General features: G+C 46.0%; 11 protein-coding genes across 11 annotated transcripts in view; 7 read left to right on the top strand and 4 right to left on the bottom strand.

The window, feature by feature from the left end:
• PtA15_8A501 (uncharacterized protein) overlaps positions 1-370 on the top strand; it is a gene marked incomplete at both ends in the record, with an annotated part of 1,656 nt that extends 1,286 nt beyond the window's left edge. Inside the window, one exon of the mRNA XM_053171939.1 lies at positions 49-370. Within this exon, the coding sequence (XP_053023152.1) occupies positions 49-370 (322 nt within the window). The remainder of the gene's footprint in view (positions 1-48) is intronic.
• Positions 371-1,716: 1,346 nt separating this feature from the next.
• PtA15_8A500 (uncharacterized protein) lies at positions 1,717-3,552 on the top strand (the record flags this gene model as incomplete). The annotated part of the gene is made up of 4 exons (XM_053171938.1): positions 1,717-2,122; positions 2,233-2,377; positions 2,466-3,184; positions 3,317-3,552. 4 exons carry the CDS (start codon positions 1,717-1,719, stop codon positions 3,550-3,552), a joined length of 1,506 nt encoding a protein of 501 aa, XP_053023151.1.
• A 13,906-nt stretch (positions 3,553-17,458) lies between these two features.
• On the bottom strand, positions 17,459-19,280 carry PtA15_8A499 (uncharacterized protein; the record flags this gene model as incomplete). Its single annotated transcript, XM_053171935.1, has 7 exons — positions 17,459-17,484; positions 17,553-17,646; positions 17,729-17,841; positions 17,928-18,059; positions 18,342-18,417; positions 18,561-18,617; positions 19,188-19,280. The coding sequence occupies 7 exons, from the start codon at positions 19,278-19,280 to the stop codon at positions 17,459-17,461; spliced, it is 591 nt and encodes a 196-aa protein (XP_053023150.1).
• A 2,665-nt stretch (positions 19,281-21,945) lies between these two features.
• On the bottom strand, positions 21,946-26,043 carry PtA15_8A498 (uncharacterized protein; the record flags this gene model as incomplete). Its single annotated transcript, XM_053171934.1, has 15 exons — positions 21,946-22,054; positions 22,160-22,389; positions 22,471-22,591; positions 22,662-22,763; positions 22,849-23,212; positions 23,289-23,361; positions 23,442-23,543; positions 23,617-23,739; positions 23,806-23,849; positions 23,936-24,003; positions 24,121-24,215; positions 24,335-24,451; positions 24,560-24,630; positions 24,702-25,244; positions 25,353-26,043. 15 exons carry the CDS (start codon positions 26,041-26,043, stop codon positions 21,946-21,948), a joined length of 2,853 nt encoding a protein of 950 aa, XP_053023149.1.
• Positions 26,044-33,990: 7,947 nt separating this feature from the next.
• Positions 33,991-35,217, top strand: PtA15_8A497 (uncharacterized protein; the record flags this gene model as incomplete). The annotated part of the gene is made up of 4 exons (XM_053171933.1): positions 33,991-34,098; positions 34,231-34,668; positions 34,759-34,898; positions 34,992-35,217. 4 exons carry the CDS (start codon positions 33,991-33,993, stop codon positions 35,215-35,217), a joined length of 912 nt encoding a protein of 303 aa, XP_053023148.1.
• A 2,949-nt stretch (positions 35,218-38,166) lies between these two features.
• On the top strand, positions 38,167-39,153 carry PtA15_8A496 (uncharacterized protein; the record flags this gene model as incomplete). The annotated part of the gene is made up of 4 exons (XM_053171932.1): positions 38,167-38,528; positions 38,601-38,706; positions 38,796-39,038; positions 39,109-39,153. 4 exons carry the CDS (start codon positions 38,167-38,169, stop codon positions 39,151-39,153), a joined length of 756 nt encoding a protein of 251 aa, XP_053023147.1.
• Positions 39,154-41,312: 2,159 nt separating this feature from the next.
• Positions 41,313-42,274, top strand: PtA15_8A495 (uncharacterized protein; the record flags this gene model as incomplete). Its single annotated transcript, XM_053171931.1, has 4 exons — positions 41,313-41,677; positions 41,736-41,841; positions 41,911-42,153; positions 42,233-42,274. The coding sequence occupies 4 exons, from the start codon at positions 41,313-41,315 to the stop codon at positions 42,272-42,274; spliced, it is 756 nt and encodes a 251-aa protein (XP_053023146.1).
• A 1,168-nt stretch (positions 42,275-43,442) lies between these two features.
• PtA15_8A494 (uncharacterized protein) lies at positions 43,443-44,885 on the bottom strand (the record flags this gene model as incomplete). The annotated part of the gene is made up of 8 exons (XM_053171930.1): positions 43,443-43,534; positions 43,607-43,732; positions 43,804-43,824; positions 43,898-43,943; positions 44,020-44,094; positions 44,528-44,577; positions 44,668-44,679; positions 44,786-44,885. 8 exons carry the CDS (start codon positions 44,883-44,885, stop codon positions 43,443-43,445), a joined length of 522 nt encoding a protein of 173 aa, XP_053023145.1.
• Positions 44,886-45,179: 294 nt separating this feature from the next.
• On the top strand, positions 45,180-46,131 carry PtA15_8A493 (uncharacterized protein; the record flags this gene model as incomplete). Its single annotated transcript, XM_053171929.1, has 5 exons — positions 45,180-45,194; positions 45,311-45,414; positions 45,491-45,770; positions 45,863-46,017; positions 46,113-46,131. The coding sequence occupies 5 exons, from the start codon at positions 45,180-45,182 to the stop codon at positions 46,129-46,131; spliced, it is 573 nt and encodes a 190-aa protein (XP_053023144.1).
• A 998-nt stretch (positions 46,132-47,129) lies between these two features.
• Positions 47,130-48,478, top strand: PtA15_8A492 (uncharacterized protein; the record flags this gene model as incomplete). Its single annotated transcript, XM_053171928.1, has 7 exons — positions 47,130-47,307; positions 47,379-47,390; positions 47,486-47,535; positions 47,973-48,047; positions 48,114-48,162; positions 48,236-48,256; positions 48,324-48,478. 7 exons carry the CDS (start codon positions 47,130-47,132, stop codon positions 48,476-48,478), a joined length of 540 nt encoding a protein of 179 aa, XP_053023143.1.
• A 21,059-nt stretch (positions 48,479-69,537) lies between these two features.
• On the bottom strand, positions 69,538-69,855 carry PtA15_8A491 (uncharacterized protein; the record flags this gene model as incomplete). Its single annotated transcript, XM_053171927.1, has 1 exon — positions 69,538-69,855. One exon carries the CDS (start codon positions 69,853-69,855, stop codon positions 69,538-69,540), a length of 318 nt encoding a protein of 105 aa, XP_053023142.1.
• Between the last annotated feature and the right edge of the window lie 817 nt (positions 69,856-70,672).

The raw sequence follows: 70,672 nt of genomic DNA, 5'->3' as shown, positions 1-70,672 counted from the left end.
ACTAACTCTGGCGATACCGTGTCGTGTAATTATCGATCAATTCTTTAGGTTCACGTCTTGCGTCCAGATTTTAACCCGCTTACGACGCAGTGCGAAGCCAACGACGCGTTTGTTGGTTTGTGAGACAGGCCTCGTGCCTGGGCTAGTTGACCCGGATTCACCAATCCTCTCGAATGGAGGGATGTCTTCATCCTTGGCCCATAGTTTAAATCTCTCTATGCTTACTCTTTTTAATTCGGAAGAACGTAGCAAAGAAGATTTTGAAGAAATCTTTAGCGCGTCTGGCTGGAAATTGCAGTCGGTAACTCCGCTAGCTTCATTCTTAGATTGGTGCATCTTTGAAGGAGTACCGAATCCCGATTTTCAGTAATAGCTTGATGAAAAGTCTCTGTCTCCATACAGCCTTATTTTTCAATTGCCTCTTCCTCAAGTCTCATTCGAACCGTTCCTATTCTTTGAAACAACCTCCAGCTTTTTATGTAAAATTTCCCCATTTTTTCACCATGTTCATGCCATTCACATTTTTCATTAGCTCCTCACCTCCCAAACCAATAAGGGTGTAGCAAAGTAGATTTTTAACGTCAAGTAATGTTTAGGTCGTCTGGCTGGAACTTGCAGTCGGTTACTCCTTTAGCCCCAATCTTAGGCCCCGTTTGGCAGGGCCCAGCGTCATATGTGGGAATAAGCTGCTGCGTAATAATCCCAAGCAAGGTTTATGAACCTTATTGGGATTATTACCAGGCTTCAATTATTTTACATGGCCGTTTGAGACGGCCACCGTCATGAGCGCTGAGGCTGTGGTTTGAGGCGGGTGGGAAGCGGAAATCACAGGGAAATTTTTGGGTCGGACCAAAATATCCCTTTTGGCGGGGGGAATACATAATGGAGCGTCAACTTCGGTCGTCAAGTTTATGACGCTCGGCGGGATGCCAAACAGGGACATGGGATATCGTCATTTCCCCTGTCCCCCCGAAAACAGGCTGCATATCTGCTTATTACACTCCCACATTTTTGGGGCCGGCCAAACGGAGCCTCAAGATTGGTTCATCTATGAAGGGGTACCAAATGCTGAATTTATATAACGAAGAGCTTGATGAAAAACTTCTTTCTCCAAACAGTCTTATTTCTACTTATATCTTCCTCAAATCTCATCCAAACTGTTGCTCTCCTCTGAATCGAGATCCTGCTTTTTATTTATGCTGATTATGCCTATTTCCCTCAATGTCAATGTGATTGAAATTAGCATCTCACCGCACAAGCAAACACTTTAAGGCCAACACCATAGCCAAAATTAGCAAACAATTTGGATTATTTTTATCCCCATTTTTCAACCCTCAATTTGGAATCAAACATCACTATCGCTGTTGTAACTCCACCCAAGTAGTGACTGGTCGGGTCGGCGCCATGCGGCCGCTAATATATCACTCCACGGGCAAGAGGGAATGATTATTTTAGTCAGATGCCTGACCAAGGTGTGATAAGATGTTGGAGCAAAAACTGTGATTACATGTATTAATACTGTGTGGATAACTTCAAGTGGCCGACAGTGCTGCGTCGGGTCTGCACGAGGGGGGCTTGGAGCCCAAGACTCAAGCCCCCGACGTAGCCCTACACAGAAAAACCGCGCTCAACAGGGGGGCATCCACCACACCCGCCACTTCGAGCCACCCAGAAAACTCGAGCACCGCTTCGGACCCTTAGAAAATCTATTCCATCATGGCCGAGTCTCCGTTTCTTGCTTCGGCCAACACGAATACCATCAGCCAGGGTTCAATATGGGCGGTGTTGGTCCAGCCTTCGTTTCCCGACATGGTTTTCGAAGCCTCCGCCTTGATGACCAAGGGCGCACCCTCTCAAGCGAATCCTACAACGGGAGCCAAGTCATCTCAGCAACCCAGTGAATTCGCCTTGCGTATGAAAGAGGCTGCCCAGGCGATCAGTGGCGGAAACGTGGAGCCGACTGAGAAGGAGGATAGCGAGGACGCCGAACATGGTGAGAATGAAGAAGCGATCGAGGATCGGGAGCAGGAAACGGAAGAGACGAAAGAAGCAAAGAGAAAAATTGTCGAACAACTATGGTCCAAATTGCAACCTTCTTGCTTTGTCAGAACCGATGATCGGGGTCAGTTGTTTTTCTCCATCATTCCACCCCCTCGGCTTTCAAACTCTGGCTTCCTATGGTGTGATCAATTAAATGCGATTTTCTAATATCTTTCTCTTCTGAAATTATAGAACTTGAGGCCGCCACCAACCTACTCTTGACCCTCATGCTTTCGTTCTTATCGAATCACGCCCAGTTTCCCCAATTCGTATCCCAGCTTCTCGAGGCCATCGTAACTGCCGAGGGGAAAACTACGGCTTACGGGAGATATACTGCGTGCGTTGAACATGAAGCATCATCCGATTCATCATGACTCTTTGCATCATTGCATCACTAATTATACTTTCTAATAACACCTTACCAGGTTGTTTACGCTTTTCAATGCCCTACCAGCCCCAACCGCGCCCACAGACAACGCCCCACCTTTGCAATTGACCATCCTGTCCAGATTGGCTGATATGGCCGCTTCACATCCGGAAGATCTAGTCATACTTCTGCCTTCCTTACTGCGTTTGCCGACCTATCTCACGCAATGGGGCTTGCTTAGCTCTCCGGTAGGCGTCGCCACGATCGAGAAAGTCATTCAACTCTGTGAACAAGGAGGCAAACTTGAGGATGCTTTTAACCTCAGCATTCTCTACCTATCCTCCCCGGCTTTATCAAACGAGACCAGCTGTGCCGATGTCGCTCGGGTCTCGGCTCAAGCGGTCAAGCTTTCTTTGACTTTACCCAACTCTTACGACTGGGATCTGTTGGAAGATGTCGTACCAATCTCTCAATACCTCAACTCCAATTCAGAGGGCAAAACGACATACCTGAAGTTGATAAGCTTGTTGAAGTCGCCGTCGACCAAGTTTGACCAGATTGAACTCGAGCTCAAATCAAATGCCAAACTTCAAAGTGCATTGTCAGAAGATACCAAGAACTGGGTCCAAAGGAAAGCCCGACTGCTTACCCTTACCGATTTATGCGGCAATCGTGTGGGAGGCGAGGTCAAATATTCCGAGGTCAAGGAATGCTTGGGATTAACTGTGCCGATCGAAGAAGATGACGGCATGGAGGTCGAAGAATGGGTGATCAACGGTAAGCACGGCTCTACCCTTTAATTTTATTTTGTATCTTATCCATGACCCAAAGTTGGTTCAGCGTTTGCCCACACTGCCCCGCAGTTAGAACTAATCCAACATCTCCTTTGTGCTTCCGATTTGACTTTAGCTGTCAAGGCGAGTTTGATAACTGCCAGACTGCATCAGCCAAGCCACGTGATCTATGTGAGCAAAGCCAGCCATCGATCATTCGGAACACCACAATGGACCAACCTTGAAACGAAATTAAAGGGGTGGGGTAATTCAATCGAGCATCTTATTCAAGTGGTCGAACAAGGCCTTTCTACTGTCGAATCTTCTTCAAATCTTAAAGGAAATCAAAAAATGATTTCCACCACCGCCTAGAAACCAATCCCTTGCATACTCGAAAACCTTGTTCACTTTTTCTACATCAAGAAATTTGTCAACTTCTATCAATCAAAAATCATCTGAGTCGTAGTAGTAGTAGTAAGAACCACTTCGACTTGACTTTGTAGGTTCACAGTTTAACTGGCGATTCACGCTACTATATATTCTCACTCCTCAATTGCTATGTCCTTCACAATCCGTCTCCACACTCCAAAAACTCAAGCAAAACTTGTTTGTTCGTTTTTTACACTTTTTCCTTCTACCAGATTCCTTCTCTTCATCACTCTTGATGATTCTACCTTTTTACCCAAAAATGCACTATCTTTTTCCAATTTCGCTTCGTTGGTTCAAAAGGTCATCCAAGGGTGTGTAGAGGCTACAGCGATGTTGATATCTGACAGAGTGTCTGACAAACCCCATATGTTCTAAATGTGGAACCTATTGCTTGGTACAGTGGAAGACTTCCTGTTCATCTGAAATAATCTGAAATTTGTTGGCTGAGATCTGAATTTCCAGATCAACAGGAAGTCCTCCAGTGATCTAGATGTGGGTGGATGGCATGATATAAGTGCCAGCTTTATGTATGAAACTCTGGCTTGATATCTACAAAAAGCCAACTACCAGAGTAGCTCTCAGCTCAGCCAACACTGGTCCAAAACTGAGCATTGGCTGAGCCAAGCTTTTTCCAAAGCTGGGCATCAGCTGAGCCAATACGGGTTCAAAGCTGAGGCTGAGCATTGGCCGGGCCAATACTAGTCCAAATCTGAGTCAAAGCGGAGTCAAGTGTTATGAGCTGTAGAGGGGGGCTTTCCCTCTACATAGCCTATCACAGCCTGTACAATCATACTTTGAGAGGCTGTGGATCCAGGCAGCTTCCTCATATTATTGGATCCAGATAGAGCTGGCCCCTAGTACCCGTTGGTGGGTACTAGGCACCTGTGGAATCTACCTTATTGGATCCATTAAGAGCTGGCCCCTAGTACCCGTTGGTGGATACTAGACACCTGTGGAAGTGCGCAGGTACCCACATGCAAATTTCTGACTCTAATGATCAGAGCTGGCCCCTAGGACCTATTGCCGGGTACCCATTAGATTCAGAATATGCAGGTACCTGTTGGTGGGTGTGGGTGCAGGTGTCCAGTCTGGGCGGAAATTCAGGCAGGTACAGTGCCCCGCACCAACAATGCATCTATTATGCTATGTTTAGTGAGTAATACACTAATTTAGCAAGTTTTTAGCGCTGCTACACTAAACTAAAATGTAGTGCATGGTCTATTACAGTTACAGCTCATAGATATTCAGAGAAAAAGTGTGATTTTAGCTACAAATTACAGCTAATTTAGCTGTAACAGGCCACTAATTAGCTGTAATTTAGTGTTAGCAGTTTTCAGCAGCATGGTATTACACTCAAACTAAACACCAAAATTATTAGCAGCCAGCGCTACACTAAATTTCTAGCACCACCAATTAAATTGAGTGTAATAGATGCATCATTGCCCACACTTCTTCTCAACTACCTTGCGCCTGCAAAAAAATTGAGCCCCCATAACACCTTCAAAATTCACCCTATAACCACGTACAGTACATTTTTGAGCTCTATGGAGCTTACAGAAAAGAATTTTACATAGCACATTCCTCTGGGATGCCTCAATCAAAAGTTATCATTTTTTGGGTTGTCAATTTTGGAATGGTTGCCTACAACCCCATACTGTATGGGGTTATATGCATATACTATGAGTTTATCAAGTATTTTTTATGTACTTGAGTGTTATATTATGCATATAAACTGCTGTAAACCACATGATTATGTAACTTGTCACCACACCATGATTGGGTGTGTTTTTCAACAGTAGTTTTTTTGCTTTAGAAGCTTTGCCAGCAGGCACCATTATGATGTGTTGTTTCCAAATTCTCTTCTGCCTAAGCAAGGAATCCAGAAGCCTCACACACCAGGGGAGATATGTTCCCACTCCCCAGGGAGTGCCAGAGCTGAATTTTATGTGAGTTTTGGTCAGATGTGAGCCTGATGTGGATTAGTAACTCATCCCCAAAATAGTAAATTGGATGGAGAAGTTAGTGAAAAGTCAGTCACAATTGATTTGGAAGTCAACACAATGTTGTGTAGAATTCTTTTGTTTTCCATGTACAACTGTAGGAAGAAATATGATGAAATGATATTTCACCAAAGTCCAACTCATCAATTGCTCCTGTTTACTGATTTTTAAGGATAGCAAAGCAAAATTCCCATTCTCAAAAGTAATTCCTCCAAAAAAATGGGTTTCTTGTAATTCACATTATATGCCCTGATGTACAAAATTAAACTAAAAGTCGACTTGGTATTATTGGGTTTAGATTTTTGGAATGTGGTAATGTTACAGTCATTGAAATTGAAACCCATTTTCTTGGAAATGCAGGAATTAATTTGAATTTGGCTGATAAAAATGACAAAAAACTGTTTTAATAGGGTAAAAGTCTGAGTTAAGTCAAGGTTGGATTGCGCTGCCAATTCACTTTGGCCATATATCCTGTCCTCCTCACGAAAATGATCTAGTGAATTTTGTATTTTTTTGCTTTTCAAAATTCACATGTGCACATTCAAGTTAACCTTTTTGCACTTTGCTAATAGTCACCCTGATGTACGCGCGTACATTGAGGTGGAAATATCACAGGATGGGCCTTTCACAGCCACATGAAAAGTAAATTTTTTGTTTTGAGACACCAATTGTCCCCCTGATGTACGCGAGTACATGAGGGGGAAAAAATCACAGGCTGGGCCTTTCACATCTCCATGGAAAGGACACACTGGTCATGGAGCCAAGAAAGGACTATATTCTGGATGAGTTCTGGATGAATTATAGATGAGTTCTGGATGATTTTTTGGCAAGTTATGGTTTATTTCAGGATGATTTCCAACTGATTTCCACGCTGACTTCCAGTCTTGTTCATACCTATTCAATATTGCTTTACCAAAGGCCTCCAGCACAGTTATGGAAAAAAGTTACGGTAAGGCACTCCCTGGGGAGTGGGAACATATCTCCCCTGGTGACAAAGTGTGCCATGAATAAACATCCATATACATATTTATTTACCAGGCTATGTACAAAGGCTCCAAGGATTGTCTCAAGCCATTGCAATACAGCTGTAGGATGATTGTTCCCCTAGAAACATGAATATTGATCAGAAAAAGCTCCCTTCCCCAAAAAATATGTTTTTTTTTCTTCCAAAATTTGGCACACCCCTGTGGGGGTAGTTGAGAGGTGGTGTGGGGCACTGTACCCACACCTGCCACAGGTACCTGGCTGTAAAGTGTCAGCTCTAGATCCAGAACCCCAGACAACAGACTCTTCCTTACTCTCCAAAGATCAGAACTTACACCAACACTGGTCTAAAGCTGAGAATCAGCTGTGCCAGGACTCATTAAAAGCTGAACATAAGCTGGAAACCAAAGCTGAGAGTGATCTGGGAGCCAAAGCTGTGCATCAATTGACTATAGACAGTTTAAAAGGAGACCAGGGTACCAGTTGGCACCCAGGAACCTCCCTGTTTTTTCAGCCAAAGGGTGTGACAATAAAGAAGGGATGTCACACGACTGTAAATGATGGTTTAGGTTTAGACAGTACCGGTTGAGGATCTTCAAGCATGTGTATCATACATTAGGTTTCGCTCCCCTCATGTACCGATACTCCACTTGTCAATCCTTTTCCTTTTTCCTCTCTCTTCCCTACACACTCATCATCATCGTGTCAACTCATCTTGTACCTCGTATAGGTACTCATCGTTTCTTCTCTCGTTCGCTTCTTGGAGTGCTTCTCTCCTCAATTGCTCACGGCTGCCCTACTGGTGTTTCATAGGTACTCATCATTTCTTCTCTTGTTCGCTTCTCGGAGTCCTTCTCTCCTCAATTGCTCACGGCTGCCCTACTGGTGTTTCATAGGTTATGAGCCCAGCTCATTGAGCAGAGGACCAATTAAGAGACTTCCAATCTAGCGCAAGAATTAAGAAAACGTTTGTACCGTGGCCGAACCTTCAAAACTCCCTGGTGACTTCGGTCTTTAGGCCCCAATTATAAACCAATTTTCGAGTTTTATTTTGAAAGTATTCGAAAAGAATTTCAAAACAAAAATGAAATCAAGATGAAAGATTTTTGATTTCAAAATTCTCTTGGAAAAGCTTCAAACAACAGGGTGCACATATAAACATTTGTGCATCCCTGAGCAAGTAGCCTGCCGGAGTGGGCAGGCAGGGGCGAGATGTCTGTGACACAGGCAAGCTGGATAGAATACAGCTTGCCTGTTCAGCCTTGGCTGAATGGTGTGACATTGCCTGCGCGGCCGCCTCCATGGACATTCGGATCATCAGCGCCGAGATCGAAGCCAAGCGTTTTTTCCCTTGCCTCCGCCGCCAAGGTCAGGATCATATTGCCCCTGGTGGTCCCGGGTTTTCTGGGGAATTTGGTTTGCCTGCAGGTGTTTGTAACGGTAGGCCATCGGGATTTTTGTAGTGACTGCGATCCAATCGTGGAACGTTGAGGCAATCGGGTATATCAGCACTGCAGCAGTAAATTTTTTTCATGTGCTGGCCGACCCCCGCCCGGCGAACTCCGCCGACCCAATACAGCCATTAAATGGGGGGGGGGGGGGGTCTGAGGCACCAGTGGCCTGGCGACCATACAGGCATACTGCCTGTTCAAAATTTTGATTCCTCAAATTTTGAGATTCTGGAATCTCAAACACCCCTCCTGGGTGTGTTTGAAGAGATTTGGGATTATTTTGAAATGAAAAGAACTCAAAACGAAGTTGGTTTTGATTTCAAAACGATTTCAAAATAATCTCAAAATAATCTCAAAATTCTGTTTATAATTGGGGCCTTATTCTCCCGAAGCCACCCCTGAAGTTTTCCGGCCAATAGAACCCTCAACCAGCCCATCTCCTGAACAAGAAGAAAAACCAATCATAGAATCCCAAGCCTTATCCTCATACTCCAAAGACTCACATTCCACTTTCCAACCCGACAACCTTGTTCCATCCAACATGGCGGCTGAAATCTCAACTTCAAATGATTCTGGACCGACTTCCATCAAATTGTGTACTGAAAAACTTAGGGACCAATTATAAACGATTATTGAGAATTTATTCAAAAAAAATCCAAACTCATTCAAAACTTTTTCTAACTAACTTTTTCTTATGTACTTTTTCAAAAGTAGCTCAAATGACCTCGAGGAGGTCATTTGGGGCCGAAAATTTTCAAAATTTTGTTATCCAAACAGATTACAGGTGTACAGCGCATGTAGCGGACACTGTACTGCACTAGTCCAACAGTACAACACAGTTTGTACTTCATGAAGAGATACACAGCCGCATGCAGGTGTTTTGGCGACAGTCCAGCCCCCAGCCTCATGGACACCTTCCCGCGGCAGAAGTCGCAGATGTCCAAGACAGCTCTGGCCACTGGGGGAGAGGCACCCGGCGCCCCTGCGGCCGCAATAGCTCCCCAACCTCCAAGCGCTTGGCTGGCGGCTCGAGCCCAAAGACACCACGGAGCGGGCCCACCTTGGCTTCCAGCCCTTCCTCAAGCTGCGAGAACTTGCCCAAGGCGCGCTGCTGCTCGATGCGCACACCCCACCGAGTATTATGTCAACGGTGTCAGAGTAGAAGAGAAGGATCCTTGGCAACGGCTCAGCGTCCCAACCACAAGGGGCCTCACCCTCGAGGGGTTCCTAGCACAATGTCGGATCTGCGCTGTTGTGTGAAGCTGTGTGGTTGTGGTGGTGGACCTGGTTTGTTGGTTGCGCGGGGAGGGGGGGGATGACACTGCAACAGGCGGTCTTGTCTCGGGATTTGGATTTCTGCCTGTGTGGGCTCCAGGTTTATGATTGTACCATCATATCCAGACTTTTTTGAAACTTAATTGGGCCTGTATTGGCAACATAAATTTAACAGATTTTGGTTTCAAACGAGTTTCAAAAATATTACAATAAAATTTCAATAATTGTTTATAATTGGCACCTTAATCACCAGGAAAAAAAAATAGTCACTTGATGGCAAGTGACATGATGCAGCTTTGGTTTCTGCTCCAGAGCTACTCCAGCGCTTCTCCAAGTCTGCTCCACCAGCACTTGTAGAGCTTGCAGGACTGCACCAGAGCACTCAATGTGGCACAGTCAGCTGATCCTAATTTTTTCCCAGGAACAGCTGATGCTCATCATAAGCTGAGCAGTAGGCATTGACTGAGCCTGGGCCAAAGCTGAGCATTGGCTGAGCCTGGGCCACAGCTGAGCATTGGATATTCCAAGCCTGATACAAATCCAAGTGTCAGCTGGACCAAGAATATTCCAAATCTGAGCATCAGCTTAGCCAACAATGATCCAAAGCTGAGCATCATCTTGGAAAAGGCTTGTGCAGAGCTTAGGATCAGCTGGGACAATACTGTTCCAAAGATTAACACCAGCTGGGCCAAAACGTTTCGAAAGCTGAGCATCAGCTGAGCCAATGCTGGTACAAAGCTGAGCATTGGCTGAGCCAAGGCTGTTCTAAAGCTGAGTATCAGATGTTTTGAGACTATTCAAAAGATTAATATCACCTGAGCCAAGGCTGGTCCACAGCTGAGCATCAGCTGAGCCAAGGCTGGTCCACAGCTGAGCATCAGCTGAGACAAGGCTGGTCCACAGCTGAGCATCAGCTGAGCCAAGGCTGGTCCACAGCTGAGCATCAGCTGAGCCAAGGCTGGTCCACAGATGAGCATAAGCTGTTACAGGAGTGGTCAGACTCAGAATCTGAGCATTGGCTGGGCCAAGATTTATCCAAAGCTGAAAATCAGCTGAGCCAATACTAGTCCAAAGCTGAGCATTGGCTGGGCCAATGATAGTCCTAGTATGAGTCTAAGATGAGACATGAGTGGAATAAAGCTGAAACGCAGCTGGGCCAGGACTAGTTCTGATCTGGGCAACAAAGCTGAGCATGAGCTGGGCAACAAAGCTGAGCATAAGCTTGGAGCTAAAGCTGAGTATCAGCTGACCAGAAATGGGTATCAGTGGTGCCCAGTGAAAACTGAGGATCTCCTGTGGAAATTCTGAAAGTGGTTAGATGGTGGGTAGATGGTAGGTAGATGATGGGTAGATAGTGTGTAGATGGTGGGTAGCCCGCTGGAGCTGGCATGATGTCACTTGTCATCAAGTGACTATTTTTTTTTCCTGGTGAATCATCTCAATTTCACTTTGTGGCGTTATGACATTCGATGTTCTCTGGGCTACTTGGGTCTGGACAAATTTATCAAGCCTCATACAGCTGCTCTCAAAGCTTGTTCAGATTATCAAAACAAAGTCGAACAAGTAACCGATTACATTTGATTACATCTTTCCCGAGTGGACGCAGTTCGTTTTGCTCCCGACTTAGATGTATATGATCCCATCGCTCTTTGGGATTCCATTCGAGATCGCTACGCTGAAAATTCAATTGAAAATTCTGCTAATCTCATGGACAAATTACATGATTTCACCTTTGTTGAAGACAACATGGCGGAAACCATTGATCAATTCCGAACCACTTTTCAACTCATGGTCGAAGTTAGTTCAGAAGATTTTGCGTCAAAACGTTTGAGATGACATGGGTCTTCTTTGTTCTTAAGCGCCTTCCCTCCTCGTATTCCACTTTTGGGTCATTTCAATTTTCGAGTTTAAAGAAAGTCAACGGAGTACAACCTGTCATATCCATGGCCCAATTTCTTTCCGATTTGGAAACCAAACTTTGGCGTCAACGTGAAGCTGTTGCTCAACTCACTGCAGCTGCGACGGCATTGGCTCTAAATTGTCAAAATACAAACTCTCGAGAAGCTTTCAAAGGCAACTTGGCTGCGTTTCAAAACTCCGCTCAAAAGTCCAAATCTCGCCGACCCACCTGTCAGCGTGGGGTTCACAACCCCGATACCTCTCACACCAAAGAAGATTGTCATCAACTTCACCCGGCAAAAGCAGTGGCTTATCATCAAGCTGCCATCGATAGAGTCAATTCAAAATTAACTTCAAACACCTCTTCCAATCACGCTCTTCTTAGCGTCAACTCTGGTGTATCGGATGCTTTTGTGCTAGACAGTGGTGCATCAGGTCACCACTTAAAATATCGCGACTATTTTACATCCTTCACCTCAATATCATCTTCAGTCTATGGAGCTAACGGTGCCGCGATTCCAATCAAAGGAGTCGGAGCTGCAATAATCCACACTGCCTCCGGTCCAATTCACATTCCCGAGGCGTTCTTTGTCCCGGATCTATCAAACTCTCTCATTCCTCAATCTTTCTACATCAGACAAGGATATTCCATTATTTCTATCGCTAATGGCTCCGGTTTCGAATGTCGGCGGAACGATCCCATTCTGTGCCGAGGTACAACCTCCGAAAATGTTCTTCTCATTAATATGAACAATTCAAGGGCCTGAGCTGTAAATTCCACACCTTCTCGCTCTCCTATTGAACTTCATCGCGCTCTTGGTCACCCAAGTCTTCCGTACCTCAAGAAAGCCTTTCCAAACGAAAATCTTGGGTTAATCGAATGCTCAGTATGCAATGTTTCAAAAATGCATCGAACTCCTTTCTCCGGGAGCTTTCCTTCTGTATCAAAATCCCTCGACTGCATTCATATGGACCTCTGCGGTCCAATGACCCCTCCTTCGCGCGGAGGTAATCTGTATTTCCTAAAAATTGTCGATGGATTCTCAAAGTACAGATTCATTTTCCCGATGCGCCACAAATCCAACACCTTTGCTATTTTTACAAAGTTTCTATCTCAAGCCGAAACATTCACCGGCAACAAGTTGATCTCCGTTGTATCTGATAATGGAGGCGAATTCGTAAATGCCCGCTTTCAACAACTTTATGATGCTCATGGGATCCAACACCTGACCACAGCACCATATACTCCTCAACAAAATCCTTTTTCCGAGCGGGGCAATCGCACGACCATCGAAAAAGCTCGAACTCTTCTGGCTACTTCTGGACTTTCCCTGTTGTGGTGGGGTGAAGCTGTCACCACCGCGGTTTTTCTCGAAAACAGATCACCGGACAGTTCCTTAAAGTTTCATTCACCGTATGAGTTTTGGCACGGATCGATTCCCGATCTTTCAAAACTTGTTCCTTTTGGCTGTCGGGCGGTTGTCTACTTGGAAAAGCTCAACAGATGGTCGAAATTCGGACCATTGGGAGTTGAAGCAATCTTTCTGGGTTACGACAAGCATCATCACACATACAAATTGTGGGTGCCGTCTAACTCTAAGATTGTCTTCTCTCATCACGTCAAATTCTCACCCGCTTGTTTTCCTCTTCTGACTTCTCTACCCTCCAGCCAGCTTTCAGATTCCTTGTTATTCGAGTTTGGTATTGACATTCCCGATTTTCCGCCGTTGGTCCCTGAATCTTTGGTATCAACCTCAATCCTTGAACCTGTCCCTGGACCTCATTAATCTGATGATGTTCCAGGGACATCTTCGCCCCAATCCAACTCGCCTCTTTCACTTGAACCTTCTCTTGGACAAGATCAACATGATAATGATCCAGGAGAATCTTCGTCCCAATCCACTTCGCCTCTTGTCAACACTTCGTCAGTCCCAATATTGCCAAGCAACAAACACTATGCCTACGTTCCGCACTTCGACAAAGCGCCTAAAAATATTGACTCTTCAATAGATCAATCAAACATCATTGAAGGTTCTCGACACCCTAAAGAGCTAGTCATACGTTGTCATCAAGCCAATCTCATAGTCGGAGAACCCGCTTCGCTCAAAGATCCCAAAACTTATGGCGACATAATGGGTCGCCTAGATGAGGAACATTGGCTAATGGCTGTTGAAGTCGAATTAAACAATATTATGCAGCATGAAGTCTGGGTGGTTAGTCCACTCATTCCAGGTTGCAAACCTTTAGACACAACTTGGGTGTTCAAGCGTAAATTCGACGCCAATGGTGAATTGCTAAAATACAAAGCGCGGCTTTGTGTTTGGGGCTTTCGACAGGTTGAAGGAACTGACTACGACGCGACCTTTGCTCCTACCCGCAGGCCAACAACACTGAGACTAATTCTGGGCATTGGTGCACTCTATAATTTTGACATACATCAAATGGACGTCAAGTGTGCATTTCTAAACGGTATTCATGAAGAAAACCTTTACATCAAAGTGCCTGATGGAGTGGGTATTGATCTGCCTCCTGGTCACGGTCTCAAGCTTCAAAAGTCTTTATATGGACTTAAACAGAGCCCACAATGCTGGTATTGGTCTCTCAGTGAATTCTTCATTTCAATCAACTTCTTTCCAGCCGATGTTGATCCATGTTTATTTATTCATCAAGATAAATCTGAATTTTGCTGTGTCTTCATTCACGTCGACAATCTTGTCATAGTTGGACCAAATGTCCAATTCTTCAAAGACAAGATTACAAATTGATTTGAAATGGAAGACCTTGGTGAATGCAAATGGGTGCTCAGTATGAGAGTCACCAGAAATCATATTGATCAAACGGTCACTCTTTCTCAAGATTGCTACATTCGTGAAATTCTGGAAGAGTTTGAAATGAAGGACTGTTGACCCATCACTGCTCCTCTACCAACAAACGCCACAACCTGTCCTATTGATCCGTTGCCTCCCGCCGCTCACTTTAACTATCGAAGAGCAGTTGGCTTGCTGAACTACCTTGTTCAATGCACACGTCCAGATCTTGCCTTCGCCTGTAGTTATCTCTTGCAGCACTTAAACAAACCGTCAAAAACACATCAGAATCATTTTCTTCACATAATGCGCTACCTCCAACACTCCCAATTCTTTGGCTTGACTTTAGGTGCTGTCTCCCCCTTCCCTTCCAAACTCGCCGCCTACGCCAACGCCAGCTACGCAACTGGCACTCAAGCTTACTCGTTTGCTGGCAGTGCTATTCTTTTCAACGGTCTTATTGGTTGGCACTGTCACAAGATGAATGTCGGCGGACCAGCACTTTCCACGGCTGAAGCCAAATACCGGGCTTGTTCTGAGACTGGACAAGACATCTTATGGGTTCAACAACTGCTTCAATCACTCCGATCTTTTCTGGATCTTCCAGTAAACGATGACATGCTTTACTCCAACAATCAAGGCGCAATTGCCTTGCTAAAAGACACAGTCTATCAACATCGGACTTGTCACATTGGAGTTCGATATCACTGGCTTCGACATCACATTGCAAAAGCAAACTCTTTTCAACTGTCCTACATTCCAACCAGTCAAAACGTGGCCAACTTTCTCACAAAAGCTCTGGCCCCAATAAAAATCAAAGCGGCCTTGACGAGTGTTTCAATAGAATTGTGTCAACTCATTGCTTAGTATGACCTATTGAGCACGGGGGTCTGTGACGATAAAGAAGGGATGTCACACGACTGTACATGATGGTTTAGGTTTAGACAGTACCGGTTGAGGATCTTCAAGCATGTGTATCATACATTAGGTTTCGCTCCCCTCATGTACCGATACTCCACTTGTCAATCCTTTTCCTTTTTCCTCTCTCTTCCCTACACACTCATCATCATCGTGTCAACTCATCTTGTACCTCGTATAGGTACTCATCATTTCTTCTCTTGTTTGCTTCTCGGAGTCCTTCTCTCCTTGATTGCTCACGGCTGCCCTACTGGTGTTTCATAGGTTCAGTTTCTTTTCTTTCTCATGTTTCTTTATCTTCTATTTACTCAACAAGTAATACACACTCATCATCATTGTGTCAACTCATCTCGTACCTCGTATAGGTACTCATTGTTTCTTCTCTTGTTCGCTTCTTGGAGTCCTTCTCTCCTTGATTGCTCACGGCTGCCCTACTGGTGTTTCATAGGTACTCATTGTTTCTTCTCTTGTTCGCTTCTCGCAGTCCTTCTCTCCTCAATTGCTCACAGCTGCCCTACTGGTGTTTCATAAAGGGTACCTAGTACCATACCCAGCACCGCTTGGCAGGTACAAGTGGCATGTGAGGCGGGTACTGCAGGGACTGGTGGGGTTTACAAGGGTAAAAAAATTTGCAAAGGTGTACTGCATTAGAGATGGCACTTGGCACCTGCCGGCGGGTACCCATCACACTTCAGCACATAATTCTATGCGCCTGCAGGCGCCCATGGCGGGTGCCAGGGGTTCTATTTTAGTAAAAATACATGCAGGAAGCTGCACACGCACAATGGGTACCTGCAAGCGCATAGAATTATGCGCTGAAGTGTGGCCGGTACCCGCAGGCAGGTGCCAAGTGCCATATCTATACTGCATGTCAATGCACACCTTCTGGACATCAAGATTACACAGTCTTTGGATGTAACATCTTGACCATTGGGACTGTACAGTATTGATTTCCAAGACAAATAATTCCAGGCCATCTTGATGGCCGGAGTGTCTTGAGTGTCAAGATAGCCAGAATTAATTTTCTAGGCCATCAAGATTACAGTCTTTTTGGCCAAGATGGTTCCTCTGCAGCCATCTTGACACTCAAGAAACCCTGGCCATCAAGACTGCACACTCTCAATGGCTGGGAAAGAACTGTCTTGATAATCAAGACTGCAGAGTCTCAAAGGCTGAAAAAAGTGAACCATGGCCATTTCAATGGTCAAGCCTTCCCTGTGATCAAGACTGCAGTCTTGAAAGATGGGAAGGAATCCCCTTGTCCACAGAGGCTGTGGAGGCTTCATAGGCAAGAGGGCCTAGTCATAGAGACCATGCAGTCTCAATGTCCGGGGTGGTACTTGCAAGCAGTACCTGGGTACCACCAACGGTGCAACAATTACAATACACTTATTGTATAGGCTAAAATTCTGGAAGGTGAGTAGTTTAAGAAGACAGGCCTGTGGACGCAGCACTGAACTCATAAAGTGGTGAAGTTGCCACAAACCACACTAGCTGCGGAAAACGGTAAGCGCAAGCAAATCCTTTTCCACATCTCATCATTCTAGATACAAGTTGTAGTAAGAAAAAGGAACTGTGTTTTGATGAAATAGAACCTTCTAGTTCTTCCATTTCTCTCAATTAGATGGAAGTAGATGGTGGGTAGATGGTGGGTAGCCAGAGCTAGCAATAGCATGAGTTCAACTGTCATCAAGTGACTATCTTTTTTTCCTGGGACCTGGTGTTAAAGGTTGATTTTTGGGCATTTGTTATTTAGTCCTTGTTCTATCTCCAACATTTCCACTTTTTTGATGATGGTGAACACCAAATTCAATGGAGGACTTCCCCCTGTCTCCAGCCTCTTTGGAACCAGATTTAGTCCCGCTAAATCAGATTTCCAGGCGACCTGTTGCCGGTCACCACCTAGAAATCTGGTTTTACAAGGACTAAATCTGGTTCTGCAGAAGCTACAGAGCTGACTGGAAGTGGAAGACTCCCCCTCAAATCTGTAGGGGGCTACAAAGTGATATCTACAGCCTCTGGGACTAGATTTCCCCATAAAAATCTGCACTGCAGGCTGCAGATATGGCTCTGTAGGGGGCTACAGAACCAAAGGGAAGTCCTCCAGTGGTCCAATGATCAATCCCATCATTGAAATTATACCAGTGGTTTGAAACACTTCTAGTGTCCACTTTCAGCTTTTCTATCAAACACGTTGCAATGCTACGCTTGTTTTGCTCAACCAAATCTCAAATGTTAGATGTATCATGTACAAGGAGTGAACAATGTTAGAGGGCCCCAAGGCATCATGGGGGCCCGGAAAAGTTTTGTGCTACGAAGAAAAAATGGATAGAGAAAACAACTGGCACATGGTGTGCATTTTGGTGTTGGTAATGGTACAAGGTATATATCGCGGTGTTGTTAAAACAAATTCAGATACTTCTAACTGGACAGGGAAAGTGATCACCCCCCTCTTAGACGGATTGCTTGCGATGATATATTCAGGAACTGTAAAATGGCTGGCTCGATTTCCTTCTTAGTAGCCATACCCTCCTGGCGGGTCTGTTGAGAGAAGGTTTTTATTAGCCGGTAGGTTCTGGATTTGTAGCAATATCACATTGAATACTCACAAGGGTAAGAACTGCCGTTTGGATAGAATCCTCCTGGTTGATTGCTGCCCTTTCGACCATCTGGCATCGGGTGGTTCGTTGGCGCGCCGGTGGTCTACCAAAATAGGGTTGTTTTCAAAAAACTAAATGTCAATGCAAGAATCGAAACTATTACAGGATCATGACGTTTTACACACATAAGCGCCGGCTTCATTCCCCGCATACTGGTTGGGTGGGTTCATATAGCCTCCGCCCATGTAGCCCCCATGAGCCGGTGGTGGTGGATGGGAATATCCGCCATAAGGAACCGCTGGATGGTAATGCCCACCGAAAGAGAACAACGAATATCAACCTATGCTCGGGGAGCACTGGTTCGAATAAGAAGAGAAAATCTACCTCCACCGGGGTAAGGGGCTGTTGGATAATTGTAACCGCCTTGCGCCCCGCTGTTCATTTGATAATCCCCGGCTCCTGGCCCGCCCCCGCGAACCAGCTGGTTTGCCACATTCACCCGCACGCGGCGACCGTCTGGACGTGAAGGAAAAAATGGAAAGGAGTCAGAAAATCACAACTTCACCAATACAATGCGGGACGGTGTGGAAAAACATTCATGCATCATACGCTAAAAGTAATTTTCAATCATCCACAAGCAGTCGTATCGTCATGTTTTTGGGATGAGTCCAAGAACACGTCCGTTTAGAGACCAAAATTTCAAACGAAGTCAAAATCGCGCATTCATGCCGGATACTTTTATTTCAGATTAAATAGTTGACTACCGAAGTCAAGAAAGTGGTCGAGCTGATTGCCAACGGACGGAGAACATATGTACTATCCGGGCGTTACCATAACACCAATGCATCCAAAGATAAATCAGAGCCGATGCAAGCTTTGCAGCTAGAGACAAGCAAACAATAGCTATCAAGTCATCACGAGCCGGTGGCTTGCCCCTAGCCGCTATTTCCGCAGAGACGGTGCTTTAAAAAGCCTGGCGGAGTTATCGAGATAGTTTAGGATTTACTTCCGGCTTACCAATTCTGAATCATACATGGTCTCGATAGCGCGCTTTGCCTGTTCTGGATTCGCAAACTGTGAAGGAAAAAAGTGAAAAGAGAAAGCCACACATAATATTCAGCTTCATCAGCACAAAATCCCAATCTGAACGGTGGCAAGAATTAAGACAAATGGCCGATGTGTATCTCGAGTCAACTTCGGGGTCTAGGAAGGTGGACTCCACGATCGCCGCATCTCTCGGAATTTTATAGTTCCAGACCGAATCGTTGAGTAGCCAGCCGGTAAGGGCCTCGCCCCCGATATGGCTGTGGAAATTGGTATAAGTAGCTCAACGTACTGTGACAAAACCAAATCCTCGGCTACGCCCTTCAATCCTCATCACCACCGCTCCTTTCACCTCTCCTACAGTGGCGAAATGTGCACTGAGCGCGTTTTCGTCGGTCTGAAAATCTCGAACACATTTTATTCCGTCCGAAGTAATTGAAAAGACAAGTATGCAAGAGGGACTTCAGCATGATTTCAACTGATGTTGCATATATCTTGGGTCTGGCCTGGGGTGGACTTCTCCCAAAGGCTCTCAAGAGACCTCCGATCACCCTCCGCGATCATGGAAGTAGAGAAAAGGAACAATCAGACGATGCTCACCGCCCACGCGAGATTGCCCACGTAAATCTTACAAGACATCTGTGCCGCATCCTGGCCTTCGACGGGGTAACTTTCGGGGCGATTGGTATGCATGATGGAAGTGAGATGCGCAATAATTCCTCGAGCGGCGTGCAGATGATCTCAAAGGCTGTGAGGGGGAGAACAAGATGTATATCTTGTTCTGAAGTAGGGCGGCGGGATAACCAAAACAAACCGACTGGGACAAAGTGCGTTCGGAAGATATCAATAGCTGATGAGCCTCGGCGCTTCAACTTTCGAATTGGAAATGGGGATGTCGTCAAAGTGTCAGTCAGCAGTTTTCGGAATCTAGACCTAGCGCCGTGGGGGCATTGAAAAGGACCTAGCTGGAAGACAAGAGACACACATTTGCTTAAATTGTTCCGATCGAAAGAGGTACGAGCTAGTCACCAGTCAAGGATAATTTATCTAGCCCCACGGTCCGCTGTACTGCTGCTAAAGAGTTGAGTCACTTCTCCTTTAGACGCGATTTTTAATGTTAGAAGAGGTGGATCATATAAATATTGTATATCTGTGATTTTACGAGTCAGAGGAAGGAAACTGATAGGGTTTCCTCCATCATAGCAAACGCCAATGGATTATGTATTTATCTCAAGTTTGCAAATCCCGGGGCCATGATTTCTAGACTGACTTTTTTCCTAGATTTATGACAACAGTTGCATCAAAAAGATGCACAACACCTCATCGTGATACGCATGTACTTAGACGAGACGAAGGAGTCGGAAATGAAAATAAGCAATTGTATAGAAGATCAGGAAGTGTTACAACGATTAAAACTTTATCCTAGTGATACCAGGGCAACACAGGTCAAGGACTGCGACCCGCAGAGTCACACATTTAAAATTAGGCATTTAAATGTTGTATAATGGAGGAAAAAAGAAGCTGGGTATAAACTGAACTGATGTACATATAACGCTGTAATCGACTGAACGACAGCGACGACACTGCCAGACACTACCTCCGAGCGGGATGGATATTTTTCAAGGGTTGCAGATGAACGGAAGTGTTAAAATCCGGCCGAGGTTGACCGAGGGGAGAGATTTGGCAAGCCTTTTTTTTGCTCTTGTACATTTCCTCAGGTTTATCCTTCAACTCAAAAAGCGTTGTATTGTGAGCTTCAACAACCGAAGTTTCTCCTTTAGTTAAGGTGCCTTTCAAGCCGAACTTAACAAAGTCCCTCGAGACTTCGGGCCCTAGGCTGAACTCGCGAAGCGAGCCTCTGCCGAGGGCTATCGGAGGCTTGCTTCGCAAGACCAGACGCCCGCAGCAGCGAGGGACTTGTGTTAAGTTCGCTTTCAAGCTCTGACCGTAAGCTTTCAATCCTATGTCCCAAGTGCCGCTCAATCCACCATTTGAATTGGCTGACGGAAAGGAAGTTTTGTCTGATTTGCGCCGTAGCGTGTTGACCATGGTGCATGAGCGTGTTGAGTAATACATATGGGGCATGGCATTAAGGTTGGAAACCTCCGGGACAATGCAAGGATCTGTCGTTCATGATGTCCCAGTCAACTTTGTATACTATGAGCCTGGGCCAAGCCTGGCCCTGCACTGCCGCCTAAAGTTTTCATCAAGTGCAGCCTTGGCGCACCGGTGCTCTGGCATGGCCCCGGCGTTTTAAAGTTGAACACATGTTGCCCTCAAATAAAATCGTTGGGCACTTCTCGCATATAAGAATGAAATGATGTTATTATCAGGAGTTCATTATTTGTCGCGTGACCCTTCCCCTCCCTTCTCTCTGACAGACCGACCGGGACTGACCCCACACTGGAAACACAGTTTCCATCTTGAAACTTTCAATTCCACCGACATAAATATTTCAGCCGACAGGTAACTGGAGTTTCTTCATAGGCAGATGAAACTCATCAAAGTCTGCGGTAAAAAACATATTAATCAATAAATATTTATTCAAATAATAATTATTTACGTTAAACACATTTTTATTTCAGTCTTCAGATCCCCAGGCCCCTTAAGCATAACACGGGTGGAGGATACAATTATTGAATTAAACATAAATACACATCACGTTCTCCTTGTGCGATCACATACTTTCAAGGTTAAACAATGCTTATCCATGAAACGTAAAATCAAAACATGCGTGAAGGCTGTAGTTAGCTGTAGTTATCTCTTGGTTGTCTAATGCGAAAGTAAAAAAAAGCTTGCACATCATGTGGATCTTTTACCTAATCCAGGACCCCGGTTGAGAGGGTCCAGTCTTATGTGCGCAAGATGCGACCTGATGAAACATTGCCAAGCGGCTTGGGCGGCTTCACAGCCACCCCAAAACGGGCTGTCAGTAGGCAATTGTCAGCTTGAACCAACTAAAGTTTATTAATTAACAGCTGTCAAAAATATTAAGCTAAGCACAATCAAGCAAAAACTTGACATCAATCTGTAAGCTGGCTCAAGACCAAGGAAATGAATGCAAGAATTTACAACAAATGAAGTCAACGACATAAAAGAGGGTTTTGTTCTTACTATTATTATTATCATTTTTAATTGTACCAAGTAAACAAAAAACATGTACATGATCTAATGATTATTGGGGTTGAAAGTTTAATCGGACATGTTAACGCTGCTTACTTTGATGTCGAAGAAAAGAGAAATAAAAAACTCGTCGGCTCCCTTCGCAGACGACGCATGATGTCTCCTTGTTATTGGGTTGATGGTTTTGTTTTGAGTTGAGGTACTGATGCTGTTGCCATGAGATGTAACGATTACATTACGAATTAATGGCAGGTTCACTCTCGTCGCGGGAGGAAACAGTGGAGGAAGATTGAGCAGCCGGAGGTTTCAGAGGACTTCCACTTCTGCCCGCTTCCACTTCGGCCCTACAGATAACAAATTGACAGATGCACAATAAAGGAGAACAAGGACACATTGAGGTACGTCAATAGGATATCGAAAAAAATCAAGAAGAGATTCGAATAACCAACCTAATTTGCTTGGCCCAAAGATCTGAATAAAGCCCTTTCAGAGCAAGCAAATCGCTGTGAGTTCCCTTTTCGACAATTCTTCCCTTCCCAATCACCAAGATGATATCCGAGTTGACGATAGTTGATAGACGGTGAGCAATCGCAACTGTCGTTCTCCCTTGGCCTAGTTTTTGGAGAGCTTCTTGAATCTCTCTCTCAGTGGTTGTGTCTAAAGCTGATGTGGCTTCATCCTGAATACACGCATGTGTGAATAGTGATAATGGGACGATCAACCCCAAACCCTTCTTTAAGGGGGCAATACTGCTACTGACCAGTAAAATCACCGGCGGGTTTCGGATCATTACGCGTGCGATAGCCACCCTTTGCTTTTCTCCTCCCGAAAGTCTAACTCCTCGTTCCCCAACTCGTGTCTCATACCCGTCTGGGAATGACCTTTGTTTCCTTCCAATGTAAGCAAGTATAGACGGGAGTGAAGGAAATAAAATAGTCTGAGGGAACTAACATGATGCGGTTATGGATCTGAGCAGCCTTGGCTGCTTCCACCACATCTTCCATGGTTGGTCCATCGGGCTTGACACCAATTGCACCATAGCCAATGTTGTACCTTCATCCAGGACCATACGAATTAGTCCGCGTGATCAAAGCCAGTCATTTTTGGCAGTCCAAGATCGAGTAAACGAAATGCACACCTGATTGTATCGTTGAACAAAGCGGCGTCTTGTGGCACACTGCCTATTTGACTTCTGTAACTTGCTTGGGTGATATCACGAATGTCAACTCCATCCAGTTTAATAGATCCAGCGGTAGGATCGTAAAACCTGAACAGCAGCCTCAATATTGTGGATTTTCCGCTTCCGCTCTCACCAACCAATGCGACAGAAGATCCAGCTGGAACAGTGAATGATATGTCATCTAATGCAGAACTCTTGCCATCGTAGCTGAATCCAACATGATCAAATTGTATGGTGCCTTTGGCTTTGCTGACGGTTTGTGCATTGGGTCGATCTTCAATCTCCTTTGGCTCAGCTAAGAGTTTCATCAGGTTATCAGTATCTAAGATAAATGAAATGTTCAAACGCATTAACATTAGCGATGGTACAGAATACATGGGATGAGATGGTGATCTTGCCAGTTAAATTTTGTTGGATGACCCGATACAAAGTTCCTAGCTGATTCAGAGGACCAACTAGTTGCGCAACGTACTAAATATGGCAAATTATTTATTTTAAAAGCACGTCAGTAGAGGAAACCTCAGAATTTCAACACAGGGTGCCAGACTTACAGATACAAACAGCACAAAATCTCCAACAGTTTTCCGACCACTACTGACTTGGAAAGCCACTGCGAAGCAACCAATCAGAAGCGCAACAGAGATGATGGCATTCTGAATTCACAACATAAAAAATCAGAATGGGCTGGTATTTCGTCTTCACAATGAATGTCATAGAGCACATTACCTGTGCCAGATTAAGGGTGTATAAGGACGACATGACCATAAATTCAGATCGTTGGTAGTCGATAGTAGCATCTAAATATCGATTGGTTTCAAAAGTTTTAGTGTTAAACCAGGCGATGGTTTCCTACCCGCAAGCAAAAACGTGTCAGATTTGGTATTGTTATCTTTCGCTACAAACAAAATAACTTACCCAATTCAGAAGGGAGTCTCCTTGAATCCCTCTGGTATATTTGTCTAGAAGGGCGACCGCCAAAAATTGATCGAACGAGACATTAGCAGAATCATTCCGGGAGATGTTTTGTGAGGATGGGATCATTTACCTTTGTCGACCATTTCTCTTCGGATAGCAGTTCGCCACTGTGTGAGTAAGACGCTCACTGCAGCATATCTGCGGTGAAATTGGCGATCAGTTTACCAATCAGCTCGTATTTGTCTTTTGATTTAACTCGTGGGAAGTCCAGAAAAGAAAGTGAATGGAAACAGAAGGCAAGTAAACCAGACTCACGCAATCATGATGAAGAGCAGCATACCGGCCAAAAAAATGTCGAATCTGATTGCAAGATAGCCCACTGCTAATCCAATATCCAAGACGATTGGGATCTGAAAAGGTGACAATCGCATGCAAGTCGGTCATTAGAAATGTCTGAGAATCCCTCCAGCATCTTACTTTTTTAAAAAAACTTTTTTTAGTGAAGATGAGTAATTCCAACGAGGCTCACCAAGCTAAAAAATAGCATTTGAAAGAACTGATTGATAGCTGACCCGCGGTCCAATATCCGGAGGACTTCTGCCGTCTTACGTCTAGTGTGATATGATAACGACAATTCTAGTATATGCTGAAGTTGGCAGAATCACAAAAGAGATATGAGTTGGACAAGCTAGCTTTGTTCCGATTTCTAGAGCCAGAACGCCGTGATGTTTACCAATTCTTGAGATAAACTTACTCTAAACGACATCATTGACATCGATCGATCTGCATACTGCGCCACTGGGACCCACAAGCTTTGCAAGATGACTGATCATGGTTCACCGGAAGAAAGAATTAGAACTGACGGTATCGTTGAGTAGTCAAACCGCTGCACTAACCATTAATAATCCCACCAGAGCCTTGCAAGAACCTGAGACCGACATAGGCAGCCAGGTGTAACCAGGGAGATCGGCTTTGAGAAAGGTCCTCAGTCGCCTCACCAAGTGTCATGGGAACCATTAGGTTGACCGCTCTGCCTACGAACAGGAGTAAGAAGCAACATAAGGCGACTGCCTGTAAAGCTCCACTTCGTCGCGGCCAAAGGTACGGGAACAAGATTTTGACGCGTTTCATCATCTTTAAAACGCCTGTCGGTTTTGGCGCTTCTCTCATCTGAGCCTTGGTGCTGAGAACATGTGCATTCGATCCATTTGACGGCGCGAAAGTCCCATATCCTGTTGCCGATCGGTCGGGAGAGACTTCAGCTGTTGATGGTCGCAGGGAACTTAATGGCACGAACTCTCGGTAATAAAAGAATCTGGTCTGTAGCAAGCATAGGCTAGTGACCAATAATAGCCGCACCAAGAGGTTAATGACATGAAGTAGGTCATACGGCTCTAGACTATGATTAGTTGATGAGGGTGATGTGTCGGATTGATTCGCTAAGGAGAGAGAGAGGGGGGGGGCGTAATAAACACAGGCTTCAGTCTACCCGCGGGGTTCTAATAGAAAAATGAGTGAGAGAAGGCGATGAGAACAAAGAGGCGTACTACGAGTAAGAATCGCGAGACACGATATTCCGATGACCAGTTCCCCTAGTAAGACTTGAGTGCTAAACACTCGAGTGTAGATTTTACCCCAGCCGCCCAATTGACCAGATGCGCGTTCCTCCCAGCTCATAGCCACAACACAGCCCACGAAAGCAACCAGACAGCTGACCACATACGCATCGAGAGCTCGCCAGACCGTCAATTGCGAAGGTTCCCAGCAGTGGTCCCATACGGCCCTGATACAGATCAGCAGGCCATCGAGAAAATAGCTCAAGATGATCAACCCGTGGACGGCATAGATCCAGTTCCGACGAGGTTTGCGGAGAGGGACCACCACGGGGACGATGCCAGCTTCTTCTTCGGGTTGGCAAGAGTTGACATCGTGATGCGGCTGATGGGTTGAACTCAGGACCTCCCGTTCACCTCTCCCAGAGGTTGTTTGTCGCTCGAAGTTCGAATCTGGCAGTGATTCATATCCGACGTTCTGTAATTTAAGTACGAATCTCGAAAACGCTCGGGTACCGAAGGTGAGGGCCAAAGTCGCAATTAATAAGATCGGGGTAATACATCTGAATACCAGGATTAGTTTTTCCAGTTGACCGGCTGAGTCTTGACTCCTTGAACCTTCTTCATTTTGATGGGAGATGGTGGTTGAAAGTGGTGGTCGATTTTCTGATGAGACGAGGGACATTGGAATCTTGCTTCCTTCTCCAGAGATATTTGCAAAAATAATGCCGAATATCCTGATCGACCGTTTCGACGATCCGACAGGTGCTTGACATAGCCAGTATCCCGCCTGGGATATCCGATAGATAATCCCGGATGTCAGGTAGGGGACGGCGGATCACACTAGCTATCTGAGACCCGGGGCTCCAAAACCCGCGGATATGGGCGGATATTTCTGGATCCCACATTTTAAAATTTAGGCCCTGTTTGGCAGCGTGATTATTACGCAATAAATAATCTTGCCATGTCCCCCTACATTGTGTAAGACACTACTTTTCCGCCTGATCTTTTGGAAGTGAACTGCCAAGCCTTATGAGGGTTTGCTTTCAAAAGATTATCCTAAAAAGACATGTTTTACCATATGTAATGTAGCATGTTTCCTATTACTACGCTGTGTAATATGACGCTGCCAAACAGGGCCTTATACCATGGAGTGCGCCCAACCCCAAATAACAAAGTCCCTCGAGACTTTGGGCCCCCAGGGGGTACACCACGGGCTGAATGGGTTGTCTTGGGGATGCATGTTGGGAGGTCATTTGGATGCACCTCCTGTGGCAAAAAGCATCCTCAGAATCCAAATAGTAGGGGGTTTCAAAGTAGACCCGGGAGTGCATGCAGGTCACTCTGCATAACCCAGTTTTGGGGGGATGGTGCTAAAACTGTATCCGGGAAGAAGTCCATTTCTTTGACTGAAGCTTGGGGTTTTCCCTCAGTGTTGGTTCCTGAAGGTGTTGAAGGTTCTTTAGAGCTTGAATTTGCATCAAATTCATCTTTCCTTGTCTGCAATAATTTTCTGAGTAATCTGAGTGTGTACAAATAGCATCCAGGAAACCACAATTTGAATATTGATAGACAAAAGCTTGGGTTGAGAACGGTGGCAATGAGGATGGCATCACATTTGAGAGCCTCTTTAAGGTAGTTCTCCGTCTTTGATTGCATCTTCTCCAGCATTTGGACAAGCTCAGGTTCAGTCGTAGTCTCTAACGTTTTTTTCAATGAAACATTGATGTGCTGGTATTCCAAAAGAATTAAGCTTCCCGAGGAGGTGTCACCTTCCAGTTTCTTTTTAATGAAATAAAATCCCTGTTGGCAGGATTTTTTTTAGCTCTCTTTATAATTCACAACATAAAAACTCAGCAAAGCCTTCACTCACACTCAGTGTACTATTCAACTTGTTGACCACATCCCACTTGTCTCGAGATATGTCGTTATTCTTGTAGTATTTTTTCCCTCCCTCTCTTTCCTGACAATCCTTTTCATTTTTGACAAGATTTTGGATTATCTTGCGAGCTTGATATCCCTGATCCCTGCTTTTGAATTTTATGTTCCAGCGGATCCCGTACCCAGCAATCAGGCTGGGTCCATCAAAATCCAGCTTATTACACCATGTTGAGTACTCTGATTGTTTGTCAGCCAAAGATGTGATTTGCTGGATACATGTGAAGTTGTTGGAACCCAAATCAGCTGTCTGGGCCAATACGTATTAAAACAAAAAAAAACCCTGTTAGCCCAAAGTGCCCACCAGAAAATCTAGATCAATTGGTTAAGAAGTGGCAATAACATATCTTATTTTTGAGTTTAGCCTTTGATATAATGTTGGTGAATGGTATTGCTAAGAGTTTACCCTTGTGATTCAAGGCAATATACTTCATGCCAAGATGTGAAATATGAAAGGTCCAGTTGTTTGTAACATAAGAAAACAAGATTCCAAGGAAAGCATGGTAGTTTCCTTTTGTAGTCCAGATGTCATGGATCAAGGTGATTTTATAGGCAAGTTGCTGAAAACTGAAGAAAAAATTAGGATTGTATCATGTCAACACAACAACTTCAGATGAAAACAACATACACTCAAGGTTGTGAAAGAACTCAAAGGACTAAGGCCCCGTTTGGCGCCGGTATAATTGGTGAAATAATTGCCAGCAAAATAATCTGTGACATGGCAATTATTTCACCTGAAATAAAAAATAATGAATATATTGCTGAGGCCCCGTTTGGCACCAATATAATTGGTGAAATAATCACGGGTGAAATAATCTGTGACATTTTGATTATTTCACCTGAAATAAAATGTAATTGAATATATCGCTGGCGTTTGTCACATCGGTATAAACCCAGCCAGCCAACCACCCACCTCTTGATCAACCAAGAAAGCGAATGGACAAACTCGCCCTCCACTTGATGACCACCCACCCGGTAATTGTGTATAGCCTATGACCCACTTCACCCACTCAATGACCCAGTCGGTCATCAAGTGGATGTATTCTAGTCCACCCGATGAACAGGACGGTTCGAGGGGACTTATACATATCCACTCGATGGCCCGATTTGTCATCAAGTGGAGTATGTTCCACTCGACAACCGACCGGGTCACTGAGTGGATACCTACTCCACTTGATGACCAACCGGGCCATTGAGTGGAGTATTCATCCACTTCCACTCAATGACCAACCAGGCTATCGAGTGGATAAGTCCATTCGATGACCCGGTTGGTCATCGAGGGTCATCGAGCAAGTCAAGTGTTATATAATCCACTCGATGACCAACTGGGCCATCGAGTGGATATATGAGTCCACTCATTGAGTGGATACATCGAGCCAGTGGAGTGTTGTATGATTTATCCACTCAATGAGGTTGATAATCAAGGTTGGGAGTTGCAAGGGTGGGTCTGATTTTGCTGCCAATATATTGGCATGTAGGAACTGTAATTATAAATTATTTCATATTTTGAATATGTCGGTTTGCCAAACGCCATCGGCATTTTACCGATATAATCCTGAAATATTTGTGAAATATATCACTGATTATATCGGTGCCAAACGGGGCCTGAGTGTTTGTCAGCACAGGTGTAATAAACCCTGCGGCCCAACCACAAAGCTACCCAGCCAACCACCCACCCTAACAGCATCAATGGACAAGATCAATAGCGAAGAAGAGGATTTTTTTCTTCATGAAGAAACCACCCTGCTGATGGGATTTTCCCTCCTTCTGACAGCAATAACTCGCTGTGAAACCATTCGAAGGCTGTACAACGACTTACCTTTATCTGGCGCCGACTACACCTTGGCAATCCTTCAGGGAAATCCCCGCCGCACATTCAATGTCTTTTGAGTAACAACTTTGACGTTCCTTTTCTTATGTGATGAGCTCCTGACTGTCCAAATTGAACCAATCTCAAAGCTACTGCCCATGGAAGAACAACTCGCAATCTTCCTCTACATTATCGGACATAATAACAAGCTCAGGATCGCTTTCAGCACTCCGGTCAGACTATCTCAAAGTGAGTCATTGTTCCTTTTGGCTGCCTGCTTTTTGGAAATTGACCATGCTTTTGCTTAGGGTTTTCCGACATATCCTTGAACTTTTAGTGCAGCTTGCCCCAAGATTCTTCATCCCCCCTTCACCCGAACGCGCACATTGACATATAGCTTGTAATCCCAAATTTTTGCCTTTTTTCAACAAATGCCTTGGAGCTATCAATGGCGTCCATATTCCGGCAAGTGTACCTGCTGAAAGAGCAGCAGCACACCGCAATCAAAAGGGATTTTTGTCTCAAAATGTCCTCGGTGTGTGCGACTTCAGCATGAGGTTCACCCACATGCGAGTTGGATGGGAGGGCAGTGCACACGATGCCCGAGTACTTCAAGACGCTCGGACTCAGGATTTTGATATACAGCCCGGCCACTTTTATCTCGCTGATGCTGGTTATGCGCTGGAACCAAACATCTTGGTTCCTTATCAAGGTACCCAATATCACCTAAGAGAGCAAGCAATGGTTGGCCAAAGGTCAATGTTCATTGCTCTGATTTTCACCACTAGAGTCCAATTTGACTCTTTGGCTCTCTGATTTTTAGACCAGCAAACCGAGAAGAACTTTTCAATCTAAGACATTCAAGTCTTTGGAATGTTATCGAGCGTACTTTTGGTGTGATCAAACAACGCTTTAAGATATTGATGCAGGCCAGCGAGTACAACCTGGAGCAGCAATATGACATTGTGTTTGCTTGCGCTTGCATCCACAATGTCAACATTATTCGGAACGGTCTCAATGACAAGATTTTTCAACGAGCGAACTCGGATAGTAGCAACAGCTACTTCCACAATCAGGAGGTGAATGATCCTCCACCCGAAGGCGTGTACTCTAGCGATCAAGAAAGAGAGGAATGTGAAAACTTGCGAGACTCAATCGCTGAAGGTCTTTGGCAGCAATATGTTGCAACCTTGAACAGAAGGCAACAACAATAAAAATCATTTATATTCTTTTTATATGTATATATGAATGAAATCCAGCACTGGTTCTATCTTTTTTTAACGTACATGGGCTATAAGTGAGGAAATAAAAAATTGAGATTTCTCAAATTCATCAGTTTTGATGCATTTGATCAATCTCATGATAAAGCCATTGGGTTCGGAGGTCCTTGTCCAAGATACTTGTAAACATTTGGGCGTTAGTATTGTCTGGGAAGATTCGGAAGGCTTCCAACTGCTCAGTTTGACTCGCTTCCTTGGCATGAACTTCTTGATACAATGCCATTGCGCGCTGAAGATTAGATTGGTTATTGGCTGCCCGTTGTTGAAGTCTTTGGGTGTGTTCCTCGCGTTGGGTGTTCATATAGCCAACCAGTCTGCTAATAGCCGTAGCAATTGAATCTTTCTTGTGACTTTGTGAGAGATAATTAGACGGGCTGTTGTTTTGGTCGTTTTGCTGATCCACCCCTTTGGGGCAATCAGGTTCAACTGGCTGGGAGGGCATAAGCAGTCGCTGCGCAAGGGATCGAGATCCTTTGCCGGTAGCCAATGAAGTACCAAAGATTTTGTCCAGATTGCGAAACTCGGGATACGGTACTCCCCAAAATTTCCTAGCGTTTGGATGTACCTATACATAATCAATACATGTCAGAGAGAAGGATACTGAACAAAAGGGAAAGGATAACGAACGGACTCACAGCCACATATCTCTCCCAGACATCATGTGAAGCAGTCACCTCGCATGCAGTCTCATCCCATCCAAAACCACTTGCCTCTTTGCAGGCCAGGAAAGTGTCGTAGTCCTTTTTGAACAATTGTTTCAACTTGGATTTGCACTTGGCATAATCAAGGAGATGCTTGGTTTCCAGGAACACCTCCATTAACTGTTGTGCAACGTGCCGGTGAGATGTGTTTTGGAATCCGTTATCTGCTTGTTTCCCCTTCTTGACTTCTTGGACATAGAGCTCAAGCAACATAACCTCCATCGGACCGGTCCAGCGCAGTTTTTTTGAGCCTTTCTGGGAGAGAGTCGGAGTCTGAAGGGATGGCTCATCAGGATCTTCAACGTCAGCAGTTCCGGATTCTGGTGCAGCGCTCGGATGGGAATCGGATTCTCGAGGTGAGGCAGTCACTTGCTGATAGTGGCGGCACGATTACCTGTGTGTCGAATCGCTCCTCCCCTCGGACGACCTCTTCCACGTCCACGAGTAGATGTTTGAGGAAATTGCTGGGTGTTGACCTGCTCTTCTTGAGAGGTCTTGGGTTTTGGGTTGTGCATTGTTGGTGTGAGCTGCCGGGTCTGAGATCCTGGCTACCAATATATTTGAGCTGAAATAATTGTAATTACAGCCAATTGTTTATATTGGTGTGCCAAACACCACCGGTATTTCAGCAATATAATCGTGAAATATCTGTGAAATATATCAATGGATATACCGGCGCCAAACGGGGCCTAAGAGGCTTGTAATTAGATAATCATGTATATAATCTAATTACAAGTATCACAAAATATAGAAAAGTAGAATTACCTAAGAGCGGAACAAGAAGCCGCTGTCTACTTTTGTAAGACTAAAAGTGAATTCCTTTATGGAATTCAGACTGAAGATGATCTTGATGATCTTCCTGTTTGCTGGTAGCAAACTGCATCACGCGTTAGCTCTTTCTGCGCAAGGATCAGGGTAATTCCAATCTCTTACTTGGATCAAGAGTTCATCTCTTATTGTCCGGCTTATTTAGCTTTGGCAAAACGGTGTAGGAGTTGCGCAACAGCGTCTAATAAAGAACACCATAGGTTCAGCTCCTTTAGCCTTTTGTTTCTTATGGACGAAGTGTTTACACTTGCTAAACTCACCTTTTTCCGTTTCTTCTCTTTGAGAAGATTCATTAGTTTGTTCGGTCTTTTCCTGTGCGTCTTTGACTACAGGAGGGAATGAAGCTTTTAGCTGAACATCTCTACCATCTAGTGATTGAACTTGCTACTCACCTTTGGTGTTAGCTGAGATTCTCTCTGCTAGAGGTATCTGACCGGGAATTTCCACATGTTGATTTTTGCGGCTCGCGGATGCAGAAACTGTATTCATCATTTAGATGCAATCAGTATTTCCATTCCCCGCGGCACAGCTTTGGACTGCGGAATCTGGTTTGCTTTGCTTACCTTTTTCCACAGCTTGTTGAGCTCCCAAAACCCTCCTCAATTTATGAGGATGGTGTCGTTCACCTTGGTTAGTAATCTCACAGCCTCCCATGCACCCCTTGCATGAGGTGCCCCTGTATTTGACATTTCCCCACCTTATTTATGCACTCCTTGCATTAGTATGACATCATCTTTCATTTCTCACCCCACTTTTTGCCTGTATTTAGTATCTTCTGACACCACTTGTACGCAGCCCACCAGCTAAAATCCCTCATCCAGGGTCCCCCTTGTAGCTAAAATCCCTCACATTTGTCTATATAAGGAGCTCTCTCCCCCCAGTTGTTTTTTCCTCAGCTCAGTACTCCCCAGTTATTTACATACCACCTTCACACTTACCATCACATCCATACATCAGCGGTGGGTAGTTACAATACGCTACGATAACCACCGTTATCTGCGTAGCGTAACGCTTGCCGTTACTGCGCTTAGGCGTTAGCGCTACTAGTAACGACTAGTTGTAACCCCCGGCCCGTATCGTAACGGGCCTGATTTTTTTGGTGTGTTACTTGCGTTACTAGTAGCATAACGCGTTAACCACTGGTTAACGAGATAAAGAGGGGCAAATGGCCCCCTCTGGATCATATGCAGTCCGATATCTGCCCCTCCGTGTGGGCAGATATTGTAACGGATGTTAAATTCCATACATCCTGGGTGTGCAATATTGTAACGCACTTCAGTTACGGTTAACGGTAACGGTAACAAGAGAAAACCCGTTACAATATTGGTACGTGACCGATAACCGTACCGTAACTACCCACCGTTGCATACATCACCACAACCCTCAGATAATTGCAAATAACCACTGAACTCACTCTCAACTCTCACATACCTGTTGTCAAACAACTTTATCTGGAACTAGACCAGACCTATCACTTGATTAAAACTTGCCAAGCTTAGCTTGGTGGGTCTTGTTATCTGATAGCAGAAGGGCAGAGTTTTGCACCTCCATCAGACCCTTCACCATTCAGCAAAAGGGTTTAATGCAAGTGGTTTTGTAAATTTTGTGATGTTCCAAATACTTTTCATTTTGTTATATTCATTCTTCTGAAGTCATTTTACACACTCATTCTTGAATCCTCATGACTTCAAGTTTGTGGGGTAGCCTTCTAGAATGAGCTTTTGGGGGTACCAATGTTTCTGTCCAGTGACTGCACGGGGGAGAGGGTGGGCAATGGGCATGGTCGTGGACCGCGGCGGAGCCGCGATACGCCAATCTGGAAACCCAGATTTTCCCAGATTTCGCAGGAAGATCGAGCCCAGATTTCCCCGCAAAATCTGGGCTCGATTGTCCCAAATCATAGATCTGCCCAAATTTCCCTGCGAAATCTGGGAAAATCTGGGTTTCCAGATCGGCGGGAAGTCCAGGGAAGTCCTCCAATAATCAATTCTACGAGTACCAACGCAAAGTTTCGCCTGTACACCTGACTGACTTCACGATTTGTCTCGCAAAGATCGATCTTGACATCGCGTTTCATGGCCGACAGCATGGTTCCCAGGGCAGTGAGAAACTGGTTCAGGACGACTTACCCGACTCTAGTATTCGAGGAATCGTGGCTAACACAATGTTGTGAATATCTTCAAGTTGGTTTAGACACTCAGTTTTTAGTCCTGTCGATCAATTTGATTCCCACTCATGAAATGCTTGCTGATTGCCATTGTGAACTTCTGGTCATCACTTACGCGATGGTTTCGAAAAATCAAACAAAAGCATAGACTCACTTTGACCTGACTCCCCCACAATTGATCAAGAAGATAGAAAATCAGCTTCTGTTATCCGACTTATCGGCTTCAACTTCAGCAGAGAACCCCCCCTTAAAGGACCTGTCGATACCAGAGCAAGATGTCCAGCACCAACCAAAAGTGCATCATTTACCAAACCGAGGGATCCTAGTACAGATCCAGTCGATCACCGAGATCGGCCACTCAGCTCTTTCGCTCCGGACTGTTCACCAGAAAATCATCGAGGATGCAGAAGGAAGGGATCGAGTCATAAGTCTGGAAGACCCGGAATCTCAGGATCGTCAAGCACCGATCTTGTATCCAAGGGCCATGTTGAAATTCACTCTGAGTGACGGACACTGTACGGTGCCAGCAATCGAGTACCAAAAGATCGATGGCCTCAGTTTGGCTGAAACACCACTAGGATGCAAGGTGCATAATAAATCTATATCATGACTTCCGCCAACATACTTTTTCCTTCCGCAGCTCAATCGTTTTTCCTCTTATGATCCGCTAAACTAGTTGTTGATCAAATCCGCCCCGGTCAGACGCGGTCTTGTACTGCTTACCTCCGAAAATACTACCATTAAAGGATTTCAAGTAGACGAATTAGATGCAAATCGCGATAGCATCTTTCAGGAAGGACTCAACACGCGTCTAAGGTACGTCAGGGAACAAATATCTCTCATCGCTGAAGGAAACGAGAACGCATATGTACCTACCTGGCCTAATGTGTGTCTGCTGGGAGTATACAGCCAAGCCGTCATCACTCAGGAACGTAATGACGATCGACGAGCCGCAAACCAGAATGGAAATGGTGCCACGAATTCTTCGACAACCTCCTTTCAATCTGCACCAATCGTCAACACTCATGATCCGCCATCAGTCAACCAACCAAGGGTGATGGACCTGAGTGACTCGGATGACTACTTCGATGACAATTCTGAATTCGAGGCTCAACTTTTAGCCCATGATATTTGATTTTCTCGGTATTTTTAGAAGCTTGCCCCTTCGTGATCGTGTCTTCTCCTGAAACAGTTTGTTTCTTTATTAGCTCCCTGGCACATTATTCTGCTCTAACCCAGACGCCTGCGAAGAGAAAAAAAGAACACAATAAGAACTAAATGTCTGCCCATTTAATTACACTTGCCTGGGAAATCGAAATCTCCCATGTATTGGAGTCATTAGAGGGCGATCTATATGCCAGAAAATCTTGAGTGGTGGCCCTGGTTAGAGGTCAGAAATCACAGCACCAGCGAGTTTTTATAATGCTGATGCTGTACAACTTTATGAAGGCCCAACTGCGGCTCGTTCTTCCACCAACTATCCAACCAGTGGCGGAGAACATCGACATTGCAATACGAATATATGTCAAAATTGACGGCAAGTCCTCCATTTGTTCCATTTCTACCTGTGTCTGGAGGAGTTTGACCCCCGAAAAGCCCTCTCGTCTGACATGTATGCTTGCGGCCCTGATGTATGGTGCACACTGCACTGCAAGACTTCCGCATCGCGGGTAGTGCGGTGATATTGAAGTATCAACCACCAGTAATAACAATTCCACAACAGCATAACCGATGGTGAATCGTGATTGATACATACCAGGAGTGCTTTTCATGACATCGCCTTTTGGTGCTTAGTTGTGACCCGTCGCGAGGAAATATGTATGTCAGCCGAACATGCAGCTACAGAGAGGGTTGGACGCATGAACATTTTCATAAACCAAGTGCACTTAGTCATGAACTTTCGTAAAACTTGATCGACGATGCCTTGCAAATAAAAACACAGCAATCTGTCGAGTTGTACCTGGTTGCGGACATATCCCCAAGACACTGACAGGTTGTCCCTGGTTGTCCCTGCAAAGCAAGCTCCAGGAGAGCCACAATCCTGTCAAAACTTGGATAGATTGCATAGTAGGAATGTCTCAGTTTTCGCATAATTTCAAGTGCTGAGTGTCCAGATGGTAATGCGATAGAAAACTCCGAGATGATTTGCACGCCCTATTTTCAAGTTGATATGTGAATTGATCAAGAGTTGGGAGCTGTTGAGAGGGTTCAGCTGCAGTCGCTCGCCTCTCTTGATGTATCTCCCACCTCCCTGACGAAGTTGGCAAGTTGACAAGTTCCAAAGTTTCCACTCTGCCATGGGCATCGTTCGACCTGCTCACTGAAGTCAGCCGTCTTAACTTTTGGATGACCGAGCAACGAACTGGCCCTGGTGCTTTTGCTGTTCTTTGCAGACCGGAGAAAAGGTCAGGTGCCCGGGCGTCACCTTGAGAAACACCAGGAGACCCGGGCGTCGCGTCGCGTCGTTGCACTTCCAGAGGTTATGTGCTGATACCGGCAAGAACTGGGGTTTCCGCAAGCATCCCCACAGTCTACTGGTGAAATCTAGCGAAGCGCATGTGGATGCGTGCACATGCGCCTAGTCATGAATCTGCCCGCCTTGTCTCTTGAGTGTCTGCGGAGACTGCTTGCCGTTCTACTCGCGTAAGTAGTGTACATATGTAAGTAGAGACTGTGAGAGCGTGATTAGGCGAGATATGCATGTTTGCTTGATTCACGCCGCGTTTTTCTATCTCCTTGCTGAGCACACCATCGCTGGCGATTTGATCTGTGCTCGATTGACTTTTGCAAGAACGGCACAAAGAGAAGAGTGCGGGCTGATCGTATCCTCACGGCGTCAACGTCGACGTTCAACCTCGTGGTCTTAAACATGTAGGAGACTGACGAATAAGCCTGACCATCCTCTCACAAAAACCGACCAGTCCAACGTAAATGTCAACACGGTCACCAACAACCAAAGCGCATCGCTCCAGTCGTTTGCTGTGGATTTACGGGTGATGAATGGTGATTTGTTCTCGGTCGGCTTTCAAGTAACGACGACACATAAACTGGCAATAGGCGCGTCGGCAACGGCTCAGGGCCATTTTCTGCTTGCACGTTGTGACTCAATGTCTAAACTTGGCAAAGATCCAGCTGGGTTTGAATTATCCACTCGAACACGCCATTCATAACTGCTTCTCCTACATTTCGGAGGCAGATTTTCATCATGATTTTTCGGATCGCCGTTCGATCGATAGTTCCAAGACTCAACTCCCATTCAGGCTTGAGCTGGCTGGACATGGGTCAATGAGCTCATGAGGCTGTTGTTGCTCCAATGATCCACCCATCTGTGTTCAGGGGTTGCTGATGTTATCGGTGCCGGTCTGGTCCAGCCTTCGGGAAGCTAAGCAGTAGAAGCTCTGTGCGCAACTGTAGAACAGCCTGCCCCTCTCCTATCTGTTACTTTCCGAGTTCTCCCCCTGGCATTTTGCCTCAGTCCATTGGCCAGCCCATGACAACCAACCACGATAGTCGCCCGCGTTCACCCGGTGTTCCGTTTATGGGACCGGCTCGATCGAAGAGTGTCTTGAGTTTCTCAGCTCAGCTCAAGCACAGACCGTTACTGAGATATTTAATTTTGATACAGTAAGGATCACCCATGCCAAACCCGTGCTCAGGAAAAGGATAATAGCTGGATCAGCATGGTTTGAAAAATTAGCTGGTCATACATAGTTAAAGGTGTTGGCGAATGTATGGACCAGTGTAACTGCAAACCTTCACATCTTCTCGGACTGGTCTAACCACCCCCTGAACGAAATCAACTGAGCATCGCAACTTCATCCCAAACGCATTGCTTATATATCCCGGCCATTCCGCCTGAGTTCTAGCACTCCTCAGCCAACCATCTAACATTCCGTTTGTTTTCGGCAACTAAGCTCTACGCAAACTAAGCTCTCGTGCTAACGTAGAGTTTTATTATTAGAATCTATTTAGGATATAAGCCGGCTCTCTTTTGCCAACTCAGCCTTCCATACCTTCTATTCCAGTCTTACCGGTCACTTGATCCTATACAATCCTTTCTCATACATACCCTACATCACTCATCATGAGACTTCAATTTATTACCCTCCTCACAGTCCTTGTGACTCTGATCTCCTGCAGTCGGGCTCTTGAAAATTCGGCTAGTCATTCGGATCTCGACACCCGCGACATCGACGACGGCTATATTAACCTTTCGGTGGGTGTTCGCATGAAACGGGACGAAAGCAGCGCTTCGTCCATAGATAAACGCTCCGGATCCCTTCCGTCTACACCACTTCTTCTCCGAAGAAACCCTGAAACCGGAAAGATGGCCTGGCCTGGAAGCTTTTCCGAGGCGCTCACGATGGCCAAGAGAGACATACCCGAGATGATCAAGAGCTCCCTTCAACGTCGTACAGCGCGAGCTCGAAGAGCCATGAAGGTTGTGTGAGTATTTTTACCTGCATTTATTTCTTGAGTTTAATGACAAGTGATCTGACTAACTCGCTCATCACTTAGAATCACCTGGTACACTGGCCACGATCTTCTTTTCCCGTCTTGCTTTCCCGATGACGCCAACTGGGCACCCACTGACGACTCCATGGTGGCTGCAGTTACTATTGAAGTGAGTGGAGCCATCTCATAATTAACACAATCCCTGTTTGTTATCACCATCCCACCTAAACATATCCTGTTATATTTTGCTCTCATCAGTGGCCAGGAAAGCCCAAGTGCGGTTCGTTTGTCAGGATTCACCACCACTCCAAGAAGTCCAAATCCATTGTTGTCCGTATCGTCGACACCTGCGCCGGCTGCCCACCTGGACAACCCCATCTTGACCTTACCAAAGCCGCTTTTGAGAAGCTCTACGATGAAGACGTGGGTATGGTCGCAGGATTGAAAGCTAAAGTTATTCCCTGTCCGTCCAAATATGAGAATGACTGGAATGACGATGTGGTAGGTCTCTTATCACTCCGTGCGGTTCCTTGCAAGCTCAGTAGGCTGACGTGGCCCATCTCTTCTACAGATCGGCCGCTTTGGTCCTCAGCACCCCATTGCCTCGATGACCTAAACTAGGTCCGCAACCGCCCCACGTACCTCTTCGAAGGTTACTCTTCCTTCATCATTATTTATTTTGGGTCATTGTTTGAGCCGAGCTTCTGCCACGTCTTTCTTCTCAGCTCTTTGAGCTTTTTTCCAAGGTCCCATCTCCTTTTTTGTTTACATACTTTGGCAGCGTCACTGGCAAGCCGGCGATCTCTATTTCTTTTCTTCTTTTCTTATTTTGGGTGTCTGAGGCAATGTTTTGGCTGTCGCGAGTTTCGGCAAGTTAGTTAAGTTTCTTTGGCACCAGTGACATAAATTCACTCATTCATTTTACGTCATTCGGTGTATCGTGAATAGCTATAATAGATTTTTTATCGAGAGACGCCTCTTGATATCCTGTCTTTTTCTAGTTTTATCCTACGACTTTTCTGTGTGATTATTTTATCTCATCTTCCCCACCTTTCTTACCTTAGCAAACAACGTTTTTATAGCTTTGCGTGTGTCGAAATCTCATTCAACAAACTGCACGTGCCTTTTTCTGAACGTTCACACAATGTTGCCGACTCTGCCGTCCCTGCAGCTGTTGGTTTAGAACTGAAAAAAACCCACTGCGAGATGTGAGTAAACTCAGAGCCTCGAGATCCAGTGCTAAGGTGCCTGCAATAGTAAAACACATGACTTCTATTTCCTCACCGTCGCCTGGCTGAATTTGGAATCAAAAAGGGCCTGATCAACAATTCATCCCCGCCGAGTACAAAGGCGCACCCGTTTGGAAAGCCTCCCCGCAAGTGCGTGTAACCTGCTCGCCCGGCCGGAATGATTCCTGGATCTTGGCAAGCAGGTGCCGGGTGCCGGAAGCTGAACATATTACGTAGTTAATCTAGTATGCACGTACATCTTCTTTTTGATGCGATAACCATGGGGATGTACACAAAGGAGAATCGTTTAGGCTGGATCTGGCTGGATTCATCCCCCCCAAGGCGCCTACGGACAGGAATCGGGCGGGCCTTAGCCCGGGGCCTGGAAGTACGGAGCTGCGAGTGACTGCGGCCGCCTCCCGTAACTAGCTGATCTGGAGCAACCGGTACCAGCGGGAGTCCGAGAGGAAAGCGGAAGATTTCCTATCCAACGCTTCAGCCGACTTGGCCGAACCGCCGGGCAGAATTTGCAGGACTCAATTATCGAAAAAATTTCGCCCCTCCCACCACCCAGTTAGGGATCCCACCCGCCCGTCGGGCTCAGACCTTAAGGACTTCTAGACAAGTCTAGGAGGAGGTTACAGAGCATTAGGGTTAATTCCCTCTAACCCAAATTCTCCACTTCCAAAAGGCGGAACAGCCTAGGAAGAAAAGGAGAAGAAGAAGGAGAAAAACCTCCTCCTCCTCTAGGCTTAGCCCATACCAGAACTTGGGAAGTAGCAAGGAGCTTCCGGGTTACCCTAGATAGTACCTATCTAAATAAGCAAGTTCCAGTCCCACAGGACAAAATAACAGCTCAATTATTGTGATTCTGCTTAAGCTTGAACAATTCAAGATTTTCAGTGGACTAAAGTTATGGCCTTTGAGCCACAGCACCAGTAAAATTTTGGTTTTCTGACCAACACAGCTGCAAACTTGACATGTCAGCCCCCTAATGTTGCCCAGAAGGAAGGCTGAAAACCTGAACTCAAATGTCAGGATTCCATGATTTTGAGCTCGCAGCTCAAAAATCTGTCCAAGCATTCCTGGAATCACATGTACATATGGAAGTAAACACATGAGGAATGAGACACAGTAATGGACTGCCATGGATTGGATGCAGCCATTTGACCCGAGTCTGGAGGCCCGAGACATGCCACATTGCTACGCGACCTCCTCGCTCCTCGAAAGGACTTGCGCCACCTTCTGAGGTCGCCGTAGCGACAACCCCGGAGGCATCGGACTCCGAGGAACTTCTGTCAAGTTCGGCTGCATCTTAAATTACCGGATGGCGGAAACCTGTCAGCCTCGGTGACTCAAAATACAAGTCTCACGCACTGCCAGCACGTATATTGCTTCACGAAGTCACATGAACCTCCCGGCCTATCACATCCTTCATCCCGCACAGGCCTTCTTCCTTCTTTCCAGCACAGAACCTCTCGGCCAATCACTTGACTCACCTGCACGCTGCAGTCTACTGTCATTATCCAACTTCTAGTCCTTAGCCATGAGATTCGACTTTAGAACCTCTGTTACAGTCCTTGTCGTCCTTATCCCCTTTAGTTGGGCTCTCGAAAAAAGCCCTGCAAGCCATCACGCCCTCGAATCCCGCAGTACCGACGACGAAGGATGGTTCGATTTATCAGTATCATTCCGCATGAAAAGGGAGGAAAGTAGCTCTTCGCCTCTACAGAAACGGTCGGAATTCCCGGCATCCACCCCAGTCATCCTGAAACGAAGCCCAGAAACTGGTAAACTGGTCTTGCCACGCAGTTTATCAGAGGCGCTCACAATGGCTAGCCAAGTACCCGAGATAGTCAAAAGGTCACTTCAACGCCGCACAGCCTTGGCCCGAAGAGCAATGAGGGTGATGTGAGCACAAAATCTATAGGAAGTCATTGAAGTTGGTCCAATCTAATGAATCTTTCAGAATAACGTGGTACGATGGTCATGATCTTCTCAAGCCCGCTTGTTTTGATGAAAGCACCAAGTGGGCACCCACTGATGATTCGATGGTTGCTGCTGTGACTATTGACGTGAGTCGACTGATACGCAAATTAACCTGGGCAAGCCGCAAGGTACTGGTTCTGACAACTTTCCTCCAGTGGGCCGGGAAGCCTCGATGCGGGTCGTTTGTCAGGATCGAACACCTGTCGGACCCGACGAAGCATATCGTCGTTCGGATCGCTGATGAATGCGGTGGATGCCCCCCCAAAATAGCCCACATCGATCTGACAGTCGGCGCTTTCAAGAAACTTTATGATAAAGACGTCGGCGAGGTCGGTGGTTTGAAAGCCAAGGTGGTTCCTTGTCCCCGTGAAATTGAAAAGGATTGGTCAAAAGAAGTGGTCAGTCCGATATTACCCCACACGGTTTCTTGTGTCACCTGGACTTACCTCCATCGCAATCTCTCAATCGCTTCCGCAGATCGACACTTACGGCCCGAAGGAAACCATTAACATCTCGTGATAAGTAGCACCAAAAGCCTCGCCCCTGGTGACCCACAAACATTCCTTATACGCTCAGCGCAACTGGATCGCTTGCTCTTGAAAATCACATCCACAAGAATATGATTGCCACTCATTTTTCCTTCTCTACTATCACATCTTGATCAAAGCCACTGCATTGAGCATCCACTTTCTTGCTTCATTGTTCTCCTATCGAGATGAAGTCGTTTTCTTGGCTTCGATTCATCGATTTTCTCACAGATTTCAATTTTTCATAAGTCATAGTCTGCTTGATGCTTAGGACAATTCTTTCTTCGTCTTTTTGTCATTTTATAACTCTAAGATCTCCAACGCTTCTATCACTTCTCCTTCTCTCGGTCGTGATTCAGTTTCCCTTTTCTTGGTTTGTATAAGAGTACCAACGTAGGAAGAGTACTAATGTAAGGGGAATTTCATCTACTCCAATCATTGTACTGGGTTGACGGCCAAGATCCAGCCAACCAATGTTACTGGAAGCTAAACACTGTCTGCCTCTCTACCTGACAAAAATACAACAGCTTTGTAAAATTTTGAAATCTTGGAACTATATGATTCAACCTCAACGGATTTATGAAGATATTAACATCGGAGTTTTTTATGGGGGATCCCCGGCAAACCCACTCAAATCGACGCTTTTCTCGGGGAATCCCCGGCAATCCCGTGACACGGTGACCAGCTTAATCTTGTACCTAGACTTGCTTCTTTGATGCGCTTTTTGGAAGAAATGCAACCAAAATAATAATATTCAGACCCGGAAAAACCCAGCCGGATTCCGGATATGACCAGGGTGAGGATGCGGGATAGGTAACATCCGGCTGCGGGGTACCGGATCGGAACCGTAGCCCGGAACTCTCCCAGAGAGGGGTCAGATCATGACAAAGTCTCGATTCTCAAATAAAACTGGTGACAAAGAACTGTGTATGACAGCTTACTTTGGTGTATGGTAGCTTGGCACTTGAAGAGAAGGGAAGAAGTGAAATAGAGCATGAGCGCGTTGTGGGACACATTTAATTTTGAGCTGTTGAACAGGAGGTTACACGCAGAAGACACATTCAAGCTATCTTCTACTTGGACTACATAATGACGGCCAACGGCTCCGATCACGATCAGGATGTTGGTCTGAGGCTGACGTTCGTCTGGCAACTTGAAGTTTACCAATTACCCCCGCCACCGCTTGGAGGGTTGTAGCTGTTTTGCTGGTCACCTCTCCAGTTACCTTGGCCTTGGCCACCACCGCTGTAGCCTATGAGGATTAGTATAATTTGATAAGCAAGAGCAGACGGTTATTTGAGCTGCTGAATATTTCAACACTTACCCCCACCACCGTATGATTGGTAAGTACTATTACCGCCATAGCCCCCTTGGTCAGCGCCGTACCCGCCTTGATCACCACCGTAGCCTCCTCCGCCGTAGCCGGAGCTGTATCCACCACTCCCACCGCCTGGTTGACCATAGGATGAAGCGCAAGTTTTCAGAAAGTGTCACGGAACAACCATCAGCTGGTTTACTCACCTCCACGGTAGCCACCACCACCTGAAAAAAAGGAAGACACATGCGGGGTTAGTCTTTTGGAAAACAATGAAGGCACAACGTAGACGCGTTGTACCTTGTCGTTGGCCACCGCCACCGGTTTGGGAGTTGGCGTAGTTAACCTGTGAAAATGAGCAGCAGACCGAAAGCACGTGTCAGTTCAATCTGTAAGAGTGGGAGTCAACAAGAAGCACATACCCGGATTTCTCGTCCGTCGAGTTCCTGGCCATTCAGACCTTGGATGGCACCAGGGGCATCAGACTCTTCTTTATACTTTGGATTGTAAGGAGAACGCGGTAGTAATCAGTAATCAGACGAAAACACGAAGTAGCTGAAACGGGCAGGATCCAGGCCTTCCAGGACCATCAAGACATCAAGTTGAGGATCAGTTAATTGAACCAGAGCTCTCTGAAAACTTGTTTCGAGAACAAGTAAGAGCTGCCAAAGCAGACTAAGCAGTAGGTATACATATTCCGCCTCTCCGGAAACGCGACCACACAAGCTTTGCATACAGCAAGGACACACGATCACGGGCCGGAAGAGGCAGAGAAGGAGTACCCACAAGTGAGGATGACTCCGAATGGCAAGGTTCCGTGAGATGAGCTTAGATGGCACTCTGGATGATCGCGAATGGCTGATGGCCATTGGCTTGGTGCCGAGAGGTCGATGATGCAGTGAGGAACTAGTGAAAAGGAAGCAAGCCCACGGTAATGAAGCCGAAGCCACGGCTGCGGCCGGTTTCACGATCTTGCATGACTGTGATAGATGGGGACAACAACATGATCAGTAAGCCGGATTGGGAGCTCTCAAGGCTTAGAAAGATGATACACGGGCTGGGTGACGAACCAATTGCGTCGACTAGGATTGTGAGAGGTGCGAGAGAAATGGACAGGCACAGCGAGTCAGCAAACAAGAGGGATCAATACCTGTCCAAGCAATCGAGCATTGAAGAGATCGAACTCACTAACGTCACCGAACTGACCGAAGGCAGATTTCAGCGCGCCGGTATCGGTCGTCCAAGCGAGATTGCCGACGAACAATTTACCACCAGTGGAAGCGCTCATGGTGGACGATTGGGATGCGAGTTCCAAAAAGGCAAGTTTGACTGTATGAGGTTGCTTTGAATTTGATTGAAGGTGTTGTTGAGGAAAGCTCCGAGCGGAAATGATGTGTTTGCCTGCAGGATATCTGGGGTATGTATTCATTACAAGAATACAATATGCTTATACCAGGAACTGAAGACCCTCCCATGCAATCAGGCTATCACTGGCAGCTCATTTCTCAAAAAAAATTGACGCCGGGCACCTTCAGACGCCTTCCTCTTGATTCACCGTTAGACGAAGCACTTTGCGAACACCATGCGTCAACTCAAGGTAAGCAGTTCTCATCACAGGGGAACTCGTCTGTACTTTCTTATTGATCAAAATATTCGATTGCTCGCCAACTGACAGCTGATCCTTGGATGTCTTGAAACTATCTGCGTATGTAGCATCACGAGAAAAAATTATTGAAAAAAGTAGATTTCCTGCAATGGAAGAACGATTCGACCTTACGTGAAGCCAAAGTCATGAGGAGGTATCATGTTCAGAGACGGTAAGGGCTCCTGCCAAAAACAATCTAAACTGAATCCGTCACTAATATAAGACTTTGTGGCTTGGGAATTAATTAGCGAGGACTATCATGCGTACAACTTACTGTGTGGAGAGATTCGGAAACTGTCGCATCGTCTATCACTTCTGCCCCCTCAAGACCCGTTTCGGACGCAGATGGAGTCCGCCTTACTCGACAAGCTCTACGACATCGGAATCCTGGATGGTTCAGGGCGAACGGAGGAAGCTCAAGGGGGCAAGATGAGCGATATCGAAACAAAGGTGACCGTCAGTGCTTTCTGTCGTCGTCGACTTGCGGTGGTTGCCTGTCGACTGAAGATGGCCGAGACGGTGAAAATGGTGTGTACATCCTCCTGACTGCCGTCCTATCCGTATCCCGTGCCTCACTGAAGATGATATCTTCCTCGCAATCTGTTGCGTCTACTACTTAGGCCGTACAGTATATTGAACAGGGTCATATCCGCGTTGGGCCTGATTTGATAACCGATCCTGCATTCCTTGTGACCAGGAATATGGAGGACTTTATCACCTGGGTCGATACGAGCAAGCTCAAGCGCCACATCCAAACTTACGCTGGTCAAGTCGAGTTCAGTACCATTTCCCCACCACCTCATAAGGCTTTTGATGTTTCGCTTGGGACCGCGTTGCTAACTTTTTTTTATCATTATTCACACTCAACAGCGATTTCGATTTGCTTTAGGTTCCGTACATAGTTATAGTTATACCTCTCTCACTTCTTCATCCCCCATGCAAATATCACAACTTTTGAGAATATAAATGCCTAATTCTACCCCGGCCGAGGCACCTTCATGAGTCTGAAACTCTTCAACCTGGACATCTTACTCTGGCCGAGCCCCTCTATTCATACCCTACTCACCTCTTGCATTTAACGTGTCATATTCCTGGTCTAGCAAGTTCATGTGTATATTTCCTTCTCATTTCTTATGTCTGTAAAGCTTCAAAGCCCAGTCTTCACTCCTGCGCATATCCAACAGATTTTGATGAGCAGAATCCAGTGGTGGAAAGCCTGTTTGAATCCAGGTCACAAGAAGTGGTGTGTTTGTGGAATGAATGGGATGGTCAAACTGCCCAGCCGTTAATGCTGCATAAACACAACATGCCACGAGACTGATTGCAGCCCTGGTCTCATGTCTGTCCCAATATCACGCAAAAGAAGACCTCTACCCCAGATGCACACCAACCTTTTGGTCGAGCTTCAATAGGGCTGTAGCAAGTGGACAAGCCAAGATGAGCAGCATCTCATGATCTAAATCCAGTTGACTTAAATCCATGTGGGTATGAGTGGGTACCTTCTTTCGCACTGCCGTTCCTCAACTTGATCCCGCCAACTTGATTCAAATGTCATAGCCCTAACTGCTACACAAACCCACTTTTTTGGAGTTGGCGCGTGCGGTGTGGCTGCTCCAATCCGATGCATGTAAGCATGTAGCCTTTTTCACAACGTCCTTTCCGGCCCGGAGACTCGGCGATTTAAATCAAGCGACCAATTATCCGGGTCTTTAGCAGTTTTGTCAGTTTCTGACACGCCCGAGGCTGCTATAAAGTCCCAGTCTCCTCCCCTCCCCCCGGTCTGCTCCCCCCAGCCCCTTCCGATCAGTTTATCTGATCATCCTCTTCTCCCTCTTGACCGTTCCCCCTTCTGATCTAAACGTCAACAGCTGCTCTCTATCCCATTGAATGTTCAGAGCTCTACTCAAGCCCTCATCCCGTGTCTTGAGTTCCATCCTCCATCCCCGCACCCTATCCAACATGTCATCTGCTCAGGCTGGTGGTAACAAGCTCTTCGTCGGCAACCTCGCCTGGTCGACCGACTCCGAAAGCTTGAGATCGGCATTCGGTCAATACGGTGAAGTTTGTGAGTTCAATTTGATTGCAGCCTTGGTTCTGTCTAGTGCTTGTTGACTGACTTGTATCTACCTCACCCAGTGGATGCCATCGGTTCGTCACAGATCATCTGTCGTCCCTCGAGCCACTCCGAGTTGAGCTCGCTGATACGCGTGGAACCTTACCCTTCTCTGTTTGCCCACCAACAGTCATGCAAGATCGTGAAACTGGCCGCAGCCGTGGTTTTGGGTTCATCACCGTGGGCTAGCTTCCTTTTCGCTCACTCCATCGATAACTCACCTTCAACAGGCCATCAACCACCCATTTTTTCATTCACCACACAACTTTTATTCAACATTCCCTCAACCATTACCACAATAAAACCCTTGCCAAAGGACAGCATTTTTCTGGTTGCCCTCACCTGTGGGTACTGAATCTCCGCCTCTTCTGGCCCGTGATCGTTTGTCCTCGCTGTATTCAAAGCTTGTGTGGTCGCGTTTCCGGAGGGGCAGGACGTGCGATGTTCAACCCGCTATGAACGTCATTAACCTCACTCTGACGGAATCTTACCAAATCTAGTTAATCATATGCCTCCCCCCGAGTCTCTCTTCACTTTCAAGCCTTCGTGCCGCAGCTAACACATGTATCAACTTGGTTACTCGTGTACTGATTTATACTTTCCATCCACAACCACAGTTTAAAGACCAGGCCAATGCCGACGCGGCTATCGAAGCCCTGAATGGCCAAGCAGTCGAGGGACGGGAAATTCGGGTACCTAATTAATCCTGTTCTATATTATCTGACAATTTGATTAATCTGAACCTTCGATCCCTTCAGGTCAACTATGCCAACACCCAAACTGGTGGTGGTGGTGGTGGACGACAAGGTATGTCAACTCTAGTTTGCCTCTTGGTTTGCCCCAGTTAAATAGCGATTGATCATATTTTCCTCGTTCTTAGGTGGCGGTGGTTACCGTGGAGGTGAGCGACGGATGATAGATGTATACTTTTCACTTGACTAGGGATTAATCCTGTTACGAATTCTCAGGAGGCGGCGGTGGCGGATACAACTCCGGTTACGGTGGGGGAGGTTACGGTGGTGACCAAGGCGGCCAAGGCGGCGGCTACGGTGGCAATAGCGGCCAACAATCATATGGTGGCGGCCAAGGTGGCGGTAAGTGTTGCAACGCTGGACAGCTTTAATCACCATTTTTGCTTATTGACATCAATCTTCTCAGGATATGGCGGCGGCGGTGGCGGTCAAGGCGGCTGGAGAGGCGGCCAGCAAGACAGCTATAACTCTCAAGGTGGCGGTGGCGGTGGTGGTGGTTGGTGATCCTCAAAAAACCTACCGAATGGGCCATAGAGCAAGGTCGTGCTCGGATTCGTTTTCCGCTGCTATTTAGTGTGATTAACAGACAACTCGGCACAATTATCTCCGCATAGCTTCCTGTACCATAGCTCAAAATTGGCGAGGCCATTCAGATCCAAATTCCGTATCCTTTCACTTTTTCCCTCCAGCCCGAAGGCTGTCTGAGCTATTTGTCCCCAGTTCTCTCTGACAGCAAAAAAAAAAAAAACTCGTTCTTGCTCCAAGTGTTACCATCCCCGCGCGAATCCCTCGATCGGAGGCGCGCAAGAGCTTATGGTGTTCAAAATTGCATATTGTCTTTTGAAAATAGCTTGGTCTCAAAAACTAGAGATGGCCCTGACGAACCCGTCGCGGGTACCTGCTATCCGCTGGCGGGTACCCGCCCATGGTTGGCGGGTACCCGCCAGCGTGTGCGTGTTCGGGTGCGGATGCTGGATTTCTGAGAGAAATCGAGCGGGTACCCGGGTATTCTAGCGGGTACCCGCTCTTGTTTGGGCAGGTGGCGGCTGCCACGACAACCGGAAGGACTGGGGAAGTCTTCCTTCCGGTCGAAGAGGTTCTGTAACCCCTTTGACCGGAAGGATTCCTTCCGGTCGAAGTGGTTCTGTAACCTCTTCGACTGGAAGGAAGGCCTTCCAGTTGAAGAGGTTACAAAACCTCTTCGACTGGAAAGGCCTTCCGGTTGAAGAGGTTACAAAACCACTTCGACCGGAAGGATTCCTTCCAGTCGAAGAGGTTAAACCTCACCTCTTCAACTAAACCTCTTTGACTGGAAGGAATCCTTCCGGTCAAAGGGGTTACAGAACCTCTTTGACTGGAAGGCCTTTCCAGTCGAAGAGGTTTTTTAACCTCTTCGAAGGCCCTCCAGTTGAAGAGGTTACAAAACCTCTTTGAGCGGAAGGATTCCTTCCAGTCAAGGAGGTTTTGCAACCTCTTCGACTGGAAGGAATATTCCTTCCGGTCGATTTTGAGGGGCAGGTACCCGCCGGTACCCGCGCGGGTACCTGCAGGTACCCGCTCTGACTGCCCCAGGCGGTGCGGGTGCGGGTGCGGGTCTTGAACTTTTGGCAAAAAAGCGTGCGGGTACCCGCATCCAAACAGGTACCCGGGTTCACAGGGGCCATCTCTATCAATGACAAAAACATGAAAATAAGGATTTTTAAATTAATTCATTATGGCATCAAAAACCCATGATGTCATCATCGGTTATATGATGATGACAGTACTGTCATGTCATTCAAAGTTCAAACCCGCCAGACCAAGCTCCATGCGTTGGCCATCCATGCCAAGCTTGATTCACGACTTCCATCCCATCCACAATTCAGCATTGACCTCTTCGCAAGGGCTAATCCACTGCAAATGGGATATCTTTCTGATGTGGAGCGCGCTTGCGCACGTGTTGCTGGTCTAGACGGCGCAGAAGCGGCTAATTCCACCATGAGTTCTTTCCTTTCAAGGTTGGTTGGGTTCATGTTCATGATGAACTAAACCTTGTTCCTTCCAGCCACCACAAAAGGCACATTGCAGCACGTCTTTCAAGCTCTATTGCCCAAAACCGGGCAAAGTAGGATGGAATACCGTCAAGACCAAGAAAGTTTTTGCTTTAACTTTCAATATAGGCTCACTGAGCCTTGTCGAATTTTGCAGCCTTGTTGCTACAGAGGCCGGCAAGATTGTGGATGGTGCCAATGAACTCATCAATAATGCAGTCCCCAAAGGAACTCTTTCCTGGAGTGGCAGGTATCAATGGCTTACAAGTCTACTCCATAGTTCTGTAAAAAGCTCAGCTACACGATCAACAATGAAGAGTTCTATTCTCACTGGATCAAAACAATGAAAGCAAATCTTCTGGATCACACCCATGCCGGCCTCCACGTAGAGATGGATAACCCAATAGCTGTTGCAAAAGAAGCTCAGATTGCTGTTGACATCAGAACCCACATGTTGACTGAGAGGGCTGCCCAGATCGCCGTTGTGGAACTCCTACTGTGCCAGGCGGTAGGCAGTGCTTGGAAGGGAAAGTGGTGATGAGCCTGCCTTCCTGTGAGGTCCTAGGATGAATGAGATCTGAGAAAAACCAGAGAAAGGCAGTTGAACAACAATGTCAGTGAGACTTGTTGGCGGGTTTGGGGGTTGAGGATCTGGAAAGGGATGTTGATGAGGATCTTGAGGGTTGATAAGGATCTGATGAGGTGATGAGGATAAGGATCTGAGAATCTTGATGGTGTATTTCGTTGATCAGAAGACTGCCATACCTCCCCATCATCTGAGTTTGAAGTTCGAACTCAGACTCCAGGAAGTGAACATGTCACAGACATGTTCATCACATCCCTAACTACAAACAAGCTCTGCACAACACAAACAAAACAAAACACACACAAAGAAAAGATCAACCACATACATAGAAAAATGAGGAGAGTAACATAAGAGAATTATGGGTGCAATGTATCAAAAAGAACAGAGAGAAAAATCAACAACAATCATCAATATCAATCATAACATCTTGAATCTTGAGCTTGAGATTTGAGATGGAGAATCTTGAAGTCTTGATCTTGATAACTGGTCACTTGAATCTTGAGTCTTCATCTGGATCTTGAACCATGGACCGTCTGTACCATTTTGCTCACCACACCGTGGGCTCTGCCTCTGCATTGGCAACTTCTGTTCCTGGGTCAAATCCAAAAGCCAGCGACTTGAATGCACTTGATGTGGTCATGAACCATATTCATGCAAAGCAACCACCCAACGTCAAATACATGTCAAAATGGCAGGTGTACATTGATCCAACAGACCCTTGACGGCTCATAACACCCAACTCTGGGCGCGTGAAATAGTAAGTTAACTTGGTCTTAACTTCTATTACACTGATGATACTGACTGACTCTGAATTGCCTGATTGTAGTTAAAAGAAGTCAATGGGGTTAAATATAATGCACCCCCAGCCTTGCTTTGATTTGAGAAGCTTTCAGCCTACAAGAAGAGGAAATTGTCGCATGTTGTCGTGGAGGAAACACACCCTGAACCCTATCACAACTCCACTGCCACCGAGGAATTGGACAACTCCTCGGTAGTAGAACCCAATGAAGATCTCATGGCGGAGTACCTTGAATTTGTCAAAATCAAGCCAAGTAAGAAAGAGGAAGTCCTTCAAATCCTCATTGAGAAGGATATCACCCATCCAAGCTTCTTGAAATCAGCTAGTATTACTCAAGACACTATGGCCTGTTGGGGCTTGTCTCCTGGCATTTTTGCCCAGTTAAGAGACAACACTAAGAAATTCAAGAAGCGCCGCGCTCCTCAATAGCGGGCATTTACAGATCTTGCTTTTCTTTCTGTATCATCTCATTTTTTTCTCATGTCCTTATTGTCTCGACAAACATCATAGATCTCATCCATCATCATTAGAACTAGATAGTTTCCCTTTTCATGTCTGTATCATCTCAACACCCCGCTCCACGGAGTATTTCTTTTTTTATTTTCCCTCTATCACCACGGGTACTTCTAAGGAACACCACGCTCCTCAATCCTCAATAGCAGAGAGTATCTCTTTTTTATTTTCCATCTATCACCACATGTACTTTTGAAGCACAAGGATTGCCAACAATGTAGCTATGAAATCACACTACTATTTGAATCAATTCAGACATGTTTGGGAGGGAAAATGAAAGGAAAGGGACTCAGAGATGTAAGAACACAGAATAGGGAAAAGGAAAGGTGCTCAGACATGTAAGGACTTGGAAAGGATGGGACTTGACTTGGATAGGGAAAAGGAAAGAGGCTCAGGCATTTAAGGACTCAGAATGGACGGACTGGAAGGCACTTGGAGGAATAAAACAGGACTTGGACATGTATTGGACTTGAAGGCACTTGGAAAGGACTTGGACTCGGACTTGAAGGCACTTGGAAAGGACTTGGACTCGTACTTGAAGGCACTCGGACGACTTGGACTCATACTTGAAGGCACTTGGACATGTATTGGACTTGGGATCAGACTTGAAGGCACTTGGATTGAATTGAAGGCACTTGGACATGTATTGGACTCAGACTCAGACTTGAAGGCACTTGGATTGAGCACTCGGAAAAGACTTGGACATATCGGACTTGAATTCATTGGGTTGGCACACAGTATCCGCATTGGCGGTATAATTTGTAGCACAACTCAGCTGTCATTGTTTCACCAGAAACTCGGCGGATCTCCCATTCTGGGTCGTCAGTGTGATTCAAGAGCTGTGAGGCCCTCAAGTGCTGCTTGATTGCCGCAAAACAGAGTTTGATAGGGTTCAACTCCGGGCAATAGGGCGGCAGGAAAAGAAGTCATACCCCGGCGGCATGGCAAAGCTCTCGGACACAATTGCCTCAATGGATCGCCGCGTTGTTGGCTACAAGGACCAAGTTCACATCTGGGTACCTATTCATTCAAGGGAGCTAAAAGGAAAGGGTTAGATCAGAAAGGATAGGGAGATGATAAGGAAAAAGACTCACCAAGTTAAATTCTAGGAAGTGTTCAAACTTCCAACCATTGAACGTCTTGGCTGTAGTGGTGAGGGCCACAAGTCCATCAATCAAGATGGCTGGGAGTAAGCTGAGGCAATCTGGGTTCTGGTTAACTATGAAACTTGCCGAGGGGGTTCCTTTTTAGGACCTCACATATGTTCGGAGGAGATCCTTGTCCGCAAAGGAGCTCTCATCTGAGCAGGATAAGAGACAAAAATGGTTTGTCAGCTGATACCAATAAAAAGAGGATCAATCAGCTTACCGGTGAAGACCAAGAATTCTGCAGGGTAGTACTCCATGCATTGAACATACACATACTTTGCTGCGAGGGACTTGCGGATATTCTTTGTGTCCGTTTTTTTCAACGTGACCAAGAGTTTCTCAACAAGAGTCCTGTGAACACCTGAGGTACTCAGGAGGACACCGGAAGAGTTGTACTCAGGAGGACACCGGTGTGGTAGACGGAAAAGTGGAAAAATAGAAAGTTTTTTCTATGCCACATAATTACTCATACTAGGCCTCAAGATACCATCAAACGGACCCCAGAAATGGATTCTACGGCCAATTTTACCCCTAGACACCACTGGAAGCGTCACTGGAGCCCCTCTGGAATGGAACCTACACGCCCTTGGACAATGGACACCCATCACACGTTCAGCATACCCAGTCACCAGCCTGTTGCAAGTCTCAAGTCAAGGATCACAGTATTATGCTTATACACATCACAGGATACAAGCATACATCTCCTCATCAGACTATAGTCATCACATAGTATCAAGTACTCTTCTATTTCCATATTATGATGTCATCCCGCACTGATCCTGCAGTTCAGGCGTCATTTATGCACCCCCTGCATCCACCTGTCAACTAATGCAGCCAACTGTCACTTTACGCAGCCTTCATGCAGCCCTACTGCATGCTTATGACATCATTTATGTACCCCTGACACATTATGACATCATTTGTATCTACTCCCACCAGCTAAAATCCCTCACACTGTTGTCCAGATCAGCTGAAACCCTAACCCACAAGCCCTGTGGGGCTCCACTTCTGTCTATATAAGGAGCTCTCTCCTCCCCAGTTGTCAGCTCCTCAGTTCATCACTCACCAATCACAGTCACCCCCAATATTCACCCTTACCAATTATAACCAACCCTTATATAAATCATCAGCTCTATACCTTGTCAATCACACAACTCATCTTGAGCCAACCTACCCTATCACTTGAATAAAACTTGCCAAGCATAGCTTGGTGGGTCTTGTTGACTGAAAGCATAGAAGGGCAGAGTTTGCACCTCCATCATCCCCTTCTCCATTCAGCAAAAGGGTTTCACAATCACTTTTGAGTCTTACAAGGGAGTCCCCAACGTGATAGGATAATCTTGTTCGATCGACAACGTATAACCAATTTCAATCAAAAATACCGAAACCTTGTCTGCGGATCTTGACTTTGTGCGGTTAAAGGAATCAAATTCATCACCAAATCTATCAAACTCAACGGCATATTCAGTTATTCTGTTGAATGACTAGTCAACTATTAGGAACCATCTAAGGAACCAATTACAAACCTCTGAAGAGAACGTATAACCACCGGACCTGAAAGGAGTCTTTTGAAGGAAGCAGCTTATTATATACTGGAAGACGGTTTGTCGTACCTAAGGATCCGGATAATTAGATACTGTTAGAAGAAAACTCTGGAGCCCACTCGAAGGAAGCAGCCAATTATATACTGAACAACGGTGTGTAGTACCTAAGGATTTGGATAATTGGATACTGTTTGAAGAACACTCCCAGCACGGTGAAGTTATTTATATCAAATATTGAAAGAATACCCCCAATTTGCCCTGGTAAAGAGACCAGAGACCAGATATTATTGTTTCTTTTTCAGAAGCACAGTAACAGGAAGCCAAGGATCAACATAATAGAAAACTAAGAATCAACAAGATGAACATGAATTTACCATTCAGCACACCGGATTTGGAAGATGTATTCGCTCCCTCTACCCCGTTTAGGAACAGACCATTGGCAGGACCCTCAGGATCGTTTTGGACTTCGGAATCCCAGAACCCTCCGCCGCCTCCACAAAAAGAAAAAGGGAAAGAACCAGAAAATAAATTCAGAGATCAAGCTGAAGAAGGGCTGTCCGACTCCGATGAAACTCCACAACACCAGAATATCCCTCCCAGACAAACGACACCACGACAACAGCCGTCAGGGTATGGAATTCATAACACTGAAAATGTCAGAGAACCAATGTATCAGCCTCAATTTCAACAAAAACAACATCAGTCTCAATCTCGACAAGAGCCTATGAGGCCACAACCACGGGTCCCGACTCCACCATTTCAGCCGGCGCACCCCTCCAAACCAATCATCATAAAAGATCCAGGGCTCTATTACGAAGGAAGCCAGTTTATGAAATTTCTGACCCGGTTCGAAAGAACAGCATACGCACACGGAGCTTCAGATCATGACAAAGTAGTCCAGATCTTACGATTCATACGGACGGAGGAATTAAAATGCCAACTCGAAGAAATGGACGGATACAATGATTACGACTGGGCAAAACTTCGAGCAGAAATGGTCACAGCTTGGGGAGATTTGGATAACACCGTCATGTATACTGTGGATGATCTAATCAAGGTGGCAAAAATTCAAGCAAAAGAAGGAATTTCAAGTCACCGGGAATACAAAGCGTACCTGGCAAAGTTTACCCCAATCCTCAAATATCTAGTAAAAAATGAACACATCAGTAAAGAAAGCGATGCCGGAATCCTATTTTTAAGTGCATTCTCAGCGGAAAGTCAACGAAGTATCAAGCGCACCCTAGTTAACAAGAATCAACTCCCAAGAGCCAAGGACGGAAGTAACAAGGCACCAAAATGGGAAGACTTAACTAAGGCTGCAGAAACCGAAGTTAGGGTAGATGAAGGCTATAATAGTTTCTCGCATTTCTCCGAATCAAACCAACTAATGCAGAAAGATCTGGATACCAAGAAAGGTGACGGAAGACGACGAGAACAAATGCTGAAAGAAACCCCAAACGACAAAGCTGTGGAACAAAAACTTAACGATTTGCATCAAGAATTGGCAGCTCTCAAGCAACAGATGAAGAGTGACCCACCATCAAGTTATAATAGACAAGGCCAGTCTGACAAACAGGAATTTGCCAGAGGAAACTCCCGACCCTCCACTCCACTGTACGAGACAATGGTTTGCTACTATTGCAAGCGGGAAGGCCACTCCACATCAAAATGTCCGGAATACTTGAAAGATGAAGAGCAAGGGCTGGTTAGACGAGCAGGAAAGGACTGGTTCCTACCAAATGGGCAGCACATACCCTGGGTGCCTTCTAGACCGATACGAACAGTGGTAGCCACAGAATCTGCAAGACCAGAGATGCAAGAATCAATCAGGAATCTGGCGAAATCCCGCCAAACTGGAAACGGTAACACTCCAGTAATGAAGGCTTCAGTACAAACCGTGGATTGGAACCCCCCGTCCTTAGGATCGGAAAATTTTATGAAAACTCACGCAGTCACTAGAGCAGAAGCTCAGAAAGGACGACGCGGAGTTAGGATCCAAGAACCGGAAAGAGACACCATGGATATTGATGAAGAAGAGGAAGACAATAACTTGCCAAAAGAAACGCCAAGGAAAGCACCTGGGAAAGTTTGGAGTCGAGAACAAGTACCAACTATCCTGAAAAAAGATTCACCGGAAGATACCCTTCTACAGGACTTGGATCACGTCAAAATTCCAACGACTTTTGCGCAGCTCACAGCAATGTCACCTTCATATACGGAGCGAGTCATTGAAAAGCTACAAGGACGACTGCCAGGGAAGAATACCACCACTTACATGGCAACAAAAGCCACAAAGGTAGCAGCAGCAATGGCCACTCCACCAGTAGAAGATCAATCAGATCCATGCTACTACAGTTGCGCCTTGGGATATGTAACAGCCGAAGTTGGGGGAGCTAAAGTCGATTTTATGGTTGATTCTGGGTCTATGGTAAATGTCATGCCCCAATCAGTAGCGGACGATCTGGATCTAGAGAGGATACAAGTCGACATACCCATGAAAGGAGTTGGCGGAGCCAGGTGCGACATCACGGGAGTAGCAGAAAACTGCCCAGTAAGAATTGGTCGATTTGCTGGACCTGCTCATCTCTTCATATCACCAAAAGCGCAAGACTGCATCCTGGGACGTCCCTTTCTTTTCGACTACGGCTGCACATTGGAGTACCATGATACCGGGGAGACACTCTCTTTCCAAGGAACCAAAGGAAGGCGGGTGTCAGTACCTCTAGCACGTATTGGTCAAGGGCGAGGTTGGGATAATCGAAAGGATCTCAGTACCAACGTTGTGAAGCCAGACATGGGCCAGAACCCCACTTCTACTATCAACGATGAGGAGCAAATGTTCAAAAAGAAGACAAATGATCATTTTTTATAAATACCGGCGTTCATCTAGGGAAAAACTCACTCCAGCTAGTCAAGCGGGTTATATCTCGAGCGCCGGGTTTCTTTGACTGGCTTAAAAAAATAATCCTCAAATCAATCAAAACTCTATCAAGTAAAACAAAAAAATATTTCTTTAAATTGATGCTAACAAACAAGAATATTCTGAACAGCTTTCTCACATTACTCAAAATGTTCAAGACAAAACTACGGGAAACTCGGGCGAATAAGCCTGCATCAGAAAAACTAAATCACCACACAATGGTTCTTGTCAAAACCACCACCATATCGTCAACAGTTTCTAAACCCAGTCCCACATACAAAGAAACAGAGGCACTACTCACAAAAGGGCTAGGCATAACGTTTCAGGATCAGTTATGTCAGAGCTGGAGGGAGGGACAGCTATGGTGTATGACTAAGTATAAACCTGTAGCAAAGAAAATCAGACCAATCAATCAACCAATTCCTCAAGCATTAAATCCTCCGCTTCAACGACCACCACTTTCACGGGATCCTTACAACACACCACTTACGCCAAACCCTCCGGACTTCAAGCCTACCGCGAGGATTACGGAAGAACGCCTGAAGGTAGTTAATTTTGGACCAGAAGGATGGCTATGGGAAGAAGAGTTGAAGCTCTTCAAGAATCTAATCCTTATTCGGGAAAAAGCCTTGGCATTCAGCCCGGAAGAACGAGGACTCTTGAAGCATACCTATGGGTTACCGTATATTATTCCCGTGGTGGATCACGTGCCTTGGCAGAAGAAACCAATTCCTATACCGGCTGCTGTAAAAGACAAATACGTAGAATTGGTCAGAGAACAAATTCGTACAAAACTTTACGAACAGTCTACCTCCAGTTACTCAAGCCCGGTCTTTTGCGTACTTAAGCACGACGGAAAATTAAGAATAGTCCATGATCTACAAGAAATGAACAAAGTCACAATTAAAGACGCAGGGCTGCCACCGGCAACAGAAGAATTTGTAGAATCATTTGCAGGACGTGCATGCTACGGATTAGGCGATATCATGGGAGGCTACAATGAGAGAGAATTGGCTCCGGAATCAAGGCCTTTAACCACCTTTGACACACCTTTGGGTAGATTCCAGCTCACAAGACTTCCCCAAGGTGCAACTAATTCAGTAGCCGTGTATCAAGCGCAAATGATGTGGATTCTTCAGGATGAGATACCAGAACACGTAGGCGTATTTATTGACGACGGCGGCATCAAGGGACCATGTTCAACATACGATGACGAAGTACTAGAGGAAAATCCAGGAATACGTCGTTTCATTTGGGAATATGCGCAAACGCTTGAAAGGGTTTTGTTTCGAATTGAAGAGGCTGGAATAACCATTTCCGGAAAAAAATTCGCCTGCTGTGTGCCTGCCTTGGATATTGTTGGTCACGTGGTCTGTAAGGAAGGAAGAAGGGTCTCAGTTCAGAAGAAGAACAAAATTACAACATGGCCCACCCCAAACAATCTTACCGAACTACGAGGATTCATGGGAATAGTAACTTATGTTAGAATCTTTGTGAAAAACTTATCAGAGATTGCGGCACCTCTCAGGAAGCTCACAAGAAAGGATACCAAGTGGTGCTGGGACAATGACTGTAACCACGCTTTTGAGCGGCTCAAGCAAATAATCGGAGAGGACATTACACTGAAGAAATTGGACTACTCGGAACACGGAGGACTTATCATTTTGGCTGTGGACTCCAGCTTCATTGCAGCAGGAGCAGTGCTCTCTCAACAGGAGCTTGAAACAGGGTTAAACCAACCAGTGTTATACGAATCAGTGGTATTTTCACCAGTGGAATCAAAATATTCTCAGCCAAAACTTGAACTCTGTGGCGTGGCAAGAATCCTCAAGAAACTACAAACACTTCTCTGGGGACAGCACTTCGAACTGCAAGTTGACGCTCAATCTTTGATCCAAATGATTAACGCCCCCTCGCTTCCAAATGCCCCTATGACCAGATGGGTATCATTCATCCATCTCTTCTCCTTCGACATGGTCCATAAACCTGGGAAAACATTCACAATGCCGGACGCGCTCTCAAGGAGACCAATAAGCAATGAGGAAGACGAGTTCTATAATGACGCAGAGGATTTTGACGAAGACGAACCAGTAATTAAAGCTTGCGCTCAGCTCCAATTCTTTTCGGCTGCATCCACCAAGCTCTTGGAATGGGAAGCGCCTGGATTTTGGACAGATCTTAAGGAATATTTAAGGACATTACGCAAACCCCACGCTATGGATGTGGACCAGTTTCAGAAACTCAAACGAAAATCAGCAAATTATTTCATTCAGGATGGGAGACTTATGCGAAGGCACTCACCCATGGCCCAACTAGTTATATCCAAAATTGCCTACCAAAGTAAACTTTTGAGAATGACTCACGAGGATCTTGGGCATCGAGGACTTGAGGAAACATACCAGCGACTAGTTTGCAGATTTTGGTGGCCAAGCCTGAAGAAAAAAGTGAAGTTATGGGTTCAGAGCTGTGCACCATGCCAGAAGCGGGACCCCTTAGTACCTTGGGAGATACGACATCCAACAGGAGAAAGCAGCTTATTTGGACGAGTAGCCTTGGACGTCTGCCACATCAAAGCCGGACAATACAAATACTTACTGGTGGCCAGAGACGACTTATCCGGATGGGTAGAAGCAGCCCCTTTGGTCAAATTAACAGCGGTCACTATTGGAAAATTTCTCTTGGAAGAATGGGTCTACCGTTATGGCGTAATCAAGACAGTCTCGGCAGATAATGGGCCTGAGTTCAAGAACAAGTTTATAAAAGCTGTGGAAAATATTGGAGCGGCTTTCAAACCACCCACTCCGTATTATCCGGAGGCTAACGGAATGATTGAAAGAGGACACCGACCAATCAAGGACACCTTAATCAAGATGTGTGGTGAATCTGGAGGAAAATGGAGAGAGTATCTTCCATTAGTACTCTTTGCTGATAGAATTTCAACCAAGCAAACGACTGGGTACTCACCCTACGAATTAGTCTTTGGCCAAAAGGCGGTTCTTCCAGTCGATTTAGAAATGGACACCTATCTGGGAATTGATTGGACTGAAATCAGCACAACAGCGGAACTCCTGGAAGCCAGAACTATGCAGCTGGAACGTCGAGAAGAGATCCTGGGAATAGCTCACGAGAAGTTAATGAAAACTAGGAATTCTTCGGTCAGATACTGGGATTGAAGGATGGCGGCTAGGCTCCGTAAACCTTTAAACCCAGGCGAATTAGTGCTTATTTATAATAAGAGTTTGGAAGACCAATGGGGCAAGCTTTTTGCCAATCGCTGGAATGGGCCTTTTCGAATCAAGCAACAGTTACCAAAGGGTTCTTACATTCTGGAGGAATTGGACGGGGTAGAACTGAAGAGGGCTTACGCAGCTTCACATATTAAACGGTTTTACCCACAAGGACGAAGCTTGGCCGATATCCAGCATGACGAGGATCCCGCTCAACCTGAATCGTCTGATGATGAAGAGGCAAACTCCAACAGGAACTCTGACAATAATGCATCCATTATTTCGAACTAAGTCTTTCTCCTGGACAAGAGACTAAACTGTTCAATGATAAACACTGGTCATTTTTTTAAGTTGGGGGAGGAACTCACATTCTTTTTCAAAAAAAAAAAAAAAAAAAAAAAGAGACCACATCACCTGATCAAACAGACAAATAGAACAACTTACTCATTCAATTGACCTCACTCACTTCAAACAAACACTCTTTTCTTTCTCTCCTCTTTTCTTTTTTTTTCTCTCTCTCTCAATAGGAAGGTTGGGGACAACCTGAAGTTGGGGGAGGGGGGACTGATGGATTAATTCTCTGTTAAAGGATAAACAAAAGATAACATCATAGTAAAATAAAATAGAATAACTAATCATTTCAGGGGTTACATTTTTTTGGGGGGTTTTCTAAAGTATATGTCGATTTTTTTTTTTTTTTGGCTTTCTTGTGGAAATTTTGCCCCAGGAGTCACGAAATGGGGGAGGATGTGGTCATTATTCCTGTGTTTGTAGGAGGAAAATTCAAACTTTTATGTGTACTCACAAAACACCTCAAGATACAGCCAAATGGAAAGCAGAAATGGAACCTAGGACCAAAATAACCCCTAGTCACCCACTGAAACCACCCTCATATCTCTACCGGATCAGAAGATACGCAAATCACCCCTTTCACGCACCAGTCCGAGTGGGTTCACACACAGACTCAACTCTTGGCTACCATACTTGGCATAATGCATACGGCACATGAATTAATTTTCTTCCTTCCTTTTATCAGTCCTCACCTCCTATTTTCTCTTTGCATATGTTTGTTTCTCATTTGCATACCTATGGTCTTGGAAAATCCTTGTATGAATATATATGATCCTGTTTGCATATCAAAGGGACGCATTGTAGATAGACTAGCTAAATTCCCTCAGTTTTACTTTCTCACCAGCCAAATTCCCTCAAAGCTGCTCCCCTGGAGCTAAATTCCCTCATCATTGTCTATATAAGGAGGCCTCTGCCTGCCAGTTGTTTTCTCCTCATCCCATCAGGGGACATTCCCCCTCAGATCCTCATGCCATCCGGCAGTATATATTCCCTACTCACTTATCACCACTCATATTATCATCAATCCATATCACAGTTATCAGTTCATATCACCACTCAGTTTTCACATACCTTTCACACTCTATTTGAAATTTATATCACCACTCAGTCACACACCTTTCACCAGTAACCAGTCCTCGGTTCCACTCCTGGTTGAGCTTAGCTCCCTCTCATCCTCATCACTCCTCACTTTCTGAACTTATATACCCCCAGGCCAAGGACCTAGGTTCAAGCCTCACTCAAGACATCAAGTCACCGTCACCTATCTCATACATCAGTAGCTCCATCAACCTCAGACATCGACAACAATCCTCTTATATATCTCATCTTTGAACATATCCTATCACAAAATAAATTGCCAAGCTTACCTTGGTGGTCTTGTTTTCTGATATACAGAAAGGCAGAGCTTGCACCTCATTCATACCTTTCGCCATTCAGCAAAAGGGTCACACGACACCTTTTGAGTCTTACAGCGGCGGAGCTGGACTTGACTTACGCAGGCCGGCGCGGACTGGCTGGTAGCTGCAGTAACCGGGGGAAGCCGTTACAGCCAAATTGAACTACGTCTGTGGCTTCCTTGCCACTGTCTAGCCTTCAATGCCAGGATCCCACACAGACGTAGTTCAATTTGGCTGTAACGGCTTCCCCCGGTTACTGCAGCTACCAGCCAGTCCGCGCCGGCCTGCGTAAGTCAAGTCCAGCTCCGCCGCTGTAAGACTCAAAAGGTGTCGTGTGACCCTTTTGCTGAATGGCGAAAGGTATGGATGAGGTGCAAGCTCTGCCTTTCTGTATATCAGAAAACAAGACCACCAAGGTAAGCTTGGCAATTTATTTTGTGATAGGATATGTTCAAAGATGAGATATATAAGAGGATTGTTGTCGATGTCTGAGGTTGATGGAGCTACTGATGTATGAGATAGGTGACGGTGACTTGATGTCTTGAGTGAGGCTTGAACCTAGGTCCTTGGCCTGGGGGTATATAAGTTCAGAAAGTGAGGAGTGATGAGGATGAGAGGGAGCTAAGCTCAACCAGGAGTGGAACCGAGGACTGGTTACTGGTGAAAGGTGTGTGACTGAGTGGTGATATAAATTTCAAATAGAGTGTGAAAGGTATGTGAAAACTGAGTGGTGATATGAACTGATAACTGTGATATGGATTGATGATAATATGAGTGGTGATAAGTGAGTAGGGAATATATACTGCCGGATGGCATGAGGATCTGAGGGGGAATGTCCCCTGATGGGATGAGGAGAAAACAACTGGCAGGCAGAGGCCTCCTTATATAGACAATGATGAGGGAATTTAGCTCCAGGGGAGCAGCTTTGAGGGAATTTGGCTGGTGAGAAAGTAAAACTGAGGGAATTTAGCTAGTCTATCTACAATGCGTCCCTTTGATATGCAAACAGGATCATATATATTCATACAAGGATTTTCCAAGACCATAGGTATGCAAATGAGAAACAAACATATGCAAAGAGAAAATAGGAGGTGAGGACTGATAAAAGGAAGGAAGAAAATTAATTCATGTGCCGTATGCATTATGCCAAGTATGGTAGCCAAGAGTTGAGTCTGTGTGTGAACCCACTCGGACTGGTGCGTGAAAGGGGTGATTTGCGTATCTTCTGATCCGGTAGAGATATGAGGGTGGTTTCAGTGGGTGACTAGGGGTTATTTTGGTCCTAGGTTCCATTTCTGTTTTCCATTTGGCTGTATCTTGAGGTGTTTTGTGAGTACACATAAAAGTTTGAATTTTCCTCCTACAAACACAGGAATAATGACCACATCCTCCCCCAACTTATTGACTGTCCCCAGAGAAAAAGGACAGGTAATCTAAAGAACAAAGGAGAAAACACGTTAGGATCACAAACTAGACCGTAAGGAGAAAGAAAAGATCAACTTACAGGATCAGTCATCTTGAAGGTCCGGTCGAATTGCAGATCAATATTCATCCGCCATGGCTCTGAAAAGGAAGAGGCGTTGGATCCGCTCGTCGTTGCTGGAAGGTCGACAGCGGCGGCAGAACCTCACAAAGAGAGAGGCAAAGGTTTGGTAGAGACAATGGTAGGCCGCTGAATTGATTGGATCAGCGTCCGGGTCCTCCGGAGCATCTTGATCAAGGAGAAGAGCGATTTGCGACTCTTTTAAAAATGGATAGTCGGCAAGACGATACTCACCAGGGACGTCAGGCGATGGAACTCGATGAGAATCGGTCATGCTGACGTCCCCATCAGAGTCAGTAACCTCGTCCGCGTGAAGGTCGGGGGTAGTAGCCCGGGAGGCCTCAGGGATTGGGTTCCAGGTGCGAGACTGGACAACGCCGGCAGGAACCTGAAACAAGTCAATACCTTAACCCAAGGAAACACAAGGTGGACGAAATTTAGCTTACCCCGGATCCCCAACCCTCAAAGCGGCTGGCACCTCCTGTAGAGGACGTTGCTGATTCGGTCATCGCCTTCTGCGAAGATTCGTCGGATCCAGAGGTCTCAGGAACTCTATAAGTGCCGGTAAGGGCCTCGGTACCCAACATCTCACAGTCCGAGGTCGGTGACGTGAGGTTACTGGGGCATGGAGCCGGAGGGAGAACCCAGCTCTCATCTAAGAAGACCCGGTTAGAGGACAAAAACTACCAAGAATGAATCAGTCTTGGGTTCGTTAAACACAAGAGGACAAAAAGAGAGTACTTACGTCACGATCCGAGTCGGTCGCCGGTGGGAAAACAGGCGACCCAGGCAAAGGACCCGGGTTGGGGGTCTGGTGCCGAAATACTGGTGAAGTCAGTGGATTGCCGGCGGCTTCAGGAGTCGGGGCGGTCTGAAAGCAAGGGTGCAACCCCACGAATCCCGGGGGAACCCGAGACGGAGACGGGGTCCTAAAAGCCGATCCCGGACGAGTTGGCGAAACAAGCTGAGGGCAGGAGAATCGATCAGATCCCTGAGGCGAGAACAGTCGGAGCGGATCAGAACTTACAAAGGGGTCCTCGGATTGGGAATGCAAGCCTGGGGGAATTCGAGGAGGAGACGGAGTCCTCACTGCTGAATTTGGGCGAACCGGTTCCGTAAACTGTAACTGGACCGGATCAGCGGCCTGGGGAGGATGAAAGATCCGGTCGGATACTTACCAAAGCTACTCTAGCCGCCGCGGCCGGATCAACCACGAATGGGCGGGCTCCGGGTTCCCGAGCGGCCCGGTTTCTAGTGCCGTTGGGCCTGTTAAACGCGTCCAGGCAAGCCTGGGTCCACTGGATCCAGGTTGGCGTGATGGTCTCAGCGTGATAAAGTGGCCCATCCAAAATCAGGATGGGGTTATGAACGGAAGACCCCGGCTAATACAAGCAACACAAGTTAACGGAAGAGTAGAAAGAGCTGCGCTACGATATAAACCCCTACTTACACGCTCTAAAGCGCCAGCGGAGGCCCCGCGATTTCTTAAAGGATAAGGGGTAGGGGGAAATTAGGGTCTATAGTATGGACAATGGGACATAATGGTAATCAGTTAATAAAAGCTGGTCTATAGTAGAAGTAGACGAGGTGAAGAAACGACGAAGTGGATGATGAACAGAGAAGGGGGAGAGGGGCTCGCTTTTTATACTCACCTCGAATCCTGTGAGGGGCCTCTGGCACTTGAAAGAAGGACCATAGTACTTTTGCCCCATGCGCGGGCTCTGAACAGAAGCCAGGACCCGGCCGCAACTAGAGGAGGTATCGTTTGACTTGACCGATTACTGATCCCAGATAAAGTCGAGTAGAACGGAGTGCGGGGCCATCTCTCTTGCCGGGACTTTAGGTGTACGGACCCACGGCTGAGCATCATCAGCTGGCCGGCCACCTAAACAACCGGCGATAAGTGGCATCTCAGTAATTTCCATGTTGCTGCCGACGACCACATACTTTTACGAACTGGGAAGTACATACCGGGTCGGCGAACAGATCTCCAACCAAAAGCCGCGTAGACCTGTCAAAATCAATGGTGGTGCGAGTAGTAGCGGCAATCAATCTGAAAGTTACATAATTACCTCGACCAACACCATAACGGCTTGACTATCAAGAGAGGACGAAAGAAACTCACCTGGAAAAGGGACCCTGCTCAACAGCAGGGTTTAGGCTGGCTGTGTGGGGGTGACTGGGTCAAGACCTTGAGGATACCTGGGGTTCGACTATCGGCGGCTGCGATGACGTATCGGAAGGGTCCGGAAGATCGGCGAAGTCGCTGGCAGGGGTCGAGGTGCAGACATATCAATACCCCCCCCCCCCCCCCGATGGGGTAAGGTCGATATACATATATTTACATACATATACCCCGTGGCGAGGTAGGGGTATAGATACTCGAGACCCGAACGCGGGGCTGGAAATTCGCAGCACCGCAGTCCTCTTGTCGGATTACGCGTAATCCGACAAGACAACTGCGGCGCATCGGACGACCCCGCGGGATCAGGAATAGCTGCTGGGCGGGTACAACCAACACTAAGTACCCGGGCCCAAAGCCCGATCAGTCAACCATCAAAAGCAGGTGCGAGTCCCCGATCACTACTCGGCACCCGAGGCCCCCGGCTTCGACAGCGCGCACCCTAAGGCGCTGGAGCAACAGCTGCGGCCGCCACCATAGCACAAGCAGCACCACTGCTCAACTGCGCACCTGCGGACTGCGGACTGCGGACTGCACGCAGCACTTTGACTCCCAGAACTGACAAAAATTTCCCGTCAAGAAAAATCCCAAAATTGACAAAAATCAAAATTTTGGCCAATTTTCACCCTGCGGACCCTCTCATGCCGCATTGCCCAAGAGAAGTAAAAATAACCCAGCCTCCAAGGATTCAGCTAATCCTCATGTAAAGTTCCCACGTCACAGGGTCAACAGTTGGAGAAATAGCACTTTTCACGTCAAAATTGTCTGGGGACAGACAATAAGTTGGGGGAGGATGTGGTAGACGGAAAAGTGGAAAAATAGAAAGTTTTTTCTATGCCACATAATTACTCATACTAGGCCTCAAGATACCATCAAACGGACCCCAGAAATGGATTCTACGGCCAATTTTACCCCTAGACACCACTGGAAGCGTCACTGGAGCCCCTCTGGAATGGAACCTACACGCCCTTGGACAATGGACACCCATCACACGTTCAGCATACCCAGTCACCAGCCTGTCACAAGTCTCAAGTCAAGGATCACAGTATTATGCTTATACACATCACAGGATACAAGCATACATCTCCTCATCAGACTATAGTCATCACATAGTATCAAGTACTCTTCTATTTCCATATTATGATGTCATCCCGCACTGATCCTGCAGTTCAGGCGTCATTTATGCACCCCCTGCATCCACCTGTCAACTAATGCAGCCAACTGTCACTTTACGCAGCCTTCATGCAGCCCTACTGCATGCTTATGACATCATTTATGTACCCCTGACACATTATGACATCATTTGTATCTACTCCCACCAGCTAAAATCCCTCACACTGTTGTCCAGATCAGCTGAAACCCTAACCCACAAGCCCTGTGGGGCTCCACTTCTGTCTATATAAGGAGCTCTCTCCTCCCCAGTTGTCAGCTCCTCAGTTCATCACTCACCAATCACAGTCACCCCCAATATTCACCCTTACCAATTATAACCAACCCTTATATAAATCATCAGCTCTATACCTTGTCAATCAAACAACTCATCTTGAGCCAACCTACCGTATCACTTGAATAAAACTTGCCAAGCATAGCTTGGTGGGTCTTGTTGACTGACAGCATAGAAGGGCAGAGTTTGCACCTCCATCATCCCCTTCTCCATTCAGCAAAAGGGTTTCACAATCACTTTTGAGTCTTACACCGGAAGAGTTGTACTCAGGAGGACACCGGAAGAGTTGTACAATTTCTCTCCGATTTTGTCCAGGAAAAGGCCGGGCTTGGAGGGTACAAGCTCTATCATGAAGTTACACTCATTTCCAGTGAGACTGGAAGGTCGTCCACGGGCCTTGTAGCCATTGGGGTCCTTGATGACGCAGCGGGTTTTGTCAACGAGGTGCTTCCATTGGTGGAATGACTGGGGTGAAAATTGTACACCCAAAAATTGCTTGATAGACGCTATTGAGAGGCTTTGGTTTGCCATTTGGATGATCATGACTTTGGTTGCAGCGGAGTGGGGGTGATAAGCCATCAAGAGATGATGGTGGGTTTGGCGAGGTTGGTGTTGGTGGGTTTGACAAGGTTGGTGTTGGTGGGTTTGGCAATATGGTGCTCGGGTCAGTGGTCATCATATCATATGACCGCTGTGTTGGTCCAAAACCGGGTCAGAAACAGCAGAATTAAAGCTGTCCCGATTCATATGAAGGGGAAAATGAGTAATGAAGTTATGTAAGATCTTCAGTCCTATGTAGCTATGATACTAATGAATGATGTATGTAATAATGCTAAGGATATGTATCAAGCAAATACCTGCCAAAAATATACATGCCAATAACTTCTGATCCATTTGGAAATCCTAGGTGAAATGAGTGGGTGACTAGGGGTAAAATGGGGTGTAGAATCTGAATATAAAATAATAATGAAGTATTTATGAAGGGTTTATGAGATATAGAAGTGGTGGTATGAACAGGAACAGGGTTACCACAGCGGTCCCTAAAATATATTACATACATCATTCATTAGTATCATAGCTACATAGGACTGCAGATCTTACATAACTTCATTACTCATTTTTGCCTTCATATGAATCAACAGAATTGCTTGGGTCATCCATTCCGTCAATGCTGATTCAACTTTTGGATGGCAAAGTTGTTGGAATTTTTTTTTGAGGCTTGACTGCTTTGACGGTTATTTTCTCGGATCGTATCTTCAGCTTTGAGCCACTTTGATAATAGTGGCTGTTTGATCCTCAGGTGAGGATAGACTTGAGAAAAGTGAGCGGCCGTTTTTGACTGATTTTGACCATTCTTATGGTACCGATCCAAGATTTCAACCTTCTCCGAATACGACGCGTTGCTGATCTTTGACAAAGATTCTGCTGGTGTCAATTTCGCAGCGTCTGCTTTTCTTTTGTTTGTTGATTTCGCGTCCAGTTTTTTACTTCTTTGGTCTTGGTCGTCTTGCTAGGATTTTTTGTTTTGCTTGTGTTGGTGTTGCTTTTTGTCTTGCTAGGGCTTTTCTTTTTGCTCGCCTTGCTGTTGTGGCTCTTTGTTGCATTGGAGTTTTGCTTATTTGCCAAGGGTTTCTTCTGCTCTGGTACTTTATTTGTTTTGGTAAAGCCAAAATCAACAACTTCTTGCAAATTCTTCATATTGGCTAGGCTGAGTTGGAATGTAGACTTTTCTGGGAGTTTTGTGATTCACGTCATTAGCAACTTGGTGTCAACAAGATTACCCTGGCCATCAAGCCACTCCTCTTCATCTTCTTTGAGCTGCTGACCTTGATTCAAGCGGGATATGAGTTTATTTTGACGATCTTTGAAGCTCTTTTTCATCGCGCTATAGTATTCCTCAAGGTGGTGCATCTCAATATCTTCAACTTCTCTAGTTGCATTGTCTATTTTGGGTCTTTGAGGATCAGGATGGATAAAAATAGTGTTTGCGCTCACAGTGAGATGGACTGGCTGGCTTGATTTGAAAGTCTGAAGGAAGTTGATGTTGATTTGTTGAGGAGTCATTGCTTCTTGATTGAAGGGTAGAGGGTTTTTTTTGTGGTAGTTTTATGTGGTTTCGAAGGTGGGGTTCCCCAGTATCCTTATGCAGTATTACAGTATGCGGTATGTACTCAATTTTGGCGCGCACCAACCTGCGGAGAAGCCACCGGCTATGCAGTTTGACAGTTTATGCACATAGACAGGTATGCGGTTTTGCGGTTTTGACTGTAATTGATTTGCAAGGTCCACCGGCGGAGGAGTTCAATGCTCAAGTTGTTTTCCTTCCTTTTCTTTGTGTTGTTGCGATGTCTGTGCGCTTGTCACACGTGAGGGGAGAATGAAACCTTCTGTGACATGCTCCGCCTGGATTCCAAGTGCATTTCTACACTTGGAGGATGGGTTGGCATGGGAATTTTTTCATCAAGGAAAGAACCATCAAAGTTTTGATCTATCTTCATTTTTTGAGTATTGCAGAGTCTGCTCCACCATTGTCTTTTTGTTTTCCAGACCTCTACAAACCAACCAACACCAATGCCAGGCTTCCAAACTTGGTGTATCTCTTGAAATCAAACCCAACCCAACCCAACCAGCTATCACTTTTGATTTCCTTTTTGTGCATTATCCGGAACTCCACGGAGGGCAGCCTAAACAGCACCTTTCTTCCCCTGTCTCAACTGCCTCCGCCTGACAGACGGAGTACCATACCAGACCAACACCTGGGTTACAGCCTTAGCCTAACAATCACACCTGAGACAAAGTGAGCTGGTTGATGGAGTGGACAAGAAGCGGCCAATGTGAGTGGCAACTCCTCACTTTTCAAGCCAACCTGTAAACTAACGAC

The sequence above is a fragment of the Puccinia triticina genome, chromosome 8A (genome assembly GCF_026914185.1).
Source record: "Puccinia triticina chromosome 8A, complete sequence".
NCBI lineage: Eukaryota > Fungi > Basidiomycota > Pucciniomycetes > Pucciniales > Pucciniaceae > Puccinia > Puccinia triticina.
Note: the sequence above shows the minus strand (reverse complement) of the source record. Positions and strands in the feature narration are given on the sequence as shown.